The sequence below is a fragment of the Kogia breviceps genome, chromosome 6 (genome assembly GCF_026419965.1).
Source record: "Kogia breviceps isolate mKogBre1 chromosome 6, mKogBre1 haplotype 1, whole genome shotgun sequence".
NCBI classification, from domain to species: Eukaryota; Metazoa; Chordata; class Mammalia; order Artiodactyla; family Physeteridae; genus Kogia; species Kogia breviceps.
In genome coordinates, this window is record NC_081315.1 from 75,423,541 (window position 1) to 75,495,629 (window position 72,089).

The following is a 72,089-nucleotide window of genomic DNA, read 5'->3' on the forward strand; positions in this document are numbered from 1 at the left end:
GACACGGGTTCGTGCCCTGGTCCAGGAAGATCCCGCATGCCGCGGAGCGGCTGGGCCCGTGAGCCATGGCCGCTGAGCCTGCGCGTCCGGAGCCTGTGCTCCACAACGGGAGAGGCCACAGCAGTGAGAGGCCCGCATACCTCAAAAAAATAAAAATTAAAAAATTTTTAAAAATAAATATCTGTAAAATGGAAAACAAAAGCACAATAACAGAATAGGAAGTTTAAAAATCAAGTATGACACATCGTTAATCCATCACTTCTCCCAGTCTTCACTTCTGCGATTCTGGCTCAGAGTCCCTCTTACCTTGACCTCTGAAATAGCCTCTCCTCTAACTTGTCTCTCTGGTTCCACCCTCGCCTTCCTAAAAATCCACTCTCTGCATGACAAGCTGAGTGATGCTTTTTAAAGATCTTAATAAGACCTGGTCAACTCTCACACTTAACACTCTCCCTTGCTTTTCTGTGGCTCTTAAAATTTAAATCCCTCGTCAGGCTCACATGGCCGCATGTGATCACTCACCTCCCCCAAGTCTCTGCTCTTGAACGGCCCCACCTGAGTCTTGTACCGGCCGTTTCCTCTGCCTAGATCGCTCTCCCCAGCCCATCTTCACGAGGCTGGGTCCTTCTTGTCCTTTAGGTCTCAGCTTAAATATGTCTTCCTCCAAGAAACTGTATCTGAGTCCCCAGTTTAAGGTAAAAATAAAAAACTAACATTTGGGAAGTGTTTTTCTGTATGTCGGCACTTTCTGACACTTTACATGCAAAATTCAAGCACTCTCATCAGAACCCAATGAGACAGACTCTATTATGATCATTCCCATTTTACAGTGAGGAAACTGAATCCCAGCAAAGGTATATAAATCCCAATATACTGCAAGAAAGTAGCTTATCAGAGTAGTAGTGCCAGCTACTCAAAATCACATCACGGGCTTCCCTGGTGGCGCAGTGGTTGAGAGCCCGCCTGCCGATGCAGGGCACACGGGTTCGTGCCCCGGTCCGGGAGGATCCCACGTGCTGCGGAGCGGCTGGGCCCGTGAGCCATGGCCGCTGGGCCTGCGCGTCCGGAGCCTGTGCTCCGCAACGGGAGAGGCCACAGCAGTGAGAGGCCCGCGTACGAAAAAAAAAAAAAAAAAAAATCACATCACTACAGCACTTTCCAAAGTGTGATTTTGTGTGGGCTCCAGACTTGCTCTCTGTCACTAACACTAAATGTGCTGTTTTTCATCAAACATCTGAAGAGAAACTTCTGTACCTTTCTGTAAACTCTCTTTTAATTTCTCAGAAATATCTAAAAGGGGAAGAAAAAAGTACATGAAAACTATAAAACTTCATGCTTTTAGCCAGTGAGAAGGTAATAAACCCTGCCTACAGAAGGTGTGTTTTCATGCAAACTATAAAAACAAACAAACAAACAAACACATTACATTACATTCTGTCTCCTCTTGACAGAATGTAAACCTATGTCTGCCTTGTTCACTGGGGTATGTTCAGCTCCTAGAACAATGGCAGGCACATGGAAAATACTCAACTAATGTTTCCTGACTGTTGAACAAATGGATGAGTACATAAGGGAATAATTAAGAAATCAACTTGATAAGAAAAAAAAAAAGACCAGGAGAACAAAAGGGTCACTTTTATTCTTTTTTTCAACATCTTTATTGGAGTATAATTGCTTTACAATGTGTTAGTTTCTGTTTTATAACAAAGTGAATCAGTTATACATATACATATATCCCCATATCTCTTCCCTCTTGTGTCTCCCTCCCTCCTACCCTCCCTATCCCACCCCTCTAGGTGGTCACAAAGCACCCAGCTGATCTCCCTGTGCTATGCGGCTGCTTCCCACTAGCTATCTATTTTACATTTGGTAGTGTATATAAGTCCATGCCACTCTCTCACTTTGTCACAGCTTACCCTTCCCCCTCCTCATATCCTCAAGTCCATTTTCTAGTAGGTCTACATCTTTATTCCCGTCTTACCCCTAGGTTCTTCATGACCCTTTTTTTTTCTTTCTTAGATTCCATATATATGTTAGCATACGGTATTTGTTTTTCTGACTTGCTTCACTCTGTATGACAGACTCTAGGTCCATCCACCTCACTACAAATAACTCATTTTCGTTTCTTTTTATGGCTGAGAAATATTCCATTGTATATATGTGCCACATCTTCTTTATCCATTCATCTGTCAATGGACACTTAGGTTGCTTCCATGTCCTGGCTATTGTAAATAGAGCTGCAGTGAACATTGTGGTACATGACTCTTATTGAATTATGGTTTTCTCAGGGTATATGCCCAGTAGTGGGATTGCTGGGTCGTATGGTAGTTCTATTTTTAGTTTGTTTTTGTTTTTGTTTTTTTGTGGGTTTTTTTGCAGTACACGGGCCTCTCACTGCTGTAGCCTCTCCCGTTGCGGAACACAGGCTCCGGACGCTCAGGCTCAGCGGCCATGGCTCACGGGCCCAGCCGCTCCGCGGCATGGGATCTTCCCGGACCGGGGCATGAACCCGTGTCCCCCACATCGGCAGGTGGACTCCCAACCACTGCGCCACCAGGGAAGCCCTATTTTTAGTTTTTTAAGGAAACTCCATACTGTTCTCCATAGTGGCTGCATCAATTTACATTCCCACCAACAGTGCAAGAGGGTTCCCTTTTCTCCACACCCTGTCCAGCATTTATTGTTTGTAGATTTTTTGATGATGACCATTCTGACCCGTAAATGGTCACTTTTATTCTTACCCCAAAGCCCCTACGGGCTTCCCTGGTGGCACAGTGGTTGAGAGTCTGCCTGCCGATGCAGGGGACACGGGTTCGTGCCCCGGTCTGGGAAGATCCCACTTGCCGCGGAGCGGCTGCGCCCAGGAGCCATGGCTGCTGAGCCTGCGCGTCCGGAGCCTGTGCTCCGCGACGGGAGAGGCCACAACAGTGAGAGGCCCGCGTACCGCCAAAAAATACTGGGTAGTGAATGTGCCACAAAGTGAGGGACGCAAGTGCTTCTTTTAGATGAGGAGCTCAGATAAGTGAAGCCTCTCAAAGGTAATATTTAAACTGAGACCTCAGTGGCAAGAGTTCCAGCTATTGAAGATGGGGTCAGGGTGAGCACTGCGGGCAGAGCTAGAACAGAGGTCCCAAGACAGGGACTTCCCTGGCCGTCCAGTAGTTAAAACTCCTCGATTCCACTTCAGGAGCTGTGGGTTCGATCCCTGGTGGGGAAACTAAGATCCGGCATGCCACAGGGCGCGGCCAAAAAATTTTAAAAAGAAAAACAAAGGTCCCAAGACAAGAGCAAACTTGGGGGATTAAAGCATCTGATCACATATGGCCTTATAGGCCAGGTAAGGAGTTCAGCTCTTATTCTAATTGCCATGGGAAGCCCTTAGACGGTTCAGGAATTCTGTGAGATTGTTTTTAAAGTCTCCTTTGCCTAAAGCACAAAGAATGGATTTCAGGAGGACAAGATTAAATGCAGTTAGAAGAGTTAGGAGGGGGTAGTAACAGTCTAGGCTAGAAGTGGTTTGAATAGGGCGACACTGATATTTGGATTGTGCTGTGGCGAAAGAGTTGAAAGAATTTGCTGAGGGGCTGGTGGACTGCATGTGTGGGCTGAGGAGAAAAGGAAAGAGGAGTAGTGGAAACCATCCAATCTGGGGAGGAGCAATTTGGGTGGACAGTGTCATCATTCACTGAGCCGAGGAAAACTGAAGAAGGAGCGGGTTTGGGGAGGGAACTGAGAGTGAAGTTTTGACTATGTTAAAGTAGAGACGCCTATGAAACATCTAAGTAGAGACGACAAATAAGTATGAATACACGAGTTTAGAGGTGAGTGAAGGAATCAGGGCTGGAGATAGATTTGGGAATCACTGACACATAGATACAATTTAAAGCCACCGGGCCTGGATTAGGACACTGGTGGGGATTACTATGCAGATAGGGAGGTGCAGGGTGCCTAGAACTAGCCCCAGAACACTCCAACATTTAGAGATGCAGCAGAGGAGTTGGCCAAGGAGAGCACCTAGTGGCGTAGGCGAAAAACCAGGAGAGTGTGTATTAGGGAGCTCCAGAGAATGGGACCAGTAGGTGCTGACAGGAACATGTATAAATTCATTCATTCACTTATTTACACACAGAGATTTATTAAAAGAAATTGGCTCACATGACTATGAGCCTGGCAAGCCCCAAGATCTGCAGGGTGAGTCAGCAAACTGGAAACACAGGAGAGCGTATGGTTTACATCCAGTCTGAGCCCAAAGGCCTGAGAACCAGGAGAACTGATGGGCGGTTCCCATCTGAGGGCCAGCAGGCTCAAGACCCAGGAAGAGCTGGTGTTTTAGTTCAAGTCTAAAGGCAAGAAAAAAGCTGATGTTCCAGTTTGAAGGCAGTCAGGCAGGAAGAATTCTCTTACTCATGGGAGAGTCAGCCTTTTTGGTCTACTTAAGCCTTCAACTGATTGAATAAAGCCCATCCACATTAGAGAGAGAAGCTGCTCTCCTGAGTCTACTGGTTTAAGTGTTAGTCTTATCCAAAACAGCCTCACAGAAACACCTAGAACATCTGACCAAATATCTGGGCACCCCATGGCCAAGTCGACATAAAATTAATCATCAAAGTGATGACTGAAGGAAGAAGGTGTTTGGAAAGAGGAAGTGGCCAATTATTAAGAATGGTACTGAGAGCATATACACAACAGACTACTACTCAGCCATAAAAAAGAAATAATGGCATTTGCATCAACATGGATGGACCTAGAGATTATCATACTAAGTGAAGTCAGACAGAGAAAGACAAATACCATATGATATCACTTATATGTGGAATCTAAAATATGACACAAATGGCCATACCTATAAAACAGAAACAGACTCACAGACATAGAAAACAGACTTGTGGTTGCCAAGGGGGAGGGATGAATTGGGAGTCTGGGATCAGCAGCTGAAACTATGATATATAGGATAGATAAAAAACAAGATCCTACTGTATAGCACGGGAACTATATTCAATATCCTGTGATAAACCATAATGGAAAAGAATATGAAAAAGAATATATATATGTATAACTGAATTACTCTGCTATATAACAGAAATTTATAAATCAAGTATATTTCAACAAAATTAAAAAAATAAAGAAACCAGTATTTTGTAGTAACTGTAAATGGAAAGTAACCTTTCAAAATTGTATAAAAAATTAAAAATTAAAAAAATAAAATAGAAAAAAGGAAAAAAGAATGTTACTGAGAGGTCTGTTAAGAACCTAGTAGGGGACTTACATGGTGGTCCAGTGGTTAAGACTCCGTGCTTCCACTGCAGGGGGCACGGATTCAATCCCTGGCTGGGGAATTAAGGATACCACATGCCGTGTCCCAGTGGCCAAAAACAAACCCCCAAAACAAAGAACCTAGTAGGACCATTGATTTGGCAAGATGGACATAATCGGTGTCCTCAATGAAAACAATCACACTGGTGGACACAAGCTTTAATGCAAGAATGTGAGGTGCAAACATTGATAGGTTCAAGGGCACTTCATCGAAACAGGGAAGGCAGAGTGCAAGTATCCACAGAGGTAGGTTGGTGAGAAGATAGATGACAGACTGTTTGTCTAATTGCTTCTACTTCTCAATGAAGTATGAGGCAAGGTCATCAGATGAAAATGTGTATGTGTGTAGGGTGGGAGTATAAGACTACAGTAAGTCCCCTACATATGGACCTTCAAGTTGTGAACCTTCAAAGATGCGAACATGTGTTTGTGTGTCCAATCATGTAAGTTAGTTCACGTCTGGCGTACTGTCACGTACATGCATCCTCTACAAGTTGTTGTGCTTTTGCATTCTTTACTAAACAGTATTGTTGCTGTGCAACACGAGGGGCTTACTAATGAAGACCTGATGGAATTGGAGGCCCAGAGGAAGGATGAAGAGAGACAAGATGAAGTAACTGAATAACTGAAGAGATTCACGACGCAGGAAATGGCAAGGGGATTTTCTTCATTTGAGGAGGCACTGTTAGTTTTAGAGGCACAGGACCCAAACATAGAATGGTACACAAAGGTTGCAGCAGCCGTTCAGAATACAATCCAGTGCCACCGTGTCATCTATGACAAGAAAAAAAGAGCTCAGACGTACCTGGATCGTTTTTTCAAGAGGGTAGACAGAATTGAATCCAGCAAGGGACCAGAACCTGTGCCATCAACGTCAGGAGTGAGTGAAACTGCAGCTTGCCCTCCGTCTCCTATTGCTGACGATTCTTCATTTCTACCATCTCCCACCTCCTCGCCCTCCTCCAGGCAGTAACTCTTCTTGCCTGTTCACTCGATGCCACCCCCTGTATGCCAGCTGCTGTACTGCACTACTGTACTTTCCAAGGTACTGTACTGTAAGATTTAAAATGTTTTCTTTTTGGTTTTTATGTATTATTTGTGTGAAAAGTATTATAAAACTGTTACAGTACAGTGTTATATAGGCGATTGTGTTAGATGGGTACCTCGGCTAACTTTGCTGGACTTAAATGAACGTGCTCTTGCAAAGGAACTCTTTGGTATGTAGGGGACTCACTGTATTCTGAGGAAAAGGAAAATGAAGTATGTATGACAGTCATTTAGGAGAGAGAGGAGAGATTATAGAATTGTCAGGCAATGCTAAGTGCCGATTCTGGATCTGTGATTGTGAACTTAAAGTGAGACCTGGCAGATTTAGGTATCATGACAAATTGAAATTATAAAGGAATAATCATAGTTCAGGCATACAAAAATGGAGTCTGGTGGCCACTGAGGACCTCATCTCAGACACATCCCTTCACCACTGAGAACCTGAACTTTCTATAAACTATACCTAACCCAAGGGCACCAGCCATTTTTATTATTTCACTTTTTAAATAAATTTATTTTTGGCTGCATTGGGTCTTCATTGGTGCACGCGAGCTTTATCTAGTTGCGGCGAAAGGGGGCTACTCTTTGTTGCGGTGTATGGGCTTTCACTGCAGTGGCTTCTCTTGTTGTGGTGCATGGGCTGTAGGGTGCACAGGCTTCAGTAGTTGTGGCATGTGGGCTCAGTAGTTGTGGCTCACGAGCTCTAGAGCGCAGGCTTAGTAGTTGTGGCACATGGGCTTAGTTGCTCTGCGGCATGTGGGATCTTCCCGGACCAGGGATTGAACCTGTGTCCCCTGCATTGGCAGGTGGATTCTTAACCACTGCGCCACCAGGGAAGTCCCCACCAGCCATTTTTTTTTTAACATCTTTATTGGAGTATAATTGCTTTACAATGGTGTGTTAGTTTCTGCTGTATAACAAAGAGAATCAGCTATACATATACATATATCCCCATATCTCCTCCCTCTTGCGTCTCCCTCCCACCCTCCCTAAACCACACCTCTAGATGGTCACAGAGCACAGAGCTGATCTCCCTGTGCTATTGCGGCTGCTTCCCACTAGCTATCTATCTTACGTTTGGTAGTGTATATATGTCCATGCCACTCTCTCACTTCATCCCAGCTTACCCTTCCCCCTCCCTGTGTCCTGCCCCTAGATTCTTCAGAACTTTTTTTCTTTTTAGATTCCATATATATGTGTTAGCATACGGTATTTCTTTTTCTTTCTGACTTACTTCACTCTGTATGACAGACTCTAGGTGCATCTACCTCACTGCAAATAACTCAATTTCATTTCTTTTTATGGCTGAGTAATATTGCATTGTATATATGTGCCACATCATCTTTTTTCTTTTTTTTTGAAGTCTTGCATGTTTTTATTCTGCTTTCACAGTTGAATGACAGTTTGGTCAGATACAAAATTCTTTCAGAATTTTGAAGTCTCTCCATTGCCTTCTAGCTTCAACTGTTGTTTTCAGGAAGTGTGAAGTCAATCTGATTCCTGATCGTTTTTTTTTTTTTTAACATCTTTATTGGAGTATAATTGCTTTACAATGGTGTTAGTTTCTGCTTTACAACAAAGTGAATCAGTCATACATACACATGTTCCCATACCTCTTCCCTCTTGCGTCTCCCTCCCTCCCACCCTCCCCATCCCACCCCCCCAGGTGGTCACAAACCATTGAGCTGATCTCCCTGTGCTATGCAGCTCCTTCCCACTAGCTATGTATTTTACGTTTGGTAGTGTATATATGTCCATGCCACTCTCTCACTTCGTCACAGCTTACCCTTCCCCCTCCCCATATCCTTAAGTACATGCTCTAGTAGGTGTTTTATTCCCGTCCTACCCCTAGTCTCTTCATGACGTTATTTTTTTCCTTAGATTCCATATATATGTGTTAGCATATGGTATTTGTTTTTCTCCTTCTGACTTGCTTCACTCTGTATGAAAGACTCTAGGTCCATCCACCTCACTACAAATAACTCATTTTCGTTTCTTTTTATGGCTAAGAAATATTCCATTGTATCTATGTGCCACATCTTCTTTATCTATTCATCTGTCGATGGACACTGAGGTTGCTTCCACGTCCTGGCTACTGTAAATAGAGCTGCAATGAACATTGTGGTACATGACTCTTTTTGAATTTTGGTTTTCTCACGGTATATGCCCAGTAGTGGGATTGCTGGGTCGTATGGTAGTTATATTTTTAGTTTTTTAAGGAACCTCCATACTGTTCTCCATACTGGCTGTATCAATTTACATTCCCACCAACAGTGCAAAAGGGTTCCCTTTTCTCCACACCCTCTCCAGCATTTATTGTTTGTAGATTTTTTGATGATGGCCATTCTGACTGGTGTGAGGTGATACCTCATTGTAGTTTTTAAATTTTATTTCATTATTTATTTATTTATTTATTTTTAGTTGCATTGGGTCTTCATTGCTGCACACAGGCTTTCTCCAGCTGCAGCAAGCGGGGGCTACTCTTTGTTGTGCTACGCGAGCTTCTCGCTGTGGTGGCTTCTCTTGCTGTAGAGCATAGGCTCTAGGTGCGTGGGCTTCAGTATTTGTGGCTCTCCGGCTCTAGGGTTCAGGCTCAGTAGTTGTGGTGTATGGGCTTAGTTGCTCTGTGGCATGTGGGATCTACCCAGACCAGGGCTCGAACCCGTGTCCTCTGCCTTGGCAGGTGGATTCTTAACCACTACGGCACCAGGGAAGTCCTCATTGTAGTTTTGCTTTGCATTTCTCTAATGATTAGTGATGTTGAGCATCCTTCCATGCGTTTGTTGGCAATCTGTGTATCTTCTTTCCCTCCAGCCATTTTTAAACCATCTGCTAGCTGCAACCTTATCTCAAGGTTGTTCCCCCGTGTAATCATGCAACCATTTCAGTCCCCAATCAATCCTTATTTAACAAGCACCCTTACTTCCTGCCAGCTCCCATTATAATTCTTGATAAGCAAGTTATGTAACAACTGTAACCTTGCCGTTTTTGCCTTGATAAGTCTCCCCTATTTGGTAGTCTGGTGGAACACAATTCAAGTGCTTCTTGAAGCTATCTTCCATCTTAATTCTATTTGTAAATTAAGGTGTTCAAATCATTTATCACTGTAACAAATATCATTCAAAGGAGTACTCTTAATTCTAACAGAATTGATTACAATGGCCCCCGCTTTCCGGCATCTTTCATTGAGTCTTGGTGAATGTTGATAAATAATTCAATGAATTGTTAAAACATCTGAGGCTTTTCAGTTGGCTAATAAACTCTTTTGCCAACCAATGTATCTTGTGCTCCATCTGTTACAAAATGATGGAAAGAGAGTATCTTTCCTACAAAATAACTTAAGATCCAAGTATCAAAAATATGTCCATTAATAATTTTGAAACTATTTTCTATAACTTTTCATGCCCTACAAACTTTACATAAGGAAGCAGAAAAGGTGCATATCCTTTAACGCAATATTGTGTGGCTAAACACACCTCGAAATCACTCATGCCAGTTGATAGAATAAGACCTTATCCTTCCAATAGACATTTTCTAACATTCCAATTACTACACTCTCATTTCATAACTTTTCCTCCTAACTTTGTTAGATATCAATGGTGTGAAATAAGGGCTGAATAAGTAGATTTGCATATATGCATAAAGTTTCTAATGTACCCGAACACTTGAAAAGGGAAACAAAGTAAGCCATGATCAGAACTCCAAAATGGCATATAATCAACTTTATTCATAAGTTTTTGGAAATTTACATCTGACAACAACCAATGCCAAAGTTCAAACCTGCTACTCATGTTGGCTGTAAGTGAACTCCATCTTACATTTAGTTAAGCAATGCCCAAGGTCAGCTTTACATGCATTACTTAATCCTCACTACAACCCTCTTCATTGTAATTCAACAAATATGCCTGTCCTTGTGAAGCTTACATTCTACCAGAGAACAGACAATAGGTATACAAATAAGTTTATAATCTAGTCTGTCTCAAACCTCTTTAAAAGTGACCCTTGAGGGCTTCCCTGGTGGTGCAGTGGTTGAGAGTCCGCCTGCTGATGCAGGGGGTGCAGGTTCGTGCCCTGGTCCGGGAAGATCTCACATGCCGCGGAGCGGCTGGGCCCGTGAGCCATGGCCGCTGAGCCTGCGCGTCCGGAGCCTGTGCTCTGCAACTAGAGAGGCCACAACAGTGAGAGGCCCGCGTACCACTAAAAAAAAAAAATTAAAAAATTAAAAAATTAAAAATAAATAAAAGTGACCCTTGAGCACTGAATTCCAAGGGTCAGTAGCTATCAATCTTCTCCTGAAAGGAAATTCGATAACAAGAAACTTTATATCAGTTTTTGTCAAAAAGGCCACGGAGAAAGCAGTAGTGGCCTACCTAACCTTTACTGTTTTTCTCCATTTTACAGAAGAAAATTGAGATTGTGTCAAGAATCTAGATTTCTTTTCCTATCACTTCCCCCAATTGCTTAGAACAATCCTGCCGCTCTAATTCTAAACATCCCATGACCCTCATCTATCCAGGTACGACAAAATACCCAATAATGAAAGCTGAATGCTCATCTTTTAATGGTTTCCCTAGTTTCAGTACAAGAGTTTAACTACTGTTTGCTTACACACACAGGAAAGGAACAGACAGAGGACTCTGATCAGGAGCCCCCCTTACTATGCCCTGTACCACTGGAACAGTTTTCATATTTTATCTTCTTTTGATACCAATATCACTAAGAACAATAAACCCACTTCTAAGGATGTACCCAGAATACTGTTCATTTTTTGGCATAGCTTGAAACAACTTTTGAAATAATTTTCTCTATGTGAAGTTGTCAATTTGCTATAATGTTCATTAGTTCATTTATATTCAACTTTCAGCTGTCTTTTTGCAAAGTTGAGTAAGTATATGTAAGTATACATACAGGCATACCTCGTTTTATTGCTTCACTTTACTGCACTTTGCAGATACTGCATATTTTACAAATTGACGGTTTGTGGCAACCCTTTGTGGAGCAAGTCTGTTGGTTCCATTTTTCCAACAGCATTTGCTCACTTTGCATCTGTGTCACACTTTGGCAACTCTCGCAATATTTCAAACATTTTCATTATTATTATTATGTTTCTTATGGTGATCTGTGAAGTCACTATTGCAAAAAAGATTGACCTGATGAAGGCTCAGGTGATGGTTAGCATTTTATAGCAAGAAACTTTTTTTTTTTTTCAGTACGCAGGCCTCTCACTGTTGTGGCCTCTCCAGTTGCGGAGCACAGGCTCCAGACGCACAGGCTCAGCGGCCATGGCTCACGGGCCCAGCCACTCCGCGGCATGTGGATCTTCCCGCACCGGGGCACGAACCCGTGTCCCCTGCATCGGCAGGCGGACTCCCAACCACTGCGCCACCAGGGAAGCCCACAAGAAACTATTTTTAATAAAGGGATGTGCATTGTTTTATAGACATGTTGCTACGGCATACTTAACAAACTACAGTATAGTGTAAACATAACTTTTATTTGCACAGGGAAACCAAAAAAATGTGTGCGACTCCCTTTATTGCAGTGGTCTGGAACCAAACCCACAATATCTCCAAGGAATGACTGTGTATTTTTTCTTCTTTCCTCTGCTCTATGAAAGGTTGCATACTAGATACCAGCTCTGCATCTTCCTCTTATTTTCAGTAATGATATAGTCTTTGTTTTATTTTTTGGCTGCGCTGCATGGCACATGGGATCTTAGTTCCCCAACCAGGGATTGAACCCATGCCCCCTGCATTGGGAGTGTGGAGTCTTAACCACTGGACCACCAGGAAGTCCCAGTAATGGTATAATCTTTAGCAAGTTATCTACCCTTCCAATTTATTCATCTGTAAAACGGGAAGAACACTGTGTGAGAATTAAACGGAATAATGTAAGGACAGGAGCAACGGAGTGACACGTGCAATACAATAAATGCTACCTCCACTTGTTCCCTACAGCCCCCCTCGCTGCTGCTGCCCATAATCATAAGACAGCTACAACTCATACCAGACAAACGACCCTTAGACCGTAGATTAAATGCTCACGGGAAATCAGGAGAGTACAGCAGATCATCCCACATTAAATGGTCCACAGCTTTCTCCCTAAGGGAAATAAAGAGACAGTTTTCAGTCAGTTATTAAACACACTGTTTGAGACAAATTTAAAAGGATTTCCACAGAGCCTGTGTACATGTACACTGGATTCTTTCACCTTCCAACAAAACCAAGGTTTCCAAATTCCCTTATGTATTTGAACACATTCTCTGGTCTATCCAGAAAAGTCTAAAAAGTGTTACTGGGACGAAAACTTTTTCCTTACCAACTTAGGTTGAAGTACTTGGGGGCCTGTGAATTAACAGATTAATAGGAGCAAAGATTATTATACATGTAGGCAAGAGCATGCTGTAAGGAATAAGGATTTATATACCAGCTTAATAGGATGGGGGTGGGGTGGGGAAAGGTATTAAGGCCTCAGTGCGAAAGTATGGAAGGTTCTCCCAGGATGTATTTACACAGTTCGTTGGCAGGTCCTGATGCCAGAGAGGGCTTACAGCAGCTGAATACTTAGAAAGACCTGCTTTACTTATCAAAGGGAAGTAAAAAATTTTCAGAGAAAATTTTTTGTTTTGGTGTTTTTCTTTTATTTTTTTCCAGCAGCTGCTGTTTGTTCAGATGGTCTGTTTCACTAGTCATTATGCCATTTTGGTGAGGTTAGTCCCTTCATTTCCCTGTTATAACCTATCATGAAGTTTCATAGGCAAGGAGCTGGGGAGATTGCTGTGGGGAGACATGGATTAGAAGTCGGGAGGTAAGAGATCTGTGAACAAAAACACAGATAACAAGGATGAATATGCATAAAAGAGCAAATCCCAACACATAGCCCCATCTTTTACTGAACCAGTCTCTTATTCTCAAGGTCAGTCCAATCAATCAATGGTGCTTCACTCATTTAATGTAGGATGTCAACCTGTTCTCTTATACGGTTCAAACTATCCTGTACTTCTTTTGGTTCATTTACATACAAGCAGCACGGTCTGCCAATGATGGCACACTATGTTCCCTGTTGGGCAGCCTGTGTAGCCAGGAGACGGCGATTTCAGAGCACAGAGGCGAAACTGCTAACCCATGACGGACGTGCTTTCAAGGTCTGCGGGGTGCCAGTGAATCCTTGTTCCATGACTTTGGAAATGTTCAGAATTGCTTCTTCTAGATCAGAAGTTTTCAAGCTTGGAAAAAGGGTCCTTAATCAATCAGTATTGCGATACATGAGTGGCTTGCCTACAATGTCTGGTTGGATGCGTGGTGCTACTTTATGCCTGAAGGAGCCCAGGTTTGTAATCTGGCTAGCATTTAAAGTGGGATAACTAGTGAGGGAAGGTGTCAGGTAGCCAAGTCCACATCGCCCTGACCATTTAGGTGGGAACCCTTTATATACCTTATTGCCACATAAAATAAAACAGACCAGAGGTGTTCACAAACAAGGTCAGAGTGGTTCGAACCTGTGAGCTACTAGGTTGGAGTTTGGTGTCCACAGTGGCCTTTGTCATTAGTTATGTTGGTATCTGTATATCTCCATTTCCCATGTGCCTCTGTCAGGCTGTAAGAGCAAAACAGGCTATGAAATATCTGGTAAGAAGAGACCTTCAGTCTGGTTTTGGCAGCTATCGAGAAAGGTCATTCCAGAATTTTGGTCGACCCATTTGTGGCCTGGGGTATTGGGCAGACCAACCAGGGGAATAGCTGAGCTGTTCCAGGTCCTATTTGTGTGGCCTGCAGACCAGGAATACTATCCAGTGACTAGGCAAACATTTGCATCATTATAATAATCAGTCTGGAACTCATTTATACCGTCTTTGGAGGATTTGAAGGTGTCATCTGTGGAATCAAACCACAGTGTTTGATTACAGTATTGTTTTGGTATGTTACCTAGGAAGGGTCTGGTGCTATTTTTATTTTCAATACAAAGAGAAAATTCTCCCTCCAATACCCTCACCTGAGTGAAGGACGGACCTCGAGCTTCCATGGGGGTTCCCCAATGCCAAGTCACTCTGCCGTAGGAGGAAGCAGAGTACCTTCCATACATCCACTGTCCAGAATGGGTCCACCAGGTGCTTGCACTGGCAGGGACAAAACCTAGTTCAGGTTCTGGTGTGTTACTTAGATGCTGACATAACCAGCCATTAGACTGATTAGTTAAGGTGGCCAGGGTCTGAAAGATTGGTGTGAATGGGTGTTGTGGCCATGCTAAAACTGTTGAAAAAGCAGTAAGAATTCGCTGAACCAAGACATAGTCTGAAAGGGAGCCTGTAGTGGGGGAACAGAGGGAGGACAGGTTTAGACAAGCAACCTCCAGTCAGTCCTTCTGTAACTGAAAGAGGAAGGGTTTTGTTTAAATTTCTATGTCAGAAAATTCTGCAGGTCAGGCAGAGGTTTGCAAGGGAAGAGAAATGGAGACAAAATTCTTGATCAGAGATCTTGGGTAAAGCTGTCTACTTCGTGGTGTCGCCTGCTTCTGGAGCCTGAGTAAGCTCTTGAAATGCTCAATTTAAGGTCACACATAGGGATGGCCTTCTAATTGTCCTGGGGGGGGTGGTGAGGATATGGATCTAGCTTGGTATCTCATGTGAATCCAGGACTTTTATTCTGATGACAGGGTAGATGGTCAGCAGTACTTCCTAAGGCCTCTCCCAGCAGGGTGACAATGTACGTTTTCTTCTAAAAATGTTGATGTATACTCATCTCCTGGAAGAAAGGGATGGCAAGGCCTGTCAGTGAGGATTATGCTTTTTTTCACCTGTTGATGAGATGCACCAAGTATAGAAGTTCTTGTATATAACCAGTCAGAGTACTGAATTGTTCGCTCAAGTCCCCATGTTACTTGCCCAATCCAGGAATGGAAGGTTTAGAGATGCCAGCTGGCACTGGGGTGACTAAAAACTATTTCAAAAGGGGTCCATTTGGAGTATCCTGGATCTGTATAAGGGCCAGAGATAATGCTTCTAGCCATATAAGTCTAGTTTCTAGATAGATTTATTTCCCCCCCCGGCATTCTTTTTCATGTCTACATTTTAAGGTCTTCCTTCCTGAGGATAAGGGATGGTAGGGAGTATGAAATGTTAATGAATATCCTCTCAGAGTCTTTGTGAGCAAGTGATTTGTTTCTGCTGTACAGTGAGTTCCTTGGACAAACTAATGGTTACCAGTGGAGGCGGGGGGAGGCAATATAGGGGTGGAGGACTGGAGGGTACAAACTATTGGGTTTGTAGGCTACAGGGATGTACTGTACAACACGGGGAATACAGCCAATATTTTGCAACAACTGTAAATGGAGTGTAACCTTTAAAATTGTATGAAAAATTTAAAAATTTTTTAAAAAAAGTTCCTTCATCAGATTCAGTTCATAAAGAAATGCCTAAACAAGGAATAATCTAAGTTATTAAGTTTGTTACAACTGTTGTGGCATCAGTATGTCTAGCTGGCTAGCACAGACCATCCACTAAACATGCAGACAATAACTAAACAGTGAAAAGAGCCTAGGGCTGAAGAAGTCTATAACGTCCACCTGGAGTGCCATAAAGGACACTGTGGGTCTTGGAGGACTCCCTGAGCTACACTGGTTACCTCCAGAAACTTGGTAAGATTTATAGGTGGTACACTGGGAAATAATTTGTAGGAAGTACCAGTACCTGCAGAGGTCAAGAATCTGTGGAACTGCCAAAGTGTGCTAACAGCCTGACAGACTCTAAAGGCCTATCTAGTCAGTGTAAATGTTTGCAGCTTTCCCTTTTGCCAATGTATCAGCCCTAGGAAGAGCTATGAATTTTGTAGCTTGGGCTGATTTTCTAGCAGGCAGCATGCAGCAAGTGTTTGCTGTGGAACAGTTAGCTTCCCTGAAAATTTTGTTTACAAGAGTCATCACACAGAAGAGCATGTCTGGCTTGCTAAAGGACATGTCCAAGAGGTCTTCTTGTGGTTTAGAAATCATCTCGATGGTTGTAAGGTAACCATGTGGAATGGCTCTTTATCATGAGGGGTTTAAGAGTATTAGAGGTGCAAGATGATGGAGGGGTAGTTAACGGGCCTGTTCATAGGTGGTCTTTCATTGAGTAGAGAGGTGTTGTGTTTCATGGACTTGTAAGAACTGATACAGCATGGGAACAAAAAGGTGAAAAGGGTAAACTTGTGTAAGGCTACTGGCTTGTGAATCAGGGTGGCAGCCAAATTAATGTACTTAGGCAGAGGGGCATGTCTGATGACACAGGGTCCAACTGACATGAGAAATATTCTTTGGGGTATATGTGAAAAGGAAAAGGTTGTCCTGGAATACCTGCATCTATCCCACTCTTCATGACAATCAATATAGGTGGAAAGGTTTGTCAAAACTGAGTAATCTGAGGGCTAGGAGATGGACAATGTGAATTTCAATGCTTCAGTAAAGGATTCTGTGGTATATCTGGGAGGAAGGCATATAAAGGTTTGGCAGGGACAGCAAAGTTGGTAATCCATTGGTGGCAAGAGCCAGATGCCCATAAAGATTCGCATAATTGTTCATCCTTGGGAGAGGGATGGACAAAAGTTTGAGTCAAAGCATTTGGGGTGAGTTTTTGCATACCCTGAGATACTTCATGACAGGAGGAGGTAACTATTATTTCTACCCAGTGAAGTGTGACTCTGGAGGTTTTATGACCTTTGTCAGCTGGTGCATTTAGATGTTCTTCTCAATTTATAGTCTTTATATCATTCTAGTGGGTTGTCCCTGCCTTCAATGACAAATACCAACACTTGTACTATCAATGCTAAGGTTAAGTTTGACTCCATCACTTCCGCTCTGAGCTGTGTAAAAATATCACAAAGGTGCTCACAATGAAAGGAAATTTCCTTTTGGTTCAGCTGTGACTCCAGACAGGATCCAAAGAGGAGTTCTACAATCTCTTCTCTGGGTTTTATGGAGACTTTCTTTGCCCTTCTGTGTTAGCCTCTTAAGACACTGCGTCAACCTTAAAAGGGCACAGGAAAGGGCGATTTGGGTTTTTCAGTGTTCTCTATGATTTCCTGCATTCCTCTCTCGTCAGTGTCAGTGGACCTCAGCAGTTTCTTTAACCGAGTCTGAAAACCCACTAGAAGCAGCTGTTCTGCTTGTGAACGTCCGTTTCCTTTGTTAAAGGAGAGCCGGATTCGGGCCTTTGCACCAAACACGTGATTGGGAACCCTCCAGTCGTCACTGGCCACGTGCTCGAGCCCAGGTCATTTCATTTCACTCAAAGACAGATACATACCTGCGCTTAGAACTCAGGCCACTGCACCCGCAGTCGTTGGAGACAAACTCCCCAGGCTCACGGTCGGTCCGAGACTCGCTGTTGCCACCGCAGGCTGGGCCTGGCCCGAACCCACTGCAAAGTAGCCAAGGCTGCGCCCTGGGGAAGCAAAGCGCAAACTTGTTACCACGCGGGCCAGCAGGCCGGGAAGCCTCCGGGAAGCTGGGCGCAGTGTGTGTGCCTCGCGCGGCCCCGGGACGGCCACTGCCGTCCCCTCCCTCCCACCCCTCCCCGGGCCGCCGAGGGCTGCTCTACTCCTGCGTTCTGGCCGCCGGGAGCAGCCGAGCTCCGGGTGGGCAAAGCTCGAGGGGACGGCGAGGCGAGCCCAGCCCCACCCGGGCCCGCGGACCGGCCGGGAACCCTCCCTCCCGCAAGAGGCCAAGAGGCCAAGAGACCGGAGACCAGGGTAACACTCACCGCCCAACTCCGTGGGAAAAAGAGACCCACGACCCGCTGAGACCCAGCAGGTCAGGCGGGACCTGGAAGAGGGCTGCGGGGCGGGCAGCCAATCCCCGGGACGATTGGGGAGGGGGCGGGACGGGAGGAGGGCCGTGGGGTAGGCAACCAATCCCAGAGAAATCTCGGGCCGACAGGGGCGGGGCCCCTTTCGACTTCGGCTGCGGCGGGAGAACTAGCTGACAGTGCGCCGAGCGTGCTTTTTGGAGGCTCGGGGAGTCCGCGCGCGGAAACCGGGATTTACCTGGAGCTTCCCCAGGCCTTAGCCCTCGTGCATCTGGTTCTCCCAGGCCAACGTTCCTTCCACAAGAACTCTCCTAGCGAGGGCTTCTCCTGTATCCTCTCCTCGGGTTAGCGCCTGGTCCAGGGCTCCCAGTCACACAACCCCCTAGAATGCTGAGCTGCTCGTTCCTATGCCACAGTTTAATTTATTTTGAGTGCCTACTATGTGCCATGCACCCTTCTAGTCTTTAAAAGGCGAAACAAAGGCCTTTGACATTCTAGTGGAGAACAAAAACAAAATCAAGATGTAAAAATAAAGTGTCGTAGGGTAATAAGTGATAAGGAGAAAAACCTAAGTATTTTATTATAACTTGGAAAACTAAAGATAGAGACAGTAGTCTTTGCTGTGAACAAATGCCCCTTATGGCACTAAGAAACAAAGAAGTAAGACTTATCATGACTAGTTACCGTGCTGCTTTGGAAAATATATTTCACTGTAGAAATGACTAAATATGATGGAAGGCTCTTTACCAGAGATCCCGAGTAGGGTCCTATTTGGATCCATATTGCAGAGGGGACCAAGATGGACAAGGACAATGGCCCTGGGCTGCGGGACACATGGGCCACAGTCCTGGTGGCAGTCACTAGTGAGAGGATGCTCGGGAAGGAGGCTGTCATGGGGATGGGATAGTGGTCTTCAAACCCTTCAGATTCCCAGATCTCCTCTCCCAGCCCTGAATAGGCCTGCAGCCTGCTTTATTCTTCCCAGTGTTCTGCCAGCTGGGGGGGACCCTTCCCCTAGAGCGGCACCAATCCCACTGCTCTGGTCTGGGCTCCAGTCCTATTGGCTTCCTCAGCCCTCCCAGGCTGTTTATTTTTTATCTCCTGCCTCTTCAAATTTCTCTCTCTTTTGCTCTTCAGTCTGGCTCAAGAAATGGGTGTAACCACTATTCACACTGCCCTTTGCTTATGCTGATTCACTGCCCCATTTATAACTGTTTATTTCATTGATGTCTCTTTTCCTCCCTCTCCCTTTTAAATGAAATTACATTTTATTTTCCCCAAGCTATTTTTACCTTCCAAAACATGGGTGTTTTCACAGTATAGCTGAGTAAAGCCAGGGGTGAGGGGAACAGTGATTGTGAAATAAAGTGGAAAGAGAGAAATGCTCAGTCCTTGGAAGGAATTGCCTCCTGTTGGGCTGTGTTTATTCATTTATAGAACTCATATGTATTGACAACTACCATATGCCAAGCCCTGTGGTAGACCTAGAGGTACATAGATAGTAAGAAAAAGAAACAGAACAAATCATAGATGGACCTTGCCCATGTGGAACTTTTAGTCTAATGGGTAAAACACATTAATACAAGAATCACATTTTTAAAACGTGAAATTACCACTTAACAGCTAAGATGGAGGTCAGAAACTCAGCTGTGAGGTTGAGGAAGGGGTGATTAAGCAGAAAATTGAAGACGAGTTTATGAGGCAAAGCAGAGGAGCCTGGGGTTTAGTTCCACGTAGAGGGAAGAGCATGTGCAGAGTGTGGGCTCCAGGAAGGAGCTCAGCGCATTCATGGAAATGTACGAAGGCTGCTGTGACTTCTGCACAAAAAGCCAACAGATGGGGATGGAGAGAGATGCAGGATAGGCATGATATAAACTGGGCTTGGGGGTAGGGGACTGGGGTGTGGAGGGCGGGGTAATCTGGAGATGCTGGTGGCTGCCAGATCTTGTAGACCATAATATTGCCCATAAATAATGCTCATTAATAATGTGCTGTATACATGCAGGTCAGTAAAAGTTGACGTCTGCAAGGCTGGCATGTGTTCAGGCCAGCATGTTGAAGACAGTAAGAGCTAACCTTTATTGCCCACTTACTACATGCTCTGAACTCCTTTAACTGCTCTACACAGATTAGCTTATTTACTCCTTTCAGCCACCTACTGGGTACACAATTTCTCATTTTGTACCAGAGGACCCACATATTGCTAATATTTTGTGAGAGCTGTTCTCCTGCCACTCTAATAGTTTAGGTGGCTGGTAAACATATTAGGAATTGTGAGCACATCCAAACAGTGGGTCAGGTTCCTCCCCAACATGTGTACACAAACATAACCTTAAGGAAGGAAACAAATCATAGCTGCAATGGCCAAATGGTGGACACAGGATGGCAGCATGGAATTCTCAATTTCTGTAGCTTTGAAGGTGCTTTTCCCTAAAAGTGATTGTAGAATTCAATTAGAACTCTGAGAAAATCTAGAATTATGTTGATAGCCATATTAGAAGTTGCATGTTGACCAGCTGAACCTGAACAATGGTACTTGCTGTCCTATAGTATTTGATTATACTGGATTTTAAACATTGCTTTTTCTTAAAAAAAAGCGCTCTTTAAAATAATTACATGTTATCCATGAGAAATGGAAAATTGCCTGCCATGTCAGTAAACAAAGGATGTCACAGTCATTAGCGATTGCAGCCGCATCCGAAGATAACCTGGTGAGCCCCGAGGGAACTCAGGAAGGAAAAGAATACCTGCCATCTAGCAGCCAGCAGACTGCAGCCACTCCCTATGGTGAGTTCTGAGTTAACACCAATGTGAAAACACTGGATACTGGCCTGGAGAGCTGAGGTGCATATCAAAGGAATGACTTCAGTGAGCCCAGATTCTTGCATCTTCCTATGCATAGAAAAGCGCTAAATTCCTAAACTTGAGATATCTGGTTTTCTTTAATTTACAATAATCTTTTGACATTCAGACTACCTGCCCTTTGTTGCAAAACTCCTATATGTCCTGGCCCTTACCTCGCCTCCTTGGAGCAGTTCTCTCAGGGTTACTGGAGATGCTGCCTCCTGGGCTTGAAGTCCTAAAAATTTCCACCAAATAATACATAACTCTCAACTTTTAGGTTGTGAATATATATTTTTAGTCAACATCCATTATGCTTAGCATCCAATGTACTCTATGAAAGTAGTATATAAATTATATTTGGCCAGTTAAACTAATTAGCATAAGGTATCCAATTGAAAGTACAGCAAAAAATGTACTATTTAATTATATTAAAGAAAATGGAGTGAAGAGCTAGACCTGCTTTTTCAGTAGCACAATTTAATGAGACTGCTTCAGATGAGTCCTGTTCTACATCAGAAAAGGAACACGAATCCCTCCAGCTTCTATTTCTGGCTCTACCACAGGCTTTGCTATTATACCCAGAGAAAGATAGAACGTACTACTTTCTTTCCATCTGCAAAATGCAGGCAATGCTTTTAGCCTTTTTCACAGGAGGGGCAAGATTAATGAGAGCCACAAATGACCTTGACCTGTTTTGTAACTGTAGATGCCTTTTTATTGCTATATTTTCATGAAAAATGAAAATCTGCTGGATCTTTGTTTTTCTGACGAGTTAATATTAGGCTAAAACTTTAAAGTCTGGAATATGTACTTTATCAGCTGCTCTTTAACATTCCAGTATCCAAATTTAAACAAAAGGAGAATAAGATAAATCTTTCAAGTGATAAAACAGTAGGAAGGAAGTGAAAGGGCTGCCTTATAAATTGAGGTCTATTTGTTTTTTCAAAACTGTTATTTGCAGTAAGATTAATAAGACTGAAATACATTATTAAAGCCATGTTGAATGAGGCTAGCTTGCTGGAAAAAACATGCCAAAAGTAAGTTGGTGTGTCAGGATATGGTCCATGTGTTTACATGTCAAGCCAGTTGAGAAGTTTGTGACAATGTGCTTTAGAATGATTGTTGATCACTCTGAGATCTTTCCATCAATCCCAATACTGATGCCACAGGCCTGGGACTGATGGTACATGAAGGAAGAAAAATTCTTAAACGTGGTGCTTTTGCAGTGCTGACTAGTCAGAGAATATCTTTTCCATCCTAGGTAATGGTTACTGGTCTACATCACTGTAGGAGAACGCAGTCCTTATTTCGCAATTAGGTCAGATACACATTATGATTTACTTGTTTTTGAGAGACAGAATCTAGGTCAGAATCATAAGGAACGAAATCAACTATTTCAAAATACGTAGCTGGTTAGTGGGAAGTGCTTAATTCCCTATGCCTATAGGTTCCAGAGGTATTTCTAGTAGAATAACATGCTTGTCTGTCTCTGCTCCCTTCCTTCTTCTTCCCCAGGGAAGGAAGGGCTTCTCTCCTGGATGAGTTTGAAGAAGGAGCAGAGCAGGAAGGGGCAGCCTCTCCCTACCTCTGGGGCTCTGAGACCAGCTGAGCTGCAGTTGCTGATGTGAATTCTGTTTACTGCAACTGAGTCCATGTAACATATTTGCTTTGTGCTTCTGGCCATGCTATTATTAATGTTTGTTATCTGGACTCTGGGATGAATTTTACATAATGAAGAAAATTAATCCATATTCATTAAATTCTCCCATATCAAGTCTTATCTTATTTCAGAAACTCAAAGGAGAAATCACCCGTTTTATAGATGCCAGAATCCAGATGAAATGTAAAATAATGGATATTCTGTCTTTTGCTTGTGTTCACATTCTTCCATATTCTTCATGGCAGTGGCTGTAGAAGTATAGAGGGAATGGGAAAAGTGCAACGTTTTTACATATACTTTTCCTACTTTAATTTTAACTAAGACTGTGGGCTGTACGAGGCCATCTCCTTAGGTCTAACATAGTAGCTAACACACATTTGAAGCTCAACACATATTTGTTGACTGAATGAATTATTAAATTCAGGGCATTTTAATTGAAAATGTTTAAAAACCATTTTAAGGTATTTCATAATGCCCTTAATCAAATTCAATAATAGATTACTTACAGTTAATCTGATCCAGCCTGGGGGGTCTTACCAAGCTCCTTTTTGGGCAGACCCATCACGAAGGTCATGTGTACACAACTGAGGAAGCTTTTAAGCATTTATCACACAGAGGAGGGAACTACCACATTAGCATAGACCTCACATAAATATATAATACAGAAATACAGAATCCCAGCCAAACACTGCTGGATGGGAAGAGTTAAAAAGGATAGCATCCATCATGGACACTGATTACAAGGAAAATGATATCAGCCCTCTGGGGCCTGAAGCTCTAGCCTGTGCCCATTAATGGCTGTCATTCATCATCTACCTCAACTTAGCCTGTGCCTGATGAGCCCCTTTCTACTTACTAAGTGTACTTCCTCTGCCTCCCTCTAACCTTTCTACATCACATCCTCCAACTGCCTGTCCTTGCTCCAGATGACATATACCGCTAGGGGTTCTCCCTCTCCTTCCCCAGACTCAAGGGGACTCTCATCTTCAGCCTCATGGGTGAAGGGTGGTCTCACTTCCATTCATGCACTTAATTGGGCAACAGGCACTAATTGAGCACCAGCTGTGTTAGCACCGGGCTACGTGCCTGGGATACAAAGATGATCCAAACATAATCTTGGTTCTCCAAGAGTTCATGGATGACGGTCAGACAGTAAGTGATGTGGTCAAGGTAGCACCGGGCACTGTGGAGACAGAAATGAGACACAAAACCAGCCCCAGAAGAGTTCCAGGAGCAGGGCCTCCTTCCTCAGGTTGCCATGTCCCAGAAGAGATGGAGGTGGAGGTAGGCTTGAGAATTTTTTTTTTTTAATTTCTATTTGTTTTTACAGTAAGTCCTTGTTGGTTATCTACTTTAAAAATAGCAGCATGGGGCTTCCCTGGTGGCACAGTGGTTGAGAGCCGCCTGCCGATGCAGGGGACACAGGTTTGTGCCCCGGTCTGGGAAGATCCCACGTGCCGCAGAGCAGCTCGGCCCGTGAGCCATGGCCGCTGAGCCTGCGCGTCCAGAGCCTGTGCTCCACAACGGGAGAGGCCACAACAGTGAGAGGCCCGCGTACGGCAAAAAAAAAAAAAAAAATAGCAGCGTGTACATACATGTCAGTTCCAAGCTCCCTAACTATCCCTCCCCACCACTATTCCCTCCCCACCCCAGTAACCATAAGTAACCATAAGTTGGTTCTCTAAGTCTGCCTTTATTTTGTAAATAAGTTCATTTGTATAATTTTTCTTTTTTAGATTCCACATATAAGCGATATCATATGATCTTTGTCTTTCTCTGACTTGCTTCATTTAGTATGATAATCTCCAGGTCCATTTATGTTGCTGCAAATGGCATTATTTCACTGTTTTTAATAGCTGAGTAGTATTCCATTGTATATATGTACCACATCTTCTTTATCCATTCCTCTGTCAATGGACATTTAGGTTGCTTCCGTGTCTTGGCTATTGTAAACAGTGCTGCAATGAACATTGGGGTGCATGTATCCTTTTGAACCATGGTTTTCTCTGGATATATGCCCAGGAGTGATTTTGCTGGATCATATGGTAGCTCTATTTTTAGTTTTAAAGGAGCCTCCATACTGTTCTCCATAGTGGCTATACCAATTTACATTCCTACCAATAGTGTAGGCGGGTTCCCTTTTCTCCACACCCTCTCCAGCATTTATTGTTTGTAGATATCTTGATGATGGCCATTCTGACTTGAGACTTGAGAATTTTGAACAAGTCCCAGATCCAGAACAAAAGGCTTTGTGAAGCTGAGTTTGTGCTCAGGCGAAGAGGAATAGTTAGATGTGGGCTCAGCAGAGGAAGGAAAGGAAAGTTCTGCAGACGTTACAGAAAATGTCAGTTTAGATTTGCGGGCTTAGAAACAGCACTCATCCCTCTTTTTGATGGGGCCTAATTGGCACTTTTTAAAAATTGGGGTTAGAGAATCAGGGCTAAGGCATAAAAAGGGTCCATTTACTAAAATTCTTATAATACATCAGGAAAAATTATGTGTGTGCTGTAGGTATTTTACTGCCATTTTAGAAGAGGTTTATGGTTTCTTAACAAGCTTCATTCGTTATAACGTGTATACTTGTATAGACCAGTTCAGGAGAAAGCTTAATTGACATTAATCCCAAAGGTGTTGATGGGAAGGGCTTTTTTTGTTTGTTTGGTTGTCTTTGAAGTGAAGATCAGAGGTGATTATTTGTCACCCACAAAACTTTGATGTTTTCCTGCCCTAATGCTCACAGTCAGGATGTAAACACAAATATACACTGGCAACATCCACAATCACTTTATGACTAGGTGAGAAATTTGTTAAGGAAAATATTTGTTACTGCTCAATGTGGCTTTGAAATGTTCCTGGGCCCCCTGGAGGGAAAGCAAGTTCTAGAACAGAAGTATTAACATCCATTAACAAACAAAGTCTACATAAAAAGCCAGTTTAACAGACTGCAAATGAATGTATCAAAATGGCAAAGAAAAAAAGGAAAAGGTTGGTGGGGGAATGGGGGGGACACTTGCTTTAGTACAGTTGGAGTGGAAGTGTATAAGGATGTGAGTCTGACTGAGTTTTGGAGCCGGACAGGCTCAGCTTTGAATCCTGGCTCTGTTATTTGCTAGTTGTGTGCCTTCAAGCAAATTACATCTTCTCAGCTTCCTCATAAATAAAATGGAGATAATAATATTGCTGTTAGGATTAACTGCAATTACATAGTTAAGGTGCCTAATATATAAGTACACGCTCAAAATGGTAGATATGTTGATCTTGAGCAAAACAGTAATTTCACAAAATTTTAACTGATGTCTAAAACGATATGGTATGAATTTTAAGTGTACTAAATGCCCCAAATGCCCTACCTTGCCAGCTCTTCATGGTATGATATTGGCTTATGTGTTTCATTGTTGCCATGGATGCTGAAGATGCCAGAGAGGATTCATCAAAGGATATGGATGAAACCTGGTAGAGAACCTGAGGACCAATTTATTCACACACATAACTACAATGATTCCATATGTTGTATTAACACAAGCATCGATGAGTTCTGGTTATATCTGGCTCTTACAAATATTATCCTCTGCTTAATTTATAACCTGATATACCTAGGTGGAAGTAGTACTTTTGTTAGGTAGTTAGACATTAGCAGCAAGGAGGTGACAGAGGTGAGAAAACCAAGACGAAATCAAGTCACACACCCAGCCATCTGGGGATTCTCCCTTGACACCACCCAGACGGGTAAAACTATGGTCGTGTGGTGGGCAGCTTATCCTGATAATAGAGGGGGCACAGTAACACAAGGGGAGGTCCCCCCGGCTGCGCATGCCCAGACCACACAGGCGTATAACCTATAGTAAACCCAAACTCATTATACTATAATTATAAAAAAATCTACATGTGGTTTTGCCGCCCCGCCCCACCGTGAGCGTTTCTTAGCGATTCAAGGGTGAGAGCATGCGCAGCAGTAAACTTGTTACATAGCTCGGGACTGTCAATCAAATAATGATCCCCTGTCACTCACCCCCGCCTCCCTGCAAAATACTCCTTTAAAGAACCTTTAAGCGTGTATAGGAATGCTGCTTTCCATTCGCAGAAACAGCCCGCTCTCTCTCCCTCTGAGAGTGTACCTTTGGGTCAATAAAATTTGCTTTGGCCTTGCTTCACTTCGCTGAAACAGCCCGCTCTCAGAAACAGCCTACTCACTCTCTCTCTCTCTCTCTCTCCCTCCCCCTCCTCCCCCTCCCCCTCCTCCTCCTCCTCCCTCCTTCTCCCCACCCCCCACCCCAGAGTGTACCTATGCTTAAATAAACTTTGCTTTGTGCTTAAGCTTAACGGGGTAGTTTGCAATTCTTTGCTTACTATTGTGAACCGAGATTGCTGATCCGGGCCTTCCGTTGACCTCCTCGGTTCAAGCTATTTTGTTATAACGTATGTCCACCCGGTGACACTGCTCTTACCGTGAGTCGAATCCGCAACGGTACGTTTGGGCCACTGCCTAGTAGCTCCTCCGGCTTTCTGATCAGAGGTATGTTTGCGACGCCCTGCTTTGCTGCTTCCCCGCGCCTGCTTTGCAGCTTCCCGCAGCCTGCTTTACGGCTTCCCCGCTTTCGCGTTCGCTGAAGGTAGTATTGCGCCCGCCGGGTGCTTTGCACCTTCCCAGGCTTTCGTCCGTTTGCATGACAGTTGCCCCTCCTGTCTTACATGCCTCTGCTCCTTGCCTCACATGCCTCTGCTCCCTGCCTCATTCACCTGAGAAGGGACTACTGTGTCGCTAACGTGAAATGGCCCTAATGCTGTTGTATTTTCCTACTCACAACTCTCCTTCCCGGCCTCTCGCTTGCGTCCTTCACCACTGCCGGCAGCAACGGTGGACGAATTGCCACCTTCTGACTCTGTCAAGTGTTTACACCTCTCCTGTCAAGCCGACCTCCCTGATCAGCTTCCTTGAATTACGGCTATAGAGAAGGCGTCACACCTCTCTCGGGCTCAGCTCACTAGACCTCCTAATCATTTTTTCTGTCACTGACTGGAACCAAGATTAACAGTGGGACTCTGGGAGGTCTTTTTCTCACTTGCATTTCGGGACCCTTCTTTCCTCTTCTGAGACTCGAAGGAGCTTTCTTCTGTGGATAGGTCAGGCTGATGGCCGCCCCGAACACCCAATCTGTTATATTTGTGAGGACTTCCAGCAGTTCCATACACCACTTTTTGGCCAGACCGCTCTAATTTGGGATCCCCTCATTCTTTTCCTTGTCGTCTCAAACATCTGTTTTGCATGGTCCCTAAGGAAAACCAACTTTTCCTCCGCTCAGCCACCCAGAACAGTTTCCATCACTTACTAGACCTTGCTGATTGCCAGCCTGTCAGGAATCTCCAGGGACTTGCCTTTACGGTCCTGATCACCTGCATAGGAGCCTTGGCCCACTGGCAATGAGAAAGAAGGAATAGCCACGCTATTATGAGATTCAGGAACCAGAGAGTACAAACAAATGGCTCGTTAAGGAGAGGGACACTCTATTGGTGACACAGCCTTAATGTGGTATAGTTCCTCTACCTAAAAACCAATTGCTCATCCAAGTGAGAGAATCTCTGTAGGTGACACAACCATTGGCACATGGTCTGTTCCTCTCCCTGAATGTTGCATGTCCTCACTGCCAGTAAGGCAGGGGGATCTCTGTTGGTGACACTGCCTTTGGGCCAGAGGGGACAGACAGTAGTCCTGGAGGGCTATGGCCAGGGCCCTCCACTGATACCAGGAGGAGGGGACGGCCTCTCCTGCAGGTGGTCGGGGATACCAGGACGCTGAGACTCCCCTGACCTCAGTGTTGTGTATTCTCTCTTTCCAGATGGGTAACCAAACCTCTGGCCTCCTGCTGCCCAAGCCTCCCTTAGGCTGCATCCTCAAGCACTGGTCAGCCTTTGACCCTGACACCCTAAAGAAAAAGAGAATGGTCTTTTTCTGCAACACTGCTTGGCCCCAGTGTAAGCTGGGGAGCCAAGAAGAGTGGCCCTTAAATTATAGCATTAACTTTAATACCATCCTTCAACTAGATCTATTCTGCAAACAGCAAGGAAAATGGAGCGAGATTCCCTATGTTCAAGCCTTTTTCGCTCTTAGAGATAAGGAAGAACTCTGCACGACTTGTAAAATTGACTCTGCTGTGCTGGTCCTGATGGGACGGCCCCCATCCTCTCCTCGAGAGGATCCATCTGAGCGAGGCCATGCTAAAAGGGAACCTGAGCCAAATGAGAGCCAAAGGGAGAAAATCTTTAAACCTGGGGATAGCACTAAACCCACCCCATTCTCCATCTATATTCCCCTTTGCCACCAACAGCCCCCTTAACGCCTTACCTGGGAGATCTGACTCCCACAAGGCCTCCCCCTAGAATTTGCTCTTTGGTGGAGACAACGGGTGAATTTGGACCCCAACTCATTCAGAAGACTTTCACTCTTCTAAAGTTAAAGCACATCAAACAGAAACTAGGTAAATTTTCTGATGATCCTGACCACTACCTTGACAACTTCGGCTTTTGACTTAGCCTGGAAGGATGTCATGATAATCTCAGAGCAAACTCTATCAGATACTGAGAAAGAAAAGGTCCTAAAGGAGGCCTGCAACTTTGTGGACAGCCTCCATTTATCCAGCTCAAAATATCCTGTGGGGGAAACCACCATTCCCCATAAGGACCCTCACTGGGATTACAATAATCCCAATGAACAATGGGAAAAGGAACATTTTATAATCTGTATAAAAGCTGGACTCAAAACAAGCAGAAGGAAACCCATTAATTCCTCAAAGATTTCTGCCGTCAGCCAGGAACCCAATGAAAACCCTACGGCCTTTCTGGAAAGGCTCAAGGAGGCAATAATTAAATATAGCAACCTAGACCTGGATTCCCTTGAAGGAAAAACCACTTTAAAGGATAGGTTCCTTACCCAGTCTACACCGGACATCAGGAGGAAGCTCCAAAAGCTTACGCAGGAGCCCAGTGTTAATCTAGATGAACTTCTAGCTACAGCTACCACTGCCTTTTATAAATGGGACCAGGAGGAGGAGGTCAAGGCTTAGGAGAGGGAAAAGAGAAAAAAAAATAGGCAGGCCCAATTATTGGCAGCCCTACAGGGGCAAACCTTATCTGGCGAAGCCCGGACCCGTCCCAACAGAAGCCAAGACCGGTGCCGGGTCTCTGGCCACTGGGCAAGGGAATGCCCCAACAAGGACAAGCCTCTTAAGATACCCTGTCCAAAATGCCAAAGAAGTGGCCACTGAGGAGCCAACTGCCCTTGGGCTGAAAGGCCGAGGGACCAGGGGCAGCCCCTTGGATGGCCCTAGATTGACAGGGGCCCTCCACTCCAGATGGTCCCCCTGTTTAATGTCAGTATTACTGGACTGGAGCCAAGGGCAAACCTGGATGTGGCAGGTAGGACCATATCTTTCTTATTGGATATGGGGGCTGCCTACTCTGTCCTAGTTTCCTTCTCTGGACCCTTCTTCTCAGACTCCTGTCAGGTTACAGGAGTCTCAGGTAAACTTACTACTTGGCCTTTCACTCTCCCTTTGTATTGTTACTGGGAAAGATATACATTCTCTCCTTCCTGGTCATACGTGAATGCCCCCTCCCACTGTTAGGAAGGGGCATCATGAACAAGCTGGGAACCAGACTGCTACCTGGGGGAACCACTGCAGTAACACCCCTCCAGTTCTTAGTCTTAGAGACACAGCCCCCTCTGAGGACTGGCACACCACCCTTAGCTGAGTTGCCAGTAGACCCCCAGGTCTGGGCCGACGGAATGCCAGGGAGAGCTATAACCACCTCCCCAGTGCTTATCACCTTAAAGGACCCAAACTCTTTCCCCAGTCAGAAAAAATATCCAATTCGCCCAGAAGCCCCAAGGGGACTGCAGCATTTCATATTCAAATTTGTACAACATGGGCTACTTATTCCTTACAGTTCTCCCTGTAACACCCCCATCTTACCTGTTAAGAAGCCAAACAGAGAATACAGAGCGGTCCAAGACTTAAGAGCTATCAATGAGGCAGTTGTCCCACTCCATCCAGTAGTCCCCAACCTGTACAACTTGTTGGGGACCATCCCAGGCACAGCCTCCTGGTTCACTGTGTTAGACCTAAAGGATGCCTTCTTTTCCATACCTTTGGACCTGCGGTCCTACTACCTCTTTGCCTTTGAGTGACATGGGGAAGGGAATAGAGGGCAACAACTCACCTGGACAGTCCTACCCCAAGAGTTCTGAGACAGCCCTCACCTTTTTGGCCAGGCCCTGGCCTAGGACCTCCAAGATCTATGCCTGGAAGAAGGAACTATCATCCAGTATGTGGATGACCTTCTTATTTGCTCCCCAGACCACAAGAGAGCCTTAACTTATGCTACCCAGACCCTTAATTTTTTTGCCAAATGAGGCTATAAAGTCTCTAAATCCAAGGTGCAATTGGCACAGCAGGAAGTCAAATATCTGGAAGTAATCCCCTCCCCAGGGGAACGAACACAGGATCTCCCTTGAGAGAATACAAGGGATTTTAGATCTGCCAGAGCAAGCTACCCAAAAACAGCTCCGAGCCTTTTTAGGCCTCATGGGTATTGCAGATTATGCATTCCTAATTATGGACTAAAAGCACAACCTTTTTATGAGGCCCTGAAAGGAAAATCTGACTCTGAACCTCTGCTCTGGGGCCCTAACCAAACCCGAGCTTTCCAGCAGCTAAAGACATTACTATCTCAGGCCCCAATCTCGGGAATCCCAAGAACTGATAGACCTTTTCAACTATTTGTGGCAGGAAAACAAGGGATGGCTTTAGGAGTCTCAACTCAGGAACTTCTCCCTGTCCGGAGACCTGTAGGATATCTGTCAAAGAGACTGGACCCAGTGGTCACTGGATGGCCCAGCTGTCTTAGGGTAGGTGCTGCTTTGGCCTTATGGGAGGAAGAAGCCTCCAAGCTTATGTTGGGGCAACCCCTGATAGTATATACCTCCCATCAGGTTACCTCTCTCTTGGAAGGGAAAGGCCATTTCTGGCTCACAGATAGCAGGATCCTCAAACGTCAGGCATTACTGTTGCAGAATCCAGACCTACGTGTCATGGTCTGCTCCTCTTTAAATCCAGCTACACTGCTTCTCTTCCCTGAGGAAGGTCTACCAGTTCATCAATGTGAAGATACAATATTTCATTCCTTGTTGCCCTGACCTGATCTAACTGATACTTCACTATAAAACCCCTAGGAAGTTTGGTTCACTGATGGAAGTAGTTTTGTTTCTGAAGGATGTAGAAGGGCAGGGTATGCGGTGGTCTCCTTGACACAGGTTATTGAGGCCCGGACTCTTCCCCCAGGGACCTCAGCCCAATTAGCAGAAATAATTGCTTTAACTCGAGCCTTAACCCTAGCTGAAAATAAGGCCCATAATATATATACTGACTCTAAATATGCTATTTTGGTTCTGCATGTTCATGCTATCTGGAAGAAAGGTGGCTACCTGACAGCCTGAAGCAGCCCGATTAAGTATGGACCTCAAACTCTCTCCCTCTTGAAGGCAGTCCTCAAGCCTTCCCAGGTAGCAGTGATTCACTGCAGAAGTCACCAGAAGGGTGAGGATGAAATAACAAAAGGAAATTGGCTAGCCGATCAGGCTGCCTGACAGGCAGCCCTTCAGCCCTTTGTGATAGAGGGCGCCTTAGTTCCTTCCCTTAGTTCTCTCCCTTCCCTGTCTTACCTGCCTGAGGAGATCAAATGGGCCATAAATCATGGGTACCACCTTGACCCTGACGGATGGTACCGGAGAGAAAACTTAACTTACCTGCCCCGATCGATCCAATGGAAAATTATTAAATCTTTGCATGAGGCTTGTCACCTAGGGAGAGATGCCTTATACCAGATTGTTTTTTCTATCTTCTCTGGGAAGGGACTTTACTATGTATTTAATAAGGTAACCTCATCATGCCCTACTTGTCGGACTAACAGCCCTCAGGGAAGTAAGCCACCATCATTGTCCCTTCCCGCTCAGAGACATGGAACATAGCAGGGGAAGACTGGCAAATGGACTCTACAATGGTTCCTCCCTACCGAGGATATAAGTACATTTTGGTGCTTGTGGACACCTTTACCGGCTGGGTGGAAGCTTTCCCTACCAGGACAGACTTCGGAGGTAGTCCAGTAGCTTTTAACTGAAATCATCCCTAGGTTTGGCCTTCTGTCATCTCTTCAGAGTGATAACGGACCTGGCTTTGTTTCCCAAATTACTCAGCAGATATCCAAGGTTCTAGATACTGAGTACCACCTTCATTCTTCCTGGAGACCCCAATCCTCAGGAAAGGTAGAAAGAGCCAACCAACATTTAAAAAATACCTTAAGGGACTTCCCTGGCAGTCCAGTGGTTAAGACTCTGCGCTTCCACTGCAGGGGGCAAGAGTTTGATCCCTGGTCGAGGAACTAAAGATCCCACATGCCGTGTGGCATGGCCAAAAAAAGCCTTAAGAAAAATAACCCAAGAGACCTCCCTCAGTTGGAAGGAAGCCCTCCCTATTGCTCTTTTAAGGATCAGAACAGCCCCAAAGGCCTTACTTAACCTTAGCCCTTATGAAATGCTGTATGGTAGGCCTTTCTTACGAGGGGACCTACTTATGGACTCTGACACCTCTGCCATTACATCTTATGTCACCTCCCTTGGGCAATTCCAACAAGCCCTCCAGGACTACAGGATAAAAAGGCCTCCTTCCCCAGAGTTTGCTCCTTGCCTTTACTCTCCAGGAACGCAAGTACTCATCAAAACTTGGAAAGATGGCTCCCCTGATTCTCAACTTCAGTCGACCTAGAAGGGAACCTATCCAGTCTTGCTCTCCTTCTACAGATGTTAAGGTACCAGGGATCGCCAGTTGGATTCACCATTCCCAGGTAAAGCCCTGGACAGCCACCGAGTCCAAGGACATCTCCCCAGCTAAGGATACCTGTGAGCCTTTGGAGGACCTCCAACTCCTGTTCAAATGAAAACCGCAAGATAAGTACATTCTAAATTCATAAACCCACCATTCCCACAGGTGGCAGAAGTAACAGGCCTACTGTATCTCCTGACTTTTCTCCTTGTGCACACTCTCATTCTATTCTGCATATCGTCACAAAATGAATTCACATGCTGCCTCTTATTTCCCTAATATGACATCTCTCCTTGAAGTTATTGAACTTTCCTCCTTTCCCTTTATTTCTTCATATTCTCACCATCCACTGACATCCACTGTAAATCAAATTGCAAAATTAACCAATAAAACTGACTGTTGGATATGCCCCAAGGGAACCCAAAACCTAGAGGAATTCTACCTATTGGCCCTCCCTACCTCCATCGAACAGCTGTATAACTTACTTGGTCAATATTATGGAATGGATTACCTTTTATACGGGAGCCAAAGGCAAGTAGATCCTGACTCTTTTGCCTTAGGCCTAGTTGTCCTCGTAGGTACAGCCTCCAAGCTTCTAGGAAAGACACAACTTTGTTTTCAGAACCTGGAGGGATGGGGACACATCTTGGGCTGGTTAAATGACTCCTTTTGTAACTATACCCTCAACTTTAATCAGATTAGCCTGGGGTGGGATTCCTGGTCAGAAGAAAATGAATACGAAGTATACGAAGGTAATTTCACTTTGTATTGGGGAAACTCAAGGAAAAATGCAACGAAGAAATATATTAGTGAGGACCATATCCCCATAAACAGCTCAGCCCTGGGAACTAATTTTGTAGGGATTGGCATGACCACCGGACACCTACTTAACTGTCCTACAAAATCCTCCTCCAAAATATAATCCAATTAATATTCAGAAATTTATTATGTCAATCCCCCCATCACACTCACAATCAGTCAGAACCCAGATTCTCCCCTCTGTGTATAGATGATTACTTCCTTGGGGTTTGATCTTCTGAATATAATCCTAGGCCATGGGACCCCAGCCTTTTTCCAGAGGAAAACTCCCAACAGGTCAAGGCCTGGCTCTGGGGACCAAGAGAGGGATATCCTTGAGGGGCACCGGATTTTCATTCCTATGTAGTACTGGGGTATATCTAGATCTCCCCACACTTTGGAGGGGCACCTGCACAATCATTGCTGCTGTCCCAGAGGCAACCATTGTGACTACAAAGGATTTAGCTTCCTCAAGAGATGTTCCCAACCTTGGGTCATTCCTCAAAGAAGCCTTAAAACCTGTCCAAAAGAGACAAAAATGAACTACTGATTGGGGAGGACATACTCATGATAACCCAATTCTTTTTTTTAAAACATCTTTATTAAAGTATAATTGCTTTACAATGGTGTGTCAGTTTCTGCTTTATAACAAAGTGAATCAGTTATACATATACATATGTCACCATATCTCTTCCCTCTTGCATCTCCCTCCCTCCCACCCTCCCTATCCCACCCCTCTAGGTGGTCACAAAGCACCCAGCTGATCTCCCTGTGCTATGCGGCTGCTTCGCACTAGCTATCTATTTTACATTTGGTAGTGTATATATGTCCATACCACTCTCTCACTTTGTCCTAGCTTACCCCTCCCCCTCCCCATATCCTCAAGTCCATTCTCCGGTAGGTCTGCGTCTTTATTCCCGTCTTACCCCTAAGTTCTTCTGACCATTTTCTTTTCTTTTTTTTTTTTTAAGAGTCCATATATATGTGTTAGCATACGGTATTTGTTTTTCTCTTTCTGCCTTACTTCACTCTGTATGACAGTCTCTAGGTCCATCCACCTCACTACAAATAACTCAATTTCATTCCTTTTTATGGCTAATATTCCATTGTATATATGTGCCACATCTTCTTTATCCATTCATCTGTTGATGGACACTTAGGTTACTTCCAGATAACCCAGTTCTTGACCAGCCTGAGTGATCCACAGTGTCTTTAGAGAGTCTTTTGGTTTGCAAGTATACCCCTCTTGAGAGGTATTGAGAGAAGAGCATTATCAATCTTACCATCATGGTTCAAGAATCTTGGAAGGCTACAGCAGCAGCCATTGAGAAACAACAATCAGCCCTAGATTCTCTGGCTGAGGAGGTTTTACAAAATAGGAGGGCCCTTGATATTATGACAGCCAAGGCTGGAAGTGTCTCTGCCCTGCTAAATGAAACACGCTGCTTCTATATTAATACCTCTGGCCAAGTTGAAGAAAACCTTCGGGTTTTAAAAAGAAACATCAAACTAATAGAGGATCTGAAGGAGAGAGCAGGACAAGGCCCTAGTTGGCTTTCTTCCCTCCTCTCTATGGAGACCCAGATATGGACATGGCTCTTGCCATTGTTGGGACCATTAGTCCTGATAGCGTTTGTTTTGTTGTTAGGCCCTTGTATCATTAACCTACTTGTTTGACTCATTTCAGAACGCCTACAAGCTATTTGATTCCAAATGGTTCTGTGATGTGGCTACCAGCTGGTTCAGCCTGGCCCTGAGACCCAGATCTACATGGGACCCTTTGATGGTCATCACTCCAGACCACCTCCTTGCTGAAAGACAGCAAGAGGAGGGGCCCAGTCAAAACTCTGTCCCTTACCAGCAGGAAACAGCTAGAGTGGTTGTCACCCATATCCCAAAGAATTGGGTCCCATTCTCCTGAGATGGAAATGTTAGGTAGTTAGTCAGACATTAGCAGCAAGGGGATGACAGTGGTGAGAAAAACAAGGAGAAGAAATCAAGTCCCACACCCAGCCATCTGGGGACTCTCCCTTGATCCCACCTAGAACAGATGAAACTATGGTCGTATGGTGGGCAGCTTATCCTGATAAAGAGGGGCACAGTAACACAAGGGGAGGTCCCCCCTGGCTGCGCATGCCCAGACCAGACAGGTGTATAACCTATAGTAAACCCAAACTCATTATACCATAATTACAATAAAATCTACATGTGGTTTTGCCCCCTGCCGTGGGCATGTCTTAGCGATTCAAGGGGGACAGTGTGCGCGCAGCCTGCTCTCAGAAACAGCCCTCTCCCCCCCCACCCAGAGTATACCTAGCATAAACTTTGCTTTGTACTTAAGCTTAACATGGTAGTTTGCAATTCTTTGCTTACTATTGTGAACCGAGATTGCTGGACCCTTCCGTTGACCTCCTCGGTTGAAGCTATTTTACAGTGAACGTCCACCCGGTGACAATTTAATCAGCAGAATGGTCCTCCAATCTCTGAGTGTCCTACTGTGCCTTAAAGCTTCAGGAAAAAAGAAAAGGGTATTGAAGAAGGAAACCACCGCCTGGCCCGTCAGAACAACCAACTTCATCCGTGCATCCATCCATGCTTTCATCCATGTGTGCGTGCATCCATCCATCCACTACCATGTTTTAAGCGGTGGGAACACAATGTTAAGCAGACAACTGCCCTCATAGAGTTTTCAATCTATGAATCACTGGGGGTGGCTGATCTGCCAGCCAGTTTGCCCTCATATCAAAGCAAAAGAAGAACATTTCATCCCAAATAATTGTTTATTCTAGAAAATTTAGAAAATATACAAATAGAAAGTGATGATCATCTTTAATCTATTTCCTAGAGCTAATCATGGTTCAAGAATCTTGGAAGGCTACAGCAGCAGCCATTGAGAAACAGTGCAGGAAACACAACAACCTTAGGGTATTACAAGAAGAGAGGCATTTAATATAGGGAATTAGTTAACCGTTAACATTTTGGTGTATTTCCATTAACATTTTGGTGTATCTCCTTAAGGTCTTCTGTGTTTGTGTGTGTGTAACAATAGTGAAATAATGCAGTACATAATTTTACATCTTGTTTTATTATTCACTTAACATTATATTATGAGAATTTTCTTTGCTATTAAAACTTAAAAATATGACTTTTAGTAGTTGCTTGGTGTTCCATTCTGTAGATCTATTAAATTAATTTTTGCTAAACATTTAGATTGTTCTTCCCCCCCCCCCTTTTTTTTTTGCTTTTAATTAATACTAAAATAACATCTTTAAACCAAATATTGTACCCAAATCTCCTTAGGATTTCCCCTTAGATCACTAGAAGTGTAATTTCTGGGTCAATGGATATGAAAGTTTTATGGCTTTTGCCAGATAGCTTTCCAGAATAGAAAAGATTCCATTCTAGAACATCTGGAAAATTTAAAAATCGTTTAGCTCAGTGTTTGCTGTCATGCATATCAATCACAATGCCATATTTGGCTGAATGATGTTGTCTTCTTACAGGTCAATGTTTGGACACAAGCTTTTTAAATTATAGGTTTTGAGAGGGTGACTTTGAATGAACCATACTGAAAACAATGTATGTTTTTGGTGTTTTTCTCTCTCTCTTTTTTTCTTTTTTTTTTTTTTTTTGCATTCCTTACAGCTCACCTTCCTCATTCCCTTTCTTACTCTTCTTACTCATATAATTTCAAACCCTCCACCCCATTTCCATGCCTCCACCTATGCTGGTAACCCATCCTTCCATGTTTTTCCTCAAGCTCACGTAATCAGATACACATTTATGCAGGCACATGCACGCGCATGTGTGCACACACAATCTTGTTATTTTACAGAAATGCTATCTCATTATATTCACGTCCACATAAAAGAAAGAAAAAAGAAAGCAGTGCCTCTGGTGGTGAGTTCAGCAGGGGTTTCTGGGAATCATTACTGGAGGTCCAGCTTAGAGCCAACTGTCCTAGCTCTTTCAATAACTTCTGGTATTAAGTTCCTTTCTAATTAAAGCAGCTAGAGTGGTGCCTCTTTTGTTCACATGAATCCTGGCCTTATTCAAATACTCACCCACCAAATCCCACGATTAATATATGTCACTGCTCTTTAAAATTCTTGCCAGTATGATGGGTATTAGTGATATCTTGGTATCGCTTAATTTTGGATATGAGTCTAAGCATTTTTTTCTTTCTTTATCTTTGCCATTTGTGTGAATTGCCTATTCATATCCTTTGCCATTTTTCTTTTGGATTGTTTAACTTTTTCTTATCCATCTTGAAGAGCTCTTAATAATATATTAAATTCTAAGTCTTTGTCTTTATCAACAGTAATTTCCACCCTCAATGTATTGCTTTTTAAATTGACTTTGTTTCCTAGATATAGTCAGGTCATTTGATGTACAGTAATAATTCCTAACCCTTTCTACATACTTCCTGATCATGGAGCTGGAAAGAGAAAAACACATTTCACAGACTCCCTTGCAGCTAGGAATGTGATGTGAATTAGGTTGCACAAATGAGACCTACTCATGCAAGGTCTGGAAGATAGAAGTGCTATTTTTGCTGGAAAGCAAGTTGGAGAGACATGAATATTTGTGGCATTACTTTGCATTCTGTTGTCTGATCACCAGCTTCCTGATCATGAACGGTGAGGAGGCAGTAGTGGTAGCAGCAACAAATTTCTGACATCTGGATTGTAACTCTGTTAATATGCCCTTGAAATCAGTCATATGGTGGTGGCCACCTTATGCTCACTGGTTCTCCTGGCCCTCTCAATACTTTTGTAAACAACGAATTCCCTATATTAAATGCCTCTCTTCTTGAAATACCCTAAGGTTGTTGTGTTTCCTGAACTGTTTCCTGACTGATACGCTTTAAGATATCTTTTACCTACCTTGAAAAGTTTAAAAATTTTTATAGTCAATATGTCTACTACTTTTATTTTATGAAAGTTTATGAGATTCCTGACTTGGTTAAGAAACATCCATGACCCTAGATTATGTGGAGTCTCCTGGATTATCATTTAAGATTTTTATGATTTAATTTTTATAATTAAATTTTTCTATCTTATTCTATAAGATAAGCTTTTTAAGGTGGTGTTATGGACTGAACTGTGTCCACCTCAAAGGCATATGTTGAAGCCCTAAGCCCCACATGTGACTGCATTTAGAAATAGGGCTTTTAAGGAGGTATTTAGATTAAATCAGGTCACAATGTGGGTCCTAATCCAATATAACTGGTGTACTTATAATAAGAGGAAAAAAATACCAGAGATTTGTGTATACAGAGAAAAGGCCATGTGAGAACACAGGAAGATGGCCATCTGCAGGCCAAGGAGAGGCCTTAAGGGAAATCAAAGCTGCTGCCACCTGGATCTTGGACTTCCAGCCCCCAGAACTGTGAAAAGATAAACTTGTGTTGTTTACGCCGCTTGGTATTTTGTTACTATAGGTGGTTAGACAATTGTATCAACATTACTTATTACTGAATCAGCTTTTCCTCATTGAACTGAAATACCATTGTATCATGTATAACTTTATATATATATAAAGTGGTCAATTTATGGATTCTCTAGTCTGCTCTTCTGTTTATTACTATGTCTATACAACACTGATTAGATTATACTGGTTTTATGGTATGTTTTGATGTTTGATAAGGCAAATTCCCTCTCTGTTCTCCTTTCTTCCCCCACTCCCATGGGTTATTCCTTGAAAAATATCATGATACATGTATACAGTTGGAAAAACCAAATAGTACCATAAAGCTTGTAACTAAAAAAGGAGTCTCTCTTTGGCCCTTAGTGGTATGCTTGTGAATGTTTAGCAACTGTCTGGAAAAAGAAAAAGAAGCTCTGAAGTATAGTGTTTTCCAGTGATATAAATACTCCCACCATGACTGATTTCAAGGTCCCACTGTGATACCACTGAATAGGGAACTGGGAAGAGATGTGCCCAGCTGGCTTCTCAAGCCAGAATTAAGTCAGCTCTAGCACACCACAGCCCACTCCTGAATTCCTCTCCTGAAACTCTTTCTGGCTTACATCCATACCTTTAAACAGTGTGCTTCCATTACTATTTCCAGGGTATACATTTTAGGCATTATCTATTGATATCCTATGATGGATGATGGGATACCATCAAATACTTTTCTATCTTCATGCTCTCACGTCCTCTCCCAGTAAAGTTCTATCACAATTTTTGTTTAAATGAATAGGCAGTGTTTATTTTATTATAATTACCTATTTATATGCCTAATTACATGCTGAGTTACAATGTGATTATTATGACTATATCCTACTTGGTGAGGCAAGTAACTTACCATGATAAAATTTCCCTTATTATACATTTTTTAAAGCTCCTTTTTTCCTGATGGCTAAGTTTCTCAAGTCCCTAACCTGTTTCTCCCAAACTTTCCAAGAGTAAAACCTGTGGTAAAGCTGGGAGCTTGATAGGCTGTCATTCAGTGAGAATGAGGACTGATCTGCTGGCTGCTGCTGCCACTTGAGGTTATGAGGAGAACCATTTGTTTCTATCATTATTTGGGTAGAAAAAATGTTAAAAATATTTCACGTGAAAACTGACAGCACCTCCAACACGCAGCTGTGGGATGTAAATTTGTATCACTAGTGCAGTCACAGGGAACCCCAAGCTCAGAACTGATATTACCCCGCTCACAGTTTGCAAATGCCTCCAGGCAAGTGGCCAAGCCTCTGTAGAGGAAAGCACCTCCCACTGGGCTCAGGGTTTCCCCCAGATCAAGTGCAATCAAATAGAGGCTCACAATAACATTACCCAGCACAAAAAATGACTCATCAGAATGAGAGGCAGCAAAAATGCTAACAAAAAAATAGACTTCCCAGAATTTAAGATATTGGCATTATTAGCTACAGAACATACATGATGCATAAACATTTAAAGATAAAACATGAAGTGGAAATTGAGAAAGGAAGAGAACATTTTAAAAATTAAACTTTGAGGAAGAATCAAATAGAACTTCCAGAAATTAAAAAATATATATATATGTATACATATAACCATTGAAATTACACCCATCCTCTCTGAAGTTTTCCTTCTCCTTCTTTATCTAATGAAACTGGTTATCTTCCCTAAGGCACTGCCCTACAGCCTTCTCCAGAGTTGGCTGTTGTTTCTCCCATACCTCTCTGATGTGTCTGAGTATCAGTTTTGCTCCTAACTGCCACTCTTTCTCCCTCTTCCCCAGACTTTACCACCCTGCTACCGTTTGCGGTTGGTATCTTCTACTGATTCATAGGTTTTCCCCCTTCATTTAAAAATTATTTTAGCTCCTGCTTCCTTGATACTCTCTCCAACACTATTCCTATCTTAATTCATGGCATGTCAGTATCCATGCAGGCAATAGTTCCAGTATCCTCACCTCTTAGTGTTCATTTCTTTCAGTTGCTGAGTTGCATTTCATTGCATGTATATAGCATCATTTGTTTATCCACTTACCTGCCAGTGGATCTTTGGGTTTTTTCCAGTTTTTCACCCATTGTAAATAAAGCTGCTATGGACATTCATGTTGGTCTTCACAATCAGATACAGTGACAAACAGACTCAGAGGTTGTCCACAGATTCCAGCAGGCCCTTTCTCTCCTTTGCTCTGCTTATGGCTGTTTTTTTTTTAAATTGAAGTATAGTTAATTTACAATGTTATTTTAGAGTTGTCGTGTTAGTTTAGAGTGTGCAGCAAAGTGATTCACATATATATCTAAATCTATCCATTCTTTCTTTTTCAGATACTTTTCCATTATAGGTTATTATGAGATATTGAGTATGGTTCCCTATGCTATATAGTAGGTCCTTGTTTTTTACCTATTTTACATATAGCAGTGTGTATCTGTTTAATCCCAAACTCCTAATTTATCCCCACTATCCTCTTTGGTAACCGTAAGTTTGTTTTATGTATCTGTGAATCTATTACTGTTTTGTAAGTAAGTTCATTTGTATGCCTCTAGCTCTTTAAGAGCTAGTCCTGCTAGCTGGCGGTAGCCCCCAGACCCACCGCAAAGGCTTGGTGGTGGACTCACAGCAGGGATAGCTACATAAAGACAGCAGCTTCCCACAGACCTGTCCACAAGCTCCTTCTTTATGATCCCATTGCAATAACTGGCCATGTTTAGCTTCTCAAGAATTACAGACTTGTCTACTTACACCAGTGCACAGAGCAACTGCTTGTGGCTTTTTCTCTAATCCACTAACTCCACCTTTTAGACTCTCTACCCAATCACTAAGATCTAAATCCTATAATAAATCCCCTATTGCATAACACCTATAGTGGCTTTGCTTCCCTGACCAATATATGCCCCCAAAGCTGAAATAAACCTTATTTCTTTGGTTTTCATTTCCTTTTCCTTCTCCTTCTTCTTTTTTTTTTTTTTTTTTTTTTTGCGGTATGCGGGCCTCTCACTGTTGTGGCCTCTCCCGTTGCGGAGCACAGGCTCCGGACGCGCAGGCTCAGCGGCCATGGCTCACGGGCTTAGTTGCTCCGCGGCATGTGGGATCTTCCCGGACCAGGGCACGAACCCGTGTCTCCTGCATCGGCAGGCGGATTCTCAACCACTGCGCCACCAGGGAAGCCCTTCTTTTTTTTTTTTTAATGAGAATGCTTTTAGCAGCTTCATTTGTGACAGCCTCAAACTGAAAATAGCTCAAGCATCCATCAGTAGTAGGAAGGGTAAATAATGTATATTTTATTCATAGAACAAGATGCTACTTAGCAATGAAAAGAATTACTAATATCCTCAGCAACATGGATAAATCTAGCAGACAAATGCCGAGTGAAAGAAGCCAAACAACAAAGAGAACATACTGTATGATTTTACCTATTTGAGGTTCAAAATAGAGAAAAGTGATTTATGGTGATGGAAGTTGGGACAGAATGTTCTTAGAATACCCTTTGAAAAGGGCTATGGACTGGGAAGGGACATGAAGATTTTTTCTAGTGATCGAAATGTTCTATATTGTGGTCTGGGTGATATTCACAAGGATATATACATATGTTAAAATTTTAGCAAGTCATTCAGTGATGATTAGTGTACTTTGTATATATGTGGAGAGAGGGAGAGACAGAAAGTGTAGTCTCCTAGTCTCTTGTCTGGACTCAAGCTCATTTTTAAAAAGAAATTTTAGGGGACTTCCCTGGTGGCGCAATGGTTAAGAATCCATCTGCCAATGCAGGGAACAATCAGGGACCAGGGTTCAATCCCTGGTCCGGGAAGATCCCACATGCCGCGGAGCAACTAAGCCCATGCGCCACAACTACTGAAGCCCGTGCACCCTAGGCCCTGTGCTCCGCAACAAAAGAAGCCAACACAATGAGAAGCCTGCTCACCGCAATGAGGAGCGGCCCCTGCTCGCTGCAATTAGAGAAAGCCCGCGTGCAGCAACAAAGACCCAACGCAGCCAAAAAATAAAAACAGGCAAATTTTTAATTTGAAATGATTATACATCCACAGGAAGGCGCACAGATAGTACAGAGGTCTCTTGTACCGTTTACTAGATTTCCCTCATTGGTTACATCTTATGGTGTTCATTTCTTCAGAATTATTTCCATCATCATCACTTGGCTGCCCACTACCAGTGGATTTGGAACAGCAGTGTCATTTCTTGACAAAAAAAAAGTCCAGAAAAGCTTGTTTCATCATTTATCAATAATGGTTAACATTTTTTAAAATACAGATTTTATTTCCCTAATTTAGTTAATAACAAATAAGTTAAAAAACAACCTTGATTAAAAATTAAAATGATTATAAAAATAATGAATTATAAAAGTAAGTAAATGCTTACATTTTATCAGATTTTTATACACATTTGTGTTATCCTTGACAAACTAGCCTCAAAATGTCACATATTGTCATATGGTTCTACTGCACATGCCTAATACTCGCCTCCCTCACATGTGGCGGAAATCTGACAGCTCCTGACTCGGTCTAGACCATGCTCACTGAGATACGTCCACAAGTCACACACCTAGATGTAGCAGCATCGTCAAATTGCTATAAAGTTTCTAAGCGTTTACTCAATTTCTCTACTGGTAAGAAAGAGTATGCAGACAGGGCTGGTCAGTAGACTGATCTAGAACATTGTTAGTTCTGGTGCCAGAGGGAAGAAAAAGGCTCCTGATGGGTTGTGCAAAGTCAATTAAATGCATGGCTGAAGTGACAGGCAAAGCTGTGGTCACTGTTCTAGCTCCAAGCTCCCTCTGTTTTTGGAACTTTCTTTCTTTTGAGGATGGCCATTTTTAAGTACTCTTTTTATGTTTATCCACCATATCTATGTCTTTGTATTTTGGAGTAGGGTCTGCATTAGCTCAGGAGTCAGATTGCCTTGGCTCTAATCCTAGCTCCACTAGATCGCAGCTGCATGACCCAGGGCAAGTTACTGCACCCCTCTGGGTCTCTGTTTCCTCACCTTTAAAATGGGAGACAAAAATAAGAAAGTTATGGTAAAGATTAAATGTGTAAAGCACTTGGAACAGGGTATGGGACATAAGTATCGATGAATACATTTTTGTTATTAATGTTATCAGAAGTACCACCTTTAGATATGTTATGTCAAGCCCTTGGAAAATTATTATCCAAGTGTTAACTTTTAAAAATCTAATTTGAAGGAAAAAGCTGAGAATGTCTCTTCTGTTCTAGATTGGGTTTTGCCTTTTCCAGGAGCCAGTGAATACTGTTGGTTTAATGGGGGGTGGTAGGCGGAGCTGTGGGAAGCTAAGAACTAAGGACTTTTGGGAATAAGATTACATAGGTTTAATATCCCCAGCTATCTTCAGAATATCAATGTTTGTTTGATAATCTTGGATACACTCATCTTTATTGACTTTGTTAATTTTTTTTGCAATGCATGGTTTAGTAAATTATTAATTTAAACACAAACAAAATAATAAGGTGTAAGAAGGGATGACTGACCTCTGTAATCAGATTGGGCTAACATGAAAATGGAAAGACTTTTGCTGTTGTATGTATCAAGGTAAAATATGTGAACATCAAAGCTAAGAGATGCCTTTGTGGTGTGGTAAGCTTGGTTCCACTCTCTCCGAGAAACAATACTATCATTTACCCAATAGCTTCCAAAGTCAAAGACAATCCTTCCTTTAATAGGGTTTTCCTATGCAGTCGCTAGATGTGTTCCTGATAATATCAGAGCTCTGATCTACATACCGTGTTCATTTTCTGTGTTTTAAGAAGTTAGCACTCATATTCCCTTTGGTTTCCTTGTTGTATCTGTAACAGTTAATTCTCTTTACTCTAAAATGATAAAAAAAAAAATGCCCCCAAGTACTTAGTGTGCTTTTCTGGTGAGATAATAAATCAATGAAGTACCTATGATTTATACCAAGGATTTCATTTGGTCACTATTCATTTTGCTTGGGTACTTTTCATTTTTCAATGTGGTAGAGCCTATTTAAATACATTCATTATTTTTTAGTCTCTAGCACAGCATAAAACTCTAGCTATTTAATGGGAAGTGGGTCAAAAGAGTTATTCTTTTAAATTACCTATCTATCTATTTATCTATGTATCTATCTATCTACTAAGGAAAGAATTTGCAATAAAGGTTTAGGGAAATCCTCATGGTGCTTTTTGAACTGGAAATTGTAGAAAATGTGTCCAGTTTCCTCATTACTTTTAATTCCCCGTAACTACAAAATGCCTCCTGAAATCTTCCCCCATCTTCAGGGAGGCTTTGCAGAGTAATTAGGGGAAGACAGAGCCTCCCTATCATATTCCAAGTTCCTACAAAAGCATTGGTCTCTTTTGGAGCTTCCTTCTTTTTCCATGGATATTTTGTCTAATACTATTATAGGTTTAAAATACATCTTCATGTCCTGAAGAGTGATTTTCCCAACTATCTCAGAGTCATCTTGGCACTTCTCAAACATTTATTGTTCCATATAAATATTAGAATTAGTTTTTCAAATTCCCCAGAATATCTAACAGGAAATTGTATTGGGATTGCAGTGAATGTACAGCTTAATGTGGGAGAACTGAAATATTTGGAACAATTTTATAATTGATGATTTGGCAAAAGTTGCCCATAAAAACCATTTGAACATGCTGTCTTTTGGGGAGAGGAAGAAATTTTTTAAATTTCTTTAATATTTATTGGTTCTGGTGGATTTAATTTTCTTTTTTTTTTTTGCCATCCAGCATCTGAAATATCTTCCTTCTGGGGAATTCCCTATTGTTTGAATCTTGGCTAAAGGCAGGACCTGTATTTCATTGTAAGAGTTGAAACAATCAGATATAGACTTTCCTCTGCCCTCTAGCATCTAGGACCTGGGAATATGTTTTTGGCTCAGCTCATGGGACCATCGTGCCCAGGATTTTAAGTCTGGAGCCAATGAGCAGAGAATCAAGGACATTCTAGAGAGGTTTTTTGTTTGTTTGTTTGTTTGTTTTGTTTGTTTTTTTGCACGTGGCAATGGTATGAGAAATAGCATCAAATGTTTAGGAACAACAGTGCCTAGTGGTATCATGGTGTCCTTTCCAATTATGGCATGATTTACCTTTGGATCCTTTTTTTAAAAAATTCATTGCTGCATTCAGTGAACTGATATTTTATTTTGGCTATTTGTAGGTATGTTCATAGGAGATATTGGCTGGTAACTTTCTTTGCACTATCCTTTTTGCTTTTTTTTTTTTCTTTTTTGGTATGTGGGCCTCTCACTGTTGTGGCCTCTCCCGTTGCGGAGCACAGGCTCCGGACGCGCAGGCTCAGCGGCCATGGCTCACGGGCCCAGCCGCTCCGCGGCACGTGGGATCTTTCCGGACCGGGGCACAAACCCACGTCCCCTGCATTGGCAGGTGGACTCTCAACCACTGAGCCACCAGGGAAGCTCTCATTTTTTTTTTTAACAAAGCAAAATTATTTTCTGTTCCTTGAACATAGGAACCATGACTAACAAAGTATTCTCTTCAGTTCTTCTTTTTCACATTGAATAAATTTTAGTATTCACATTTTTCTAGAAAATTATTCCACTCTGAGAGGAGATGAGGGTGTCCAGGTGGAGGATTGTCCTTATGACTGTATGATTCAAGAGTGGTGGTCACACAGAGGATTAATACAGCGGGAGTGTCCCCACCCTCTGTGTTCCCTTCTCCTGCCCTGATCTAGCTTTGTTGCCTCAACTTCTCCCTTGCCTCACATTGAGGAGAGTCGTGTCTTGATTTGTTGATTTCTGGGTCTTTGGGATTCTACATGGAGAGAGTGGGTATGGGTGACAGGGCAGGAGAGGAGGGAGGAAAGACAAAAGAGAATGAAGCTTCTAAGAAGGAGGAGAGCATCAAGATTCTGAAGCAGTGTCAGAATGTGAGCAAACAAAATCCCTTAATGACAGGAAGTGTTGCTGTGGGATATGACTCAGACTCAGTTATTGATCTTTGAAAATACAATCAATGACTAGAGTTACTTTTTAACTATTTCTGGTTTTCAGACTTTTTCCTTTGAATGTGCTTAATGTTTAATTTAGCAATATGAGCCCCAGCTTACATCCAGGTTACAATTGCATAACCACCCCCTTTATTTGTTCGGGTCATTGACTCTTATCTCTGACTAGTTAAGTTTATTTTTCTCACCCCGCGGGCAGCTGCCCATTATTCGGGGATAGGGGAGCACCTTTAAGGATCTGAGAGTAGACTGGCTCCTCCTTACTTGGCTGGCACTTTTAAATTTTTATTTGGCTGAACTTTCCAGTGAGGCTCAAGAATTCTAACTACTGTAGTTGACTATTGTTGAGTAATTCTTGAAATGTATTTTATCAGTGTCGTGGGAATTTTCAGAATTTATATTTCGTTTTTTTAAATTTATGTTTATGTAGCATTAATTCCTATATCCCCAGTATCCTTTTCCCCTTTTGCCTTAATAATAAAATTCCCAATGTTTTAGCTCTCCAGAATAAGGACCACATTGCCCAGCCTCGGTTGCAGCTAGGTGTGGCAAAGGAATTCGAGTGGAAGTTTATATTGTCCTTCTAGAAAATGCCTTTAAAAGGAGAGCACACCCTTCTTCAGGCCTTCCCGTCTTTCTGCAGGTTGAATGTGGCACAGTGATTGGAGCCAAACAGCCAACTTGGACCGTGAAGCACAGAGCCTCCCATTTAGGATGGTGGATAAATGAGATAGACATCTGCATCCTTGATGATTGTGGAGGCACCCTATCAGGCTGGCCTGCTGCACTAAGGGCTGCATACATGTGTCAAAAGAGAAATACATTTTTGTCTTTTAAGTTACTGTTATTTGGGTCTTTTGTCACACACAGCCAAAGCTAATCTGAAATGATACATGTACCAGATATGTAACCATATATTGTTTGATGTGTCAAAAATTACTCTCTAATTTTGTTTTTAATGCACATTCTTTAATCACTGGGAACCCCAAAAAACATGGCATCATAGTTATAGACTAGATAGCTACTTAAAAGTATAAGCTGCAAAGGAGCCAAGGGTTATTATCATTAACACTGATGTTGGTCTAACCAGCAGGAGAGTCCATTCTTCTTTTTTTTTAAAAAAAAAATTATTTTTATTTTTTATATATATTTGGTTGTGTTGGGTCTTCGTTGCTGCGTGTGGGCTTTCTCTAGTTGCAGTGAGCAGGGGCTACTCTTCGTTGCAGTGCGCAGGCTACTCATTGCAGTGGGTTTTCTTGTTGCAGAGCACGGGCTCTAGGCGCTTCAGTAGTTGTGGTGCGTGGGCTCTAGTAGTTGTGGCTCGAGGGCTCTAGAGCGCAGGCTCAGTAGTTGTGGCGCACGGGCTTAGTTGCTCCGCGGCATGTGGGATCTTCCTGGACCAGGGCTTGAACCCATGTCCCCTGCATTGGCAGGCAGATTCTTACCACTGAGCCACCAGGGAAGCCCCAGAGAGTCCATTCTTCTAATAGAAACTTAATTTTGTTCAGATACCTACTCACTCCTGTTCAACACGACCTGGGATAAGCAAACCTCACCCCCGTTCTAGGGAAGGTCTGGTGAACTAAGTGTTATCCCACATCTCTACTCAGAATTTGGTTTAGGAGGACCTTTATGACCTAAGTTAGGCCATTGGGATATGAGAAGCAGTTCCAGGAGCTTCTGGGTAAGTTATTACTCATTTTCTCAGGGAGTTTCTGAAAGCTACCCTCTCTCACTTTCCCTGACTGTTGCTGACAAGATGCAAGGCCTGGCACTGCTGTACTCATCTAACTATCAGCTTGAAGATGAAGCAGACACAGAGGAAGACAAAGCCAGTTAAGTCACAGGCCTATGGAATCACAGCCATTGGATTTGGATCATCCCAAAGTGGGTTCTATCTCTGGCCTTCCAGTGAAAGGAGCCAATCAACTTCCCTGTTATTGAGAAAAGATAAAATTGGGTTTTCTATGACTTGCAGTTAAAAGCATTTTTTGTTGCTGTTGTTTTTTAAGTGTAAATGTTTTTTAACCTTTTCTTAAAAATTAATTTTTATTGGAGTATAGTTCCTTTACAATGTTGTGTTAGTTTCTATTGTACAGCAAAGTGAATCAGCTATACATATATATATATATATATATATATCCCCTTTTTGGGGGATTTCCTTCCATTTAGGTCACCACAAAGCATGGAGTAGAGTTCTCTGAGCTATACAGTAGGTTCTCATTAGTTATCTATTTTATACATAGTATCAATAGTGTACATATGTCAATCCCAATCTCCCAATTCAGCCCACCCACCACTTTCCCCCCTTAGTATCCATATGTTTGTACTCTACATCTGTGTCTCTATTTCTTCCCTGCAAACCGGTTCATCTGTACCATTTTTCAGATTCCACATATCTGCGTTAATATACAAGATTTTTCTCTTTCTGACTTACTTCATGCTATATGACAGTCTCTAGTCCATTCATTTGTCTCTACAAATGACCCAATTTCATTCCTTTTTATGGCTGAGTAACATTCCATTGTATATATGTACTACATGTTCTTTATCCATTCCCCTGTTGATGGACATTTAGGTTGCTTCCATGTCCTGGCTATTGTAAATAGTGCTGTAATGAACACTGGGGTGCATGTGTCTTTTTGAATTATGGTTTTCTCTACTTATATGCCCAGTAGTGGGATTGCTGGGTCGTATGATAGTTCTATTGGTAGTTTTTTAAGGAACCTCCATACTGTTCTCCACAGTGGTTGTGTCAGTTTACATTCCCACCAACAGTGCAAGAGGATTCCCTTTTCTCCACACCCTCTCCAGTATTTATTGTTTGTAGATATCTTGATGATGGCCATTCTTACCAGTGTGAGGTGATACCTCATTGTAGTTTTGACTTGCATTTCTCTAATAATTAGTGATGTTGAGCATCTTTTCATGTGCTTGTAGGCCATCTGTATGTCTTCTTTGGAGAAATGTCTATTTAGGTCTTCTGCCCATTTTCTGATTGGGTTGTTTTTTTTTTTGCTATTGAGCTGCATGAGCTGTTTGTATATCTTGGAGATTAATCCTTTGTCAGTTGTTTCATTTGCAAATATTTTCTCCCATTCTGAGGGTTGTCTTTTCATCTAGTTTATGGTTTCCTTTGCTGTGCCAAAAGCATTTTAAAGTAATATGGCCACACGGTGGAAATAAACCCTCAGCTGGAGGAGAATACTTGGTTCTATTCCCAGTCTTGCCACCAATTAGCTGTGTGACCATAAGCAAGTCACCTCTGAAACTCAACTTCCTCATGTGAAAAGGTGAGGCTTTTGGACTAGATCAGTGTTCCTCAACCATGGGTGGCTCTGCTCCCATGAGATATTTGGGGAAATGTGGGACATTTTTCATAATCACAATAAATGTGGAGATGCTGCTGACATTGAGTGGGCAGGGGACAGGGATGCCAAATATCTACAATGCTTGGGATGATCCAAAACAATGAAAATTTGTCTCATCCAAAATGCCTCTTGAGATACTGTGCTAGATATTCCTTATTCCTCTTATCTCTTACTCCTCTTCTGACTCTGGGTCATTTATTCCTTTCTCTTGATTTCTGCTTTCCTATTCTTTGCCATCCGCTGGTCTCCCTTTGACTGCCTAGACAGAGACTTTATATCCGTGTTTCTCAGTTTTGGTCCCAAGGACAACATGCATCAGAATCATCTTGGGGAACTGCTAAAAATTCAGTTTCATGGGTCCAACCTATGCCCTAGTGAATCAGCATCAAGATCCCCAGGTGACTCATATGCAGTCTGTAACTTGCTTTACATGTTTCTCCATGTCATCAGGTCACAAAATGCCAACAATATAGAGGTTTTCTTAAAAAACTTATAAATCTTTAAAGTCACTTATAAGGTTTAAAAAAATAAGGTTATCACCCATCTTGGTATTTGAGTTCTTTGCATAAGTTATTTCACTAACCCTCACAGAAACCTAGTAAAAGAAGTCTCCTATTCCCATTTTACAGGTTAAGGAAAGGGCTTCCTTATCATTACAAGTTAGCAAATGCAAGGGCTGGGACTTGAGTCCAGATATGCTTGATCCCAAAGCCTGAACTCACTCCATTATGCTATATGGTCTCATGGTGTTCTCTGTCTTTGTGATACTGGCTACCAAATAGACACACCAGAAAAATGCCTGGCTGCTACTTGCAACGATGCTGTGTTCACACCAGTGATGTACATCTACAATACACGTGACAGATGTGTGATTTGATTTATTGTTAACAAAGAAAGATCCAGGTCATAAAATAGTAAGTGTATATAGTATGATCCAATTTGTTAGCTATATTCCAAATGTTAACAGTAGGAGGCATTGCAGAATATATTTTTAAAATGTAATTATATTACAGTGTGGCATAGATGGCTGGCTAACCCTTCCTTAGCTCAGAGTTATTACTTGGACACAGCTGCCCAATGAAGGATTACATATCCCAGCCTCCTTTGCATCCAGACCAGGACATATGGCTAATTCTCACCAATGGGAGGTGAACAGAAGTGCTGTGTCACTTCTGGGTTGGGTTTTAAGTAATGGCTGTGCCTTTTTTCTGCTCCCCTCTGCCATCTGTCAGCCAGGTGCAGAGGACTCCAAGGAAACTGGGGCTATTTGACCCACAACTTGGAAGGTGCCCAGATCCCTGAGTGACCATGTGTAGGAACAGTCACTGGCTGGGCAAGAACACCTACTGTTACATGAGCAAGAAACAAGCTTCTGTTGTGCTGTCTTGTGGAAATTATTTGGGGTTTGTTATGGCACCCTACCTAATACGAGTTAAACAGACTGATCAATAATTATAATCTTTATTTTCTTCTTTTTATAAATGTGTGATTTAAAAAAATAACAATAACATTTATGGGCTTCAATACTCTAGCTATAGCAATGAGCATCCTCACTGGTTTTTAACTCTCAAAACTCACATCGTCTAAAATATATTGGAGAGATCCATAGAAGAAGGAGTAAAAACCTGGCAGGATGACTAGCTGCCTCTTTCCTTTTACATAGAATCAGACCATATATAGAAAGTCATTTAAACATCCTTGAGTTATTACTACACCAAAGGGACAAAGAGGTGTCAAAGATTCTGAACCAACTACCAAAAATTTGTTTTTCGTTGCATTGCGTGGCACTTTATACACAATAAGTATGTATAAACATGGGACAACAGTTTGCAAAGTGCTCTTAAGTCATAAAGAAGAATGGATAAAAGACTTGCCTACCCTTTATCATTATACCTTGTATACATAAAGGAAGCTGAGTTTAATGCCTAATTGACTGCAAAGAATCACAGCTTTTGGGGCTTCCCTGGTGGCGCAGTGGTTGAGAGTCCTCCTGCCAATGCAGGAGACACGGGTTCGAGCCCCAGTCCGGGAAGATCCCACATGCCGCGGAGCGGCTGGGCCCGTGAGCCATGGCCGCTGAGCCTGCGTGTCCAGAGCCTGTGCTCCGCAACGGGAGAGGCCACGACAGTGAGAGGCCACAACAGTGAGAGGCCCGCGTACCGCAAAAAAAAAAAAATTAAAAGAAAAAAAAATCACAGGTTTTTGAAAAGTTGGGCAGTGCCTTGGATTTAATTTCCAGTCAGTTATGTTGCAACGTCTTATCCAACAACTCATATGAATTGCAGTAACATAATCCAAACGCAATTACAAACAAAGCTGACTTAACCATGAGGTTTGATAAGAACCACGAAGAGTACACATTGGAAGGATTTTAATAGGTTTAAGATTTCATGAAACATTAAAAAGAAGATGAAGGAAAGGTTTGGAATTGCTTGAGGTAACAGAAGACCTCAAACTAGTTTAACTGTTTAGAATGAGAATTAACGCACGAAATGAAAATTTTGTGAGAGGATTTAGCTCTAAATATAAGAGAATATTTATTTTCACGGACAGTATCAAGGTAAAATGGCAATGACATTTGGTTTCTCATAGTTCCATGATTACTGTGTTCTCTCCTTTAGTATCTGTGTGGGGATGGAAACAGACCTTTGTGGACAGAGACTTGATTTTAAATGGATCTTTCACACTGCCTGGCTATGTCTACATGAAACCAGAATATCTAGATAAGGAGTATAAAGCTTTAAAAATGCCAAATGATGCCAAGGTTTCTGATGTTTCCCAAGATCCAAGCGTTTGTACAGATGTTTCCAAATATGTAGATGCTGATGTTGACAGTTTAGTTGACAAAATTCAGATAAGTGCTGGGACTTTTTATTTTTAGCACAGCTATTTTTAGCACAAGTTTCTATCAATGTTTAATAATGGATGATAAGGTAACTGCTTCAAATTCTTGACTCCAGGAAAAGCCCAGGTATTCAGGGAGGCATTTGGAAACATGCCCATCCCTCCAGGCTTCTTTGGGTACCACTACCCCTGTCCCTTGAAACCTAATAAGTCCTCTAAACATTCCTGAGTTATTCCAGAGAGGTGAAGGCATGCCAAAGCTGTGGGGAACCTGACAAAATGACCTGAGGGGCAGCCAAGTGCTGGACATGCAGTAGACGCTCAATAAGTACATGAGAAAAATGTGGCAATCAGAAGAGAAGGTTCACAGCCTCTTTGTACCACATCTGCCCACTGACGGCATCTGAAGCCACATTTTAACATAGGGGAATTTCCTACGCTCCCATCTAAAGCCAATTCTTCCACTTTGCACTAGAGCCCATTCACTCTTGCCTACTCAAGATTCTTAAGCTACTCTCATCAGGCTTTTTGTTCTGCCCATTCCATCAAATCTCCTGTCCTCGGGCGAGGCTGCAGAATCCATATGAACTCATCAGTTCTCCGTCCTCATCCTAACTTGACCTCTTTGTAGCCTTTGACCCATTGGATCACTCCTTCTTCCTTGAGCCTTTCTCTTCACTTGGATTCCGGGACTTCAGACCCTCTAGTTTTCTATCTTGATGCTGGCTCTTCTCACTCTCCTTTGCTGATTTTTCCTCTTCCTCCAATCTTTTAAAGGTGGGTTATCATCAGAGTTCAGTCACTGACCTTTTCCTCTTTTCTAGGCAAATGCGTTTTCTTGGCGATTTTACTTCATCTTGTAGTTTTAAAATTATACCTCTGACTCCTGAAGTTACATCTTCACCCTAGCCCTGTCTCCCAAACTCTGGATGTTCATCTTTCTAACTGCCTTCTCCATATCTCCACTTGGATGTCTGACTGACTCCTCAAACTTAGCACTTTCCAAATTCCACGCCTGATCTTCTATCTCAATGAAAGGCAACTCTGTTCTTCTAGGTGCTCAGGTCAAAAGCCATGGAATAAATCCTTGACTCTTATTCTTCTCACACTCCACATCCAATTCACACCCGTGGGAAATCCTGCTGGTGTTACCTTCACAACAGGTCCAGAATCTGCCCACGTTGGGCCACCTTCACTACTTGCACATAATCGGAGTCACTCTACTCTCTCACTGTAGAGGCCCCTTATCAGACTCCCTGTTTCTACCCTTGACCGTTATAGTCTATTCCAACACAGCAGCCAGTGATTCTTACATGTTGCTCCCCTGCTCAGAAGCCTGCAGTAGCTCCCCACTCCATGTGGAGGAAGAGGCCCTATAAGGCTCCACGTGATCTGCCCCCCACCTCTCTTCTGTCACCTCCTCCTGCGCTCCCCCCCACGCCTTTGTCCCCACCAGCACTGCCCCTTGCCAGCCTCCGAGGCTCCAGCGCACTCCTGCTCTGAGCCTTTCTCCCGTTATCTGCTTGTCTGCTCTCTCACCCCCTTCAAGTCTTTGCTCAACTGTCACTCTCTCACTGGCGCCTCTTCTGATTACCCTTCTTAAAATTCCAACCTGAGCCCCCAAATTCCTGAAAATCCTTCCTCTCCTCTGCCTTGTCTTTTCCCATAGCACACTCATTATCTTCTAAAGTACTGTACAGTTATTTCTCTTTCAGCTCTATTATTTGTCTGTCTCCTCCTCCCTGCCACTAGGATGTGAGCTCCCATTCAGGCCAGGATCTCGGTCTGTTTTGCTCACTGTTGCACCCCGAGTGCCGAGAACAGAGCCTGGCACATGGTGGGCGCTCACTAAGGATTTGTTAAGTGAATTGAATCTATGAGTGGAAGAACCATCATCACAGGCCTAAGCACTTTCTCTCATTTAATCCTCAAAATAGCCACATGACATATAAATGTATGTATCTCCCCCATATTTCAGATGAGACGTCTGAGGCACAGAAAATTTATCATTGGCCCAAGATCACATGATTGGAGGGTGGCAGAGCCAAGGGTCAAGCCGAGTCTGCACGTTCGACTTCCCCACTATCCTTATCCATTCCTGGAGTGAGTATTAATTGGTACAGCTCTTGTGGAGGGTAATTCTGCCTATGAATAAACAGCTTTACAAATGTTCATACCCTTTATTTTAGAGAACTAATCACGGAGATGCACAAAGGCCTATCAACACCATTGTTTGTAATGGCAAAGAAGCAAACAAAAAAAACAGGAAAGAACCCACGTGATGCATAGCAGGGAACTGATTATTTTAAAAATCATGGTACATTCACACAACGGAAAACTACGTAGCCAGCACTAATGATGGTATAGAAGAATGAATAATGAAATGGAAGAACCTTCCCAGCATATGTTAAATATAAACAACAAAGACGACAAAGCAGGATACAAAATTGTATACACATCATCATTCCCCCGTTTTGAAAAATTGAATTATTTATGCACACACACAGAGAAATGACTAGAAGGAATATGCCAAAATGTTAATAATAGTTCTTCCTAATGGTCTGATTATGGGTGATTTTTATTTTCTCTGTAAATGTCTGTGTATCTTTTTATTATAAGAAAACATCATTTTTAAAAGGAATCTCTGCCTCAACATTAAAATATGCCTTTCTATTTATGTGCTACATTAACAAATGTTATGAAAAAAATTCAGCATACCTGAATAGGTGAAATGAAATACTAGATCCCTGTGAAATACCCAAGGGTTCTAAGAAGTTAAATTGTTACAACTGTATTTCATATAGCCAAGACTAAAATAGTTTCATTGTACTGCAATATTCTTATCTAGGTAAACTGTACTCAGCCATTTCATTTAAGCCCACTAGATTTTCAAAGTTTTAATAAGGCTTAGTTTTTCTTTTCCTTTCTTTTGGAGATATCCCCCAAATAGGCATTATATTCTTTTTCTCTTTGGAGCACTAGGGTCTCTTAATTGGAGAGAAGTATCTCATTCCACAGCACAAAATTACCTCAAGTTGTTTCAAGAAATTGCAAACAGAACATTTAGACTGTGTCATCACATTAAGAAATCGCTGTATTAAGGCACATTCCTAAGCAATTACTTACATATAACTTTTCTCTTTTAACTCCATTCCTGGAGAATAATCTTTAAAGCCCATCTTGGAAAATGTCACTTGTGGGTTTTTTGTTTTTTTATTTTTTCTGATCACAAGCCATTTAAAAAGCTTTCAGAAACCGATATAGTGTGAAGGATACTGTGGGGTTTCTTAACATCAAAAATGAGGACAATGCCAGAATGACTAGTTAACTTACTAAACAAAGAAGGAAAAGGACACATTTAGGCTCGCCTGCTGAACAACTGGAAAGATTCAAAAAGGTTAATGTTTCTACATTCATGGTTATGCAATTGGAAGTGACTTTTAAAATAGATAATTCCTGAAGCCCAGATAGAATCTTAACATTCTTGTGGGTTTAAAGATAAAATGTTTCAAAGGACTGGGACGAATCTCTTAAAAGAGAGCCTACGAAGAGAGTGGAGGGGCTGACAGGAGGGGCCACACTGGAGAAGGACACACACCACAGAGGCACCCACACACCCAGCTGTGCACACGGGCTCCCAGCAAACTGGTCTCACTTCTGAGACCTGAATATGAGCCAAACGCCTGCTCGAAAGAGTGTGTTCGGCACACATCAACGTAGCCCAAGAAAAGGCGACAGCTACTGAAGAGAGAACAGATGCACCATCAACCTTGAAACAGAAGACAGGGGCTTCAGCCTGAATGCCACGGTTGGAATAGAGGCTATAAATGAATGGAGAGGTGACTGCCAGCATATCACACGGCTATAAACAGGGATAAGAGAAGAAAACTAAGTCACTTGGGAGAACCTAGTGGTCCAGTGGTTTTCAGCAAACGCCTGGTCAGGGCTGAAGCCTAATGGCCGCCCACCTCCCCCAGCTCTGTTCTCACTCACACTCCCTCAGCACAGCCTTACCTTTAAGGGTGCCGTCGGGGCCACTGCCCTTCTCACCTCAGGCCCCCTTCCGACCCTCCAGCAGCGGTGGAAACGCCTTCCTAGGAGACCCCTTTCCCCGGAGAGGAATAGGGAGCATCGGGCCAGGCCATCAGGCTTCCTAATCCCGCAAGGGGAGGAAAGGCCCACCTGCGTCCTCTCGGAACAGCCCACGCTGTCAGGCACACAGCCTGTCCACCAGGTCCTATCACACCTGTTTTTATTCTCGAGGAAACGAGGCCTATCCTAGCTCACTCAGCTGAGAAGCAGCAGCGTCAGGACTTAAAATCAGTTCTGGGGCTTCCCTGGTGGCACAGTGGTTAAGAATCCGCCTGCCAGTGCTAGGGGACATGGGTTCGAGCCCTGGTCCGGAAAGATCCCACATGCTGCGGAGCAACTACACCCGTGAGCCACAACTACTGACCCTGAGCGCCTAGAGCCTGTTCTCTGCAAAAAGAGAAGCCACTGCAGTGAGAAGCCCATGCACCCCAACAAAGAGCAACCCCCACTCGCTGCAACTAGAGAAAGCCCGCGTGCAGCAACGGAGACCAAACACAGCCTAAATAAATAAATAAATTTATTTTTTAAAAAATCAGTTTTGCTTTCCTCTAAAACTCAGGTGCTTTTAATCACCCCATGATGCCACATCAGAGTTCTAGTCCTAATGGTAAATCCTTAACAAATGGTGGCAAGAATTTCTGACAGAAGCTGGTTTTAGAAATTCTGGTTGTGCTTTTTCTTTCCCCCGCTTCTGTCCATTCATCCTCTCCCTCCTTCTAGTCTTCTCTCTCCCTTTATCTTTTCTTTTTTCTAATCTGAAGGGGCAGCTTTAGCCCACACCTCTTAATATCCAGCCTTCCATCTCTGATATGGACAACTGAAGTTTTCTGCATCGTAAATAAGGTACGGCCTCAGAGCTTGTCCCCTCCCCGTACACCCTCTACAGCCTGGCTGACCAACCCCATGTTTGTAGAAGTTCTGTGCCAGGCCCACATTTCTGTGCACCTATTACATGCTTTCAGAGTATCTGGAATACTGTGCCTCTCAGGAAGCAAGGCACATCACCCAGGCCACCTGCACTATTCCTGCTGTGCCCTTTTTGGATCTTTCTTGCTTGCAACGGGCTAAAATCCCAGGCTTCTCATTTTTCTTACCCCTGTTGAGAAAGAAAAAGAGAAAGAATGTTCAGATGGGTGGATACAGGACATGGACCCTTCCATGTAGGACTTCCCCAGAAAGCAATTGAAAATTGAACACATGCTTTACTTTTTTTTCCATTTCAAGCCTTGTGTTTTCCAACAGAAGAAAATGTTCTCCATGGAAACAACTATTGGGATAAAATATGGGAGTGAAGGTCATAACAAGCTTGTGGTGAAGAAACGTGAATAGCAGAAAGAACGACCTGGTTCACACCTGGGGCCCAGGCTCTTCAGACAGGCGGGGAGCCGGGTGCGGGGCCTGGCCGGGTAGGGAGGCCCAGAGGAGGCAGGCCGGGCCCAGGTGTGGGCCTACCTCTGTTCTCCTCTGGATGCTTATGTGAGGCTGCCTTTTGCTCCAAAATCTTCTGGAACCTAAGAAGAAACATGAGAAAATAAATGGGCTGACCCATAAAATAAATGGGCTGACCCAGGAAAGGCTGAGCATTTCCTGGGGGCTGAGTTTCAGGAAAGCCCACCCAGCTGTCTTTGCCAATGGAGCTCTGTTTATAAATAAATTAGGAAAATAGGACTAATGGATCAGAAGGATGTAGTGTAAAGCTGTAATATCTGTGTACACGTTTGTGAGCATGAAGCCTACTATTTCAGATACGTCAAGTGTGTTTGGATCAGGGACCTCAGACGTGGCCCATGTGTTGCCTCCTCCGGGAAGCCTTCCCTGACTGCCCCCAGCACAGTCTCCAGGGTGGATTAGGCCTTCCTCCCCTGTACGCAGCAACCACTCAGCATACCCAGCAGCGCCTTTACTTGGTGTACTTCTCCAGCTGTAAACTTCCTGAGGATGAGCGCTGGCTTTTGTTTTTGTTTTTTTGTCTCCATGGTACAACACCTAGTCCAGGACCTGGCACACACTAGGCCTTCAAGACCCGTGTGCTTGGAAGTGAGGCATCTTAAGACTTTAGGTAGCTGGATGCAGGGTAATTAGTGGTTTATATTCAATTGCTCTGGAGCCAGACTTCTTGGAACAGATAACGCTCTTAGCCTGTAGGAACTGTGGACTCTTAGACCTTAATTTCCTCATCTGTAACATGGGGACATGACTGGCACCTGCTTCTTTGGACTATTGAGTGTTGAATGAGGTAATTATTTCAAGAGCTTAGCCCAGAGTCTGCCGCTTAGCTTAGTAGGCAGTCCATAAATAACAGCTAATCTTCCTGTATTGTTAGGTGGAGGGAAACTTTCAGAACAAGAACCAATGAACTCTAATTCTGTCCCTACTTTGCCTCTAAACCATGTTTTAGAGACCACCTCATCCTAAATCCTGTTTCTCTCTGTGTGGCATGTGAACAGGTCCAGCTTTCCTGGAAACGACATTCTAGTCACTTATCAGCAATCTGAGCTCTGTGACCAAGGCTCGTGACTGCTCACTGCTCAGGGAGCAAGTCAGTTTAACTTTGGCATTTCCAAGGAAGCTGATGATATCAGCCTAATTCTGTCCACTTAAGGACAGTGGACGTTATCCCACTTCTGTGCACTTAAGGACTTCTTGCTGGTTGCTGGGTTATAGGATGAACATCAGACAGATGGAGTGTTGTTTGCTTCCTTGGTACTTCCAAATCTCTAAATACGTCACAGATTGGCAATTTCTCAAAATTAACATCCTCCATTACTTGCCCCTACCCCCTGCTAAGCCTTTTAATTATTACCTCACCATCTAACATAACAATTTTATGCGATGGGCAGGCTAGCCTCCCTTTTGTGGATGAGAAATCAAAGGCCCAGAGAAGTTAAGGGAATTCTCAAGGTCACCTTGAGAACAGTAGTGTGGGGGAGGGGCACTGTAGAACTCAGGACTCTGGACAAAGAAACCAATGTTTTATTTTATAACATGTTTTGGCAATGTTAGAAATATTCTCTTCCTTAAAACCTTTCAGTACTATAGCAGAGACTGCTATATCCATTCTCCCCTCCTTCTTAGTAATAACGCATTCAATTTTTAACCAGGCACACAGGCAACGGGAGAAAGATTCTATTCCCCAGCTTCCCTCGCCAATAGATGTGGCTACATGATTAAGTTCTGGCAATGAGAGTAAGTGGAAATGATGTGTATCCCAAACGGGAGAAAACATATCGTCCCTCCTCCTTTCTGCTGACTGCCATGTAGATATGATAGCTGGCACTCAAGCAGCCATTTTGAACCATGAGGTAGGGGTAAACTCTGTCCTGAGGATGGCAGATGAAAGATTGAAGGTGCTAGTCACTGATACCGTGGACAGGCATCCTAGCCTCTGAGGGATTATGCAAACCTTAGTTCACGTGGGGAAGTGATATATTTCTGCCTTGTTTAATAGATTTCTATTTGGGGTTTCTGTCACTTGCAGCTGAACCTAACCTAAACAAAACAAGTGCTTTCTACTGCACTAAGAAAAAGATCTTAGATACTCAATGAGGGCTGCCAAGCCCTGCATGACCCAGTCCTGGCTTACTTTTTCAGTTTCGTCTTGCATCCCTCTCTCAGCCTTACATTTTAACCCCACTCTCCTTTTTTCTCACACGCTGTTTCTTCTGTGTGGAATGCTATTCACCTGGATAACTCCTGCTCATCATTGGGGTCTCAGTCTATGTGCCCCATATTCAGAGAGGCATTCTTTGACCAAGCTTCTTTTATGCTTTTCCTTTCTGGCACCTAGCTTTCCAATGTGGAAATATATATTTTATTGCATGGTTAATTGTTTAATGTCTGTCTTAACTACTAGATATTAGCTCTAAGGACTAAGGGACCCAACGCTGTATACCCTGGCTATACACAATGCCTAACTGTGGCAGATCGTAGTTTCCAACGATGCTGGTAACAATATTTCCCATCCCACATACGCTTCTGCAGTGTGATTTTCCACTTTCCCATCAAGGAGTAGAAACGATTTCTCCACCTCCTTCAATCTGGGTAGGCCCTGTGACAGCTTTCACTCATAGGCTATGGCAGAAGTGGCACTGTACCTGTTCTAGGTGTGGCCTTAACTGGGCTGGCAGCTTCCACCTTTGGAAGCCAGTTGCCATGTAAGAAGTGCAAGTACCCTGAAACCACCATGCTGTGCAAAGCTCACACCAAAGTGGAGAAGGCCTGGAGGGTGAAATACCACATGAGGGGAGAGGGAAAGTCCATGGGGCACCTGCTGCGCGAGGGAGCCGCCCTGGTCGTCCAGCCCAGATGAGCCTTTGCATAACTCTAGCCCCAGCCACGACCTGATGGCAACCACGTGAGACCCAAAGCAAGGACCCCTGAGCTTAGCCCAGCCAAAGGACAAATTTATAAGAAGTAATAATAAATATTTGTGTAAAGCCATTTTGTTTTGGGATGGTTTGTTAGGCAGTGATAGATAATGTGAACCCTGGCACAGAGTAGGCAACTGGTAAACATTTGTCAAATGAATGATGGATAGATTTGTTCTTTTCATTCTTTGACTGCTGGAAGCCAAAGGTCCACAGTAATGCTGAGATAGACCTAGAACCGGTGTCTCTTCTAGGGTGGAGCTCTGTCTCTGGGCCACACCCTTCCTGGAGGCCTGTGATTTGATCCTTGGGAGACTAATGCAAGAAGATGATTTCTCCACAGGAGTGGGTCCAAGAGTTGAGGACACACATGGGAGAAAACACTGGGGGTGTCAGCTGGTTGTCACTGGCCTCCTTGCCTCCTGTGGCACATGCCGTCTTTAAACCGCTCTAAACACACCTAAAATATCTGAACAAGGAGTGAGATGGGCGGGAAGCGAGGAGGTTCATGACATACCAAAAGGTGGTGGTGAGACTCAGCGTGAATGATGGCCACGGCTGTCTCTGGGCAGTGGGGTTATAGGCTGTTTCAAATACTTCTTCCTTTTGCTCATCTGCATTTCCTAAAGAGAGAAACAGCTCTTACTGTTCTACTAAAAATATATATATATATATTTGTATTTAAAGACTTCATTTGTGCTCTGAACTTTGCAGAAGGTGAAAACAACCAAACCAAACTGAGATAAGACAAAACAGCCAAACAAAACTCAGGGTCCAAAACTTCACTCTCAGCAGCCAATTTTTTTTAGGCTTAAAGGCCATTATTTCAGGAAATAAAGAAATCAACATACCCCAACATAGCTTATAAAGGACAAACAAGAGTGAGCATCAGAGCAGGGTGCAAAGGGGGAGGCGGCAGTCTGGAAACCAGGTACAGAGCATGCCCCCGTCTTTAGTCTTCCATGGAAGATTCGGTTTGCTCAGCCTGGGCCATCAGTGCCCCATCTAACAGCATCCTGGAGTCATCCAGCTCCCTGATTTATAATTATCCAGCTTTAAGTTTCTCTTTGGAAACTATTTTCGTCATGATGCTCCTTGGTGTAATTAATTATACCTTATTAAGAGACTAACATATGTTCTCCAGAAATGTAACCTTTTCTAATTTGGGGGGAGTAATTTTCAGCTTAGCCAGCTCAGGAAGTACGTTAACACTGAATCACCAATGGAGAATCACTGCTCCTAAAGTGGGCAGCTAAATCTGATGAGCAAGAAAACCCAAAAGCAACAACAACAAAAAACTTGACAAATTAGCTTGGGAAGGGAATAACTGTCTTTTCAATAGGATCTCCCAGGATTCTCCTGAGGGCAAGTTCAAAACTGTTTAGTCTCATTTTATTCAATAGACATTTATTGACTCTTGCTTGTTATGCCTGGAGCTATTTGGGCGACTGGCTCCCCATAACACATGGCATTCATTTATTCATTCATTCACTCATTCTGTTAAGAAGTTAGTCAGCACCTATTCTGTGTCGGGCATTGCTCTACATCTAGATTCTTGTGTTACATCAATGAACAAAACAGACATAAATCCCTGCCCTGGTGAACTTACATTCCAGTGGGAGGGGAGAATAACTATAAACCTTATACATAAGCAAATGATATAGTACATTAGAAGGTGGCAAGTACTGTGGAAAATAAGGAAATAATAACAGGATAAGGGGTATCAGGAGGACCTGGTGTGTGTGTGTGTGTGTGTGTGTGTGTGTGTGTGTGTGTGTGTGCGCGCGCAGGAGAGTTTATAGTTTTGCAGTTATTAAATAGGGTGGTGTAGTGGGTTGAACAATGTCTGAAAGAAATGTCTGAATCCTAACCCCTGGAACCTGTGAAAGTGACCAACCATATTTGGGAAAAGGGTCTTTGCAGATGTAATTCAACTAAGGGTCTTGCATTAGAGTTCTCTAGAGAAACAGAACGAACAGGATAGAAATAGAAATAGATATAGGTATATAGATGGAGATGGAGATAGGAGTTGTAGATAAGAAGAGATTTATTATAGGAATTAGCTTACACAGTTATGGAGGCTAAGAAGTTCCATGATCGGCCGTCTGCAAGCTGCGGAGCCAGGAAAGCCAATGCTATAATTCAGTCTGAGTCTGAAGGCCTGAGAATCAAGGGGCTGGTGTTATAATACCGATCCGAGTCTGAAAGCCCAAAAACCAGGAGCGCTAATGTCCAAGGGCCGGAGATGATGGATGTCTTAGCTCAAGGAGAGAGAAAGCAAATTTGCCCTTCCTCCACCTTTTCGTTCTATTTGGGTTCTTGACAGCTTGGTGGGTGATGCAGGCTCCTGTTGGGGAGGTTCATCTGCTTTACTCACTCTACTGATTCAAATGCTAATCTCATCCAAAAAAGAGGTGTTGCTGGATTTGAATCCGGACATTCTGGCTCTGAGGTTAAGGCTATAAAGTCCTACATTCTCATCAGTGGTTGACAGATTCCTCAACAAACCTGAAAGCTCCTATTTGCAAAGAATTACAGAGTGTCACAGTTGGTGCATACATACATACACACATGGCATAGAGCTGCCGAAGGTGAAACAGTGCTCAGTTTTGAATTTTAGTGCATTTGCATGTGTGTGTGTTTTAACTTCTCTAACCCTGAGCAGATCTGTTGCAATACAGAGCAGATTGTTTCCAAGATGGTTATGACAATATCTCCCATCTGGTAAGCCCTTTGCCTCTCCTCCAAGGAAAAGAATACGAAAAGAATATATATATATAAAATACATATATATACATATGTATGTATAACTGAATCACTTTGCTGTACATCAGAAACTAACACAACACTGTAAATCAACTATACTTCATTAAAAAAAATAAAAGAGGGACCATCACTAAAAATTACAGACATCAAAAGAATAATAAGGAAATGTTATAAAAAATCTTATGTCCATAAATTCAAAATCTTCGATGAAAGGGATAAGTTCCTTGAAAGATACAAATGACCAAAGTTCATTTAAGAAGAAATATAGAACTGGAATATCTCTATATCTATTAAATGATTTGAATTCGTAATTTAAAACCTTTCTACAAAGAAAAAAAAAGAGATAGAGTCTATTTCCCTTCCCTTGGATCTGGGCTGCCCTTTGTGACTTGCCCCAGCTAATTAGAAAATGGTGGAAATGACATTCTGGGACTTCCGAGGTATGCCTTAAGTTGCTTTTAGCTTCTGCTTTCACCTAGGAAAAGCAGCCACCATGGAGAGAACTCAAGGCTATTCTGCTAAAGAGAGAGGACGCCTGGAGAGAGAGGCCCTGGAGGACCAGACAGAATGAATCCAGAGAGGCCACAGGGAGAAGCACAGAGCATTCCAGACAGATGGGTGAAGCCATCTCGGATCTTCCAGCCCAGCTGACCTGTCAGCTGAATGTAGATGGTGGAGTGAAGGAACCAATGCCACATGAAGTAGAGTCTTCACACAGAGCCCTGCCCAAATTCCTTACCCACAGAAACATGAATAATAAATGGTTGTTGTTTTAAACCATTACGTTTTGGATGGTTTGTTATACAGCAACACATAACTGATAAACTCTATCCAAATCCCCTCTTTCTATTCTTGAGGAATGGAAGAAGTCACGATTGAGCCTTTTACTTTGACTCACAAATCTGCAAAAGACCTGGAAGGCCTGGGTTGACGGCTCTGTCTCCACTTATCTTCATGTACCCAATAAAGGAGATCTAACTTCGTTAAAAGCTACTGCTCTGACACCAAAATATTATCAGTGGATTTCTCTGGATGATGTGGTTATGGGTAATTGCCTGCATTTTTCAATTTTTCTAGAATTAGCAAAAATTGCTTCAATAATGAGGACCGATATGCCATAGCTCTCTTCCATAATTACGGCAGCCACTCCCAATCCTTTTCTTCCTTCCTGTAGGGCCTTGAAGAGACAGGTACTCACTTTCCTAGTCTCCCTTGCAGCTTAAGGTGACCAGGTAACCAAGTATTATCCAAAAAGATACAAAGGCAAGACTGCTGAAGGGCTTTTGAGCAAAAGTTTTCCTTTCTGGAAAAATAGAAAAGAAAAAAAGAGCTACACAGGAGAACGTTCTCTTGCTCTCCTCCCTCTGCTTCCTGGCTTCGGATGTGGTTACTTAAGATTGGGATGTTTGGAGCTCCTGTATGAGGCAATAAGTCTGTAGATTTTAAAAATGTCTGCTTAAGAAAAAAAAAAAGAACAGAAGGATGGAAAGCACCTGGCTTCTCCATATCTTGGTATCACCAATAGTTGCTAAATAACCCTGAGATTTTCTACCTGTTCACTCCTTGTTAACTGACAAATGTATTGATACTTACGGCTTAAACCACTGTAAGATTTTTCTTTATTACTTGCAGCTGAAAGCATTCCTAGCTGATACAATAATCCTGTGGGTATTTAACATTCCATTACCAGTACTAATTTTTTTCCATGTAGCTAAATCCAATTTCTCGCAACTTGTAAATTAATCCTTTGCCTCTTATTTTGTCTCAGCAGAGATAAGGACTTGCTGGTAATCCATCTTTGCATTGTTAAACCTGTTAGATATGTAATGGCTCTTGTCAAGGGTTAAACTTTAGTTACAATCCAGTTTATGGGACCTATTTGTCTATCTTCGGCTGTGGTGGTGATGATGTCACTACTATGTAAAACTCCTGGTGGCTTTGGTAGAAGTGGGTAGGTGGCATGTGTCCTGCTGCCTTTCATCTTGGCTTCACCAAGCAGGATGGCATCATGCCCTCACTGGCCACTACACCCCCATACAAGTAGGCACGCTCAGGAAGGCATGCAGAAGGGCTGCACAATTCTCCAGGAGCAAAGGTAAGGGAAAACTCAGGTTAATCTCAGCCACAATGACCTAAACCATTTAGAAAACCTAAAATAATTTTCTACCTCTATTTTAACTTTAAGTTATGGCAATTTGAAACATATACAAAAATAGAAAAGTATTACACACCCTCACGTACCTAGCATTCAGCTTCAACGATTATTAATACATGACCTTTCTTTTTTATACTATATACCTCCCCACTTAACTATTTCCCATATTCTTCTTTTTTATTTTAATTAAAATTTTGGCCATGCCTCGAGGCTTATGGGATCTTACTTCCCCGACCAGGGACTGAACCCGGGCTCCTGGCAGTGAGCGCTGAGTCCTAACCGCTGGACCGCCAGGGAATTTCCTTCCCGTATTCTTTGGAAGCAAATCCCACACATATCATTTCATCTATATACATGTCAGTACGCATCTCTAAAAGCTAATGAGTCTTTAAAAAATATAACCACAATATCATTAGTACACTTAAAGACAGTTCCTTAATACGATCAAATTAGTGTCAGTGTTCAAATTTCCACCGATTATCTTTTTAAGATTGATTATATTATATATCATGGCTTTTAGTTGACACAGAAGTAGCACATACTCATTGAAGAACTTTGGGAAAGCATGAAAAAGCACACAGAAAACAATTTAGACTCACAATCCCAGAGCTAAAGCCAGTCTCTATGGTGCCGTGTATGATTAGAAAAAGATGGCCCTTCCCAGCAGGGCCAGCCCTGTGCCAGGGTGTCAGCCACTGCTGTTCTCCCAAGTAGATGCTCTTGCACGGCACACACACTAGCCATTGTGTGTTCGTGGCCCTGGGTATTCCATCGATGTCCACATTTTGGAGTATGGCCTTCCAGACTTTCAATGGATATATACCTAATTTTCGCATAATTGTTTTCATATTGTATATTCTGTTTTGTAAGCAGCTTTTTTCACTTAATAGAAGACCACAAACATTTTCTCATGTCATTAAATTTACTTCCAAAGCATGACGTTCTGTGGCTGCATAGGGGTACACTGTGTGGCTGTACCATAATTGGTTTGAGCAGTGGTCAGTTGTTTAGACCTATTGCCTTTGCAGTACAGTGCCTGCTTTTGGTAGATAAAACACAGGCAAGAACATTATGTCCTTCTCAGGAGGAACATTAAAACACACAGGGAAGTCTCTGCACACACACTGAATGATCATGACATTTTAAATTGGTTCCACCCATTGGTTTGGAAAGAAAGCAAAGGTATGGTTCCGTTTAGTTCAACTCATGCCTCTGGGGAAGGGTGCATTGCCCCTTGATGTGTTTAGATTCCCAGCAATTCCACAGTAAACAAGAAGCTTTGGTGAAGAGCAGTGAGGCAAGAAAATAGAACACGTCTATTAGAACAGTTACTCCCAAAGTTACGCAACCAGAGATTTGGGGTTTGGGCAACTAACCTCAGCCAACGTGTGAGGCTGACAGAAGGCAGTGGGCTCAGGGGTTCTCATGAACCAGTATTGTGGGTGTTAGGGCATGAACACAGCCACCCCTGGATTCAAACCACCAAATGACTGTAAGAAACACCACAGACTCGGGAGCTGGCCCATGGATTCTTGGAAAATTGCCGGCACTTGAGAATTAAGAAAAACATTAAGGTTAATTGCAAAGCATCCATTTGCCCAAACCCCCAGCTCACAGTCAGGCCAAGCCTGAGCCACAGTACTTTTATGCCAGCTCTTATCTTCTTTACTAAGTCCACTAAATGAAAGGCCTCAGTTTAATGAAGTCATTGGGACAGGGTGAGGTCAGAGGGTAGATGTAAACCAGGAATTCCTAACCCCAGAGGCCACTCCCATGGGTCACAGAATTTGGTAAGTGCCTTGAAATCCCTCAGAGGGGAAGGCCACTTAAATGCAAATGATCAGAATTATGTTGGGCAGCCGAAAGAAGGATTAAGAGGGAAAGTCCTCCAATATTACATCAGTTCAGAAATTAAAGTTCAGAAATTGATAAGGAACCCAGGGTGTCTCTGGAGGGCGCTTCTCCGGATAGGAGGTGGTACAGAGTGCCAGGACCTACTCAAAGGAGACTTGCACACTAAACGTGATCTGGTAGGTAGTCAGGAGTCCAGACCCATAATGAGCCATCTCTCATCACTTCCAAGGAGCTGCGCTTTCACCCAGAATTTCACTCACCTCTCGCATCAGAAACGCTATTGGATAATGTATTAGTTTCCCAGGGCTGCTGTAACAAAATACCATAAGCTGGATGGCTTAAAACAACAGAAGTGTATTCTCTCACAGTTCTGGAGGTTAGAAGTTTGAAATCCAGGTGTTGGCAGGGCCATGTTCCCTCCAAGCCCCTGCAGGAGGACACTCCCGTGCCTCTTCCAGTTTTAGTGGCTTCTTCTGGCTGTTCCTTGGGTTGTGGCTGTGTAATTCTAATGCCTGCCTCATCTTCAAGCGGCTGACTTTCCTCTTCGTGTGGGCCTCTATCTACATTTCCCTCCTCTTTTAGGAAACCATCATATTGGATCAGGCTCCCCGTAATGACCACATCTCCACTTGATTCCATCTGCCAAGATTCTATTTCCCAATAAGGTCACATTCACAGGCACCGGAGGTTAGGACCTCAACATTTCTTTGGGGGGGATACAATTCAACCCATAACAGATAGAAAGCCAAAGGTCTGGGATTATAGATCCAGCTTCATCGCCAATTGCTGTGTGATCCTGATCAAGTCACTTACCATCTCTGGCCCCCAGGTGCCACAGGTATCCTCGCTACCTGCAGATTCAATGCAGTACGAACAAAAGCCTAATTTATTGCAGATTGGTAAAAGGGGAAGGACTCACTGCGGAAAGGGTCTGCCAGGGTGGAAGCAGCATCACAACTCTGCGAGGCAACTCCAAGACAGGGTGGAGAGGGCTGTGGAGTGCACTTCCTAGCATGGCAGATCGGGTACCTCGAGTGGAGAATCAAGGGCACAGGATCCCTCCAGCAGCCAGGCCCTCAACTAAAGAATCATCCGCAGAATCGCCATGCTCCTCCCTCAGGTACCCGGGGCTGCTAACTGCCAGGACAGCATCCATGATCATCAGTCCTAGAGCCCAGTGAGTACAGTCCATGACTCTGGGCTTCCAAAGCACATCATGAAGCCAGCACTAACAGGTGAGACCCACTCAGCTCGGACAACTCAGTGTAATCAATCCAATTACATATGTCTCCCCTTAGCCCAGCTTAAATATTTAGATAGCCACAGCAAATATGTGTTCCAAAGGCAGAGGCTGGGAGTGGGTGAAAGGGTTTTAGCTCTGGGTGAGATTGAAGGAACTTGACATGTTATTGAATCGAGGGCCGCAGAAGGTGAAGCCGGGCGGTTACACATCCCAGGAATGCGGACGTAGCGCTCAGTGTGTATCTGAGGCGGACAGGGTTTAACAGTCTCCATCTGGGAACAATCACCCGCCAGCGGCAGGCCGATCCGCGGGGAGGGCTGCCCTGGCTGCACGCCCCCTCCCCCTACCAGGCCCTCTTCCTTCCCTCCCTGCGCAGCCGTGGGCTGTGGACTCCGAGAGGGATGGGGAGGTGGGGAGGACGCGAATGTCCCCGTTACTCTGCGGGACCGGCTGCACGCGGGAGTCCTGGAGAAGGCAGGGCTGGGGGCCGGCTCATCGAATGCCTGCAATTCCAGGAGCAGCGGGCTGAGGAAAGAATCCATTCTCCCCCGTCCGGGAGACCTGGGTGGAATGCCACGGGGGGAAGGCCGTCTGGGATGCCAAAGGCTCTCACCGGCCGGCTGCAGCAGGCGGCAGTGAGGCCGGTGAGGGTGGGGGCGATGTGTTCACGTCCCGTCCCGTTCGTACCTCGGGCTTTCTTTGTGCGAATGGGGGAGGGGCTTTCATCTGTGAAGTTCAAAGCGCCGGACACGAATTTCCTCTGCTAATCCTCACTCCGATCTGAATTTTGTTGTGTAACTAAACTGATTACAGGAATCTGGTGAATCGGGCGAGGCTGGGCCCCTCGGACAGGCTTCCTCAGGCTTTGCCCCAACGAGGCCCGCCAGGCCTGGGGCAGGGCAGTGGAGTCGGGAGGCTGATTTATGGCCCAGAGATGCTCGGAGGAGGAAGGAGGCTCCGGGAGCAGGTCCCCAGAGCCCAGCCTAGCGCTGTTTTATACATGATGCTATGGGTAGCCAATGTGAGAAGACAGAAGTATGACTTCAAAATCTCCCGTCTGTGCCCCCGATTGACAGCTCTGACTACCTCCTGGTTAGCTCCACAGGCCCTTCAAACACAAGCTGCCCAGCACTCAAGTCAGTATCTCCTTGCACCCTACTTTCTCCGGCCGGTACTGCCCTTACACCCGGGGACCTCTGCCCCAGGGCACTTGGAGGCCCCCCTCTCCTGCTGACTTTTGGCTGTGCCCCTTCCCACTGGGACAAGCCCACCCTGAGCCCGCACTGACCCGCGAACCACCTTATGTTCCCAGGCCCCAGAATTCCCCACCCAAACAGCTTCAAGCTCCTCCCAGAGTCTGCGAAGGCCTCTGGGCCGGGTCAGTCCCCCAGAGGATGCTTTCTGCTTCAGGAGAAGCTGTTCGTGTGACAGGGGGTGTGCAGGGGCTGCGCGGGCCGGAGTGTCCACATGCCCGACTCCTCATGATGCAGGGGATGGGCCCGCCTTCAGCCACAGGCCCTGGCCTGTTCCGCTGTGTTATCCAGCCCTAGGACACACCACCAGCCAGTTTCTGCAGCCGGGAACCCTGAGCCAGAAACCCGCCTCAGGTCTGGATCCCTCCATCCTCCCATTCCAAACAGACGCCCCTCACCAACCAGTCACCACGTTCTCTGGATGC

At 43.5% G+C, this 72,089-nt stretch overlaps 1 long non-coding RNA gene and 1 other non-coding gene across 11 annotated transcripts; both read right to left on the bottom strand.

Moving 5' to 3' along the window:
• Positions 1-10,067: 10,067 nt before the first annotated feature.
• LOC131757980 (uncharacterized) lies at positions 10,068-27,475 on the bottom strand. Of its 10 annotated transcripts, none has more exons than XR_010841060.1 (10): positions 27,086-27,475; positions 25,991-26,102; positions 23,727-23,823; positions 22,792-22,888; positions 21,154-21,215; positions 19,429-19,620; positions 18,375-18,630; positions 17,636-17,773; positions 12,405-12,461; positions 10,068-10,557 (listed from the first exon to the last, which is right to left on the bottom strand). It is a non-coding gene; the product is annotated as an uncharacterized lncRNA (long non-coding RNA). The 10 variants fall into 10 exon arrangements; XR_010841063.1 differs by lacking the exon at positions 19,429-19,620 and adding an exon at positions 14,353-14,476 and having other exon boundaries at positions 10,069-10,557; XR_010841057.1 differs by lacking the exon at positions 19,429-19,620 and adding an exon at positions 14,353-15,101 and having other exon boundaries at positions 10,069-10,557.
• Positions 17,248-17,369, bottom strand: LOC131759041 (small nucleolar RNA SNORA26). Its single transcript, XR_009336374.1, has one exon. It is a non-coding gene; the product is annotated as a small nucleolar RNA SNORA26 (small nucleolar RNA).
• Positions 27,476-72,089: the final 44,614 nt, after the last annotated feature.